This window comes from Lathyrus oleraceus, chromosome 2, assembly GCF_024323335.1.
Source record: "Lathyrus oleraceus cultivar Zhongwan6 chromosome 2, CAAS_Psat_ZW6_1.0, whole genome shotgun sequence".
Classification (NCBI taxonomy): Eukaryota; Viridiplantae; Streptophyta; class Magnoliopsida; order Fabales; family Fabaceae; genus Lathyrus; species Lathyrus oleraceus.
Genome location: NC_066580.1, coordinates 468534451 through 468606539, shown reverse-complemented (window position 1 = coordinate 468606539; position 72089 = coordinate 468534451). Strand labels below are relative to the sequence as shown.

General features: G+C 39.8%; 2 pseudogenes; both read left to right on the top strand.

Moving 5' to 3' along the window:
• The first annotated feature begins 26224 nt into the window (after window positions 1–26224).
• Window positions 26225–51487, top strand: LOC127123780 (uncharacterized; annotated as a pseudogene).
• A 1272-nt stretch (window positions 51488–52759) lies between these two features.
• Window positions 52760–57507, top strand: LOC127123779 (THO complex subunit 5B-like; annotated as a pseudogene).
• Window positions 57508–72089: the final 14582 nt, after the last annotated feature.

Below are 72089 nucleotides of genomic sequence, written 5' to 3'. Positions count from 1 at the left end.
CTGGGCTGGTTCAGTTGTGGTTATCTGTTCAGTGGATCTCTGTGATGATGATGGTGATGTATCTTTCAGTTCCGTTTATTTCGGAACCCCAAGTCGGATTTGTGGTTACATATTCCTTCAGATGGTTGTGATCAGTTCAGAGGCCGTGACTCAGTGCAGTGGTTGTTCAGATGACTTGGAGGATGGCACAATGCATTGCATTCATTCATCAGCATCATCACATTTTGCATTTACCTGCATCTAACACATGTTTATCCATATGCAGGGACATTTTTGATTGAGATCCTGGTTGAGAGACTTCTTTGCTCCAGACAGGAGGACCGGTTTGAAAGATGATGTTGTCTACAGTTTCTTTGACCCAGAGATCAGTGTGTTGAGAGATATGATAGCATTGATTACACCCGACCATGTGGGGATGTTCCGTGAGGCATACGGTGGTATTCTGAAGTTGGTTTTCAGGCTCACAGACAGTGATAGGAGCGCCATCCATACTCTTCTCCAGTTTTATGACCCTGGTTTGAGATGTTTCGTCTTCCCGGATTACTTGTTGGGACCCCTGATGGAAGACTGTGCTAGCATCCTGGGTATTCAGATCCGAGATCAGATTCCTTTCTGTGTCACTAGGGTGGAGCCTGATATTGTTGAGATGTCTTGCGCTCTTTATTTGAGTCCGGAGGTGATTAAGGGGGGTTTGAAAGAGAAGGGGAAGTTGCCCGGTTTTCATCTGAGTTTCTTGGAGGCTAAAGCCAAGGAGCATGCTGTTGTGGGTAATTGGAAGACGGTCTGTGCCTTGATTGATGTGAGCATTTATGGGACCATCCTGTTTCCTAATCAGAAGAGCTTCATGGATATTAATGCCATCAGGCTGTTTGTGCAGAGGAATCCTATTCCTACTCTGGTTGGGGATGTATACTACTCGGTCCATAATCGGAATGAGAAGCGGCGTGGGGGATTGATCAGATGTTGTGCTCAGCTGCTGTACAAGTGGTTTATGGGGTATTTGCCTTCCAGAGGTGCCTTTGTCGCTCTTGATCCTACTGTCAAGTGGTCAGTCAGATTGATGGGTTTGCGAGCCAAGGACATAGCTTGGACTCACAATGGTATGGCCGGACGAGATTTCATATACAGTTGTGGGAGTTTTCCCAATGTGCCTCTCATAGGAGTTCAGGGTTGCATTAATCACAACCCGATGCTTTTTAGGAGACAGATGGGGTTTGCTATGGAGGTTCCTCTTCTCGAGCGCGAGATTCAGGAGTCATTCTATTTCCCGGCTGAGGGTAATCTGATGCGGTTGAGGCAAGTGTCTGGGGCATGGCGTAATATTCAGAGGAAGGGCAAGGTTCCTTTTGGCAAGGTCAACAACAAGTCTTTTCCTCCATTTGACGATTGGCTTAGGAAGAGGATTGAGCTCACATATCTACCATTTCCTGGAGGTGATCCTTGGTGTCCTACGATTGAGGGGCCACGTTCTTCTGTCAGCATGGAAGAGTTCCTTGAGATGAAGAAAGCCAGAGATCAGCTGCAAGCAGAGAAGACTGAATTGGAGATGAGTGTTGCTAGGATTCAGATGGCTAATCAGGAGATCAAAGCGAGAATAGAAGATCAGGATAAGAGACATGCTCTTGTGGTGAAGCGCTTTGAGATAGACACCGCTTATTATGGCAAAGTCAGCCAAGCTTTAGAGTCATCTATAAGGGAGCACGACATCACCAAGGAGAGGTTGGCTAGAGCTTCGAAGGTCATTGAAGATGAGAAGAGGAGACAAATCCTTGTGAGGGATCAGAGGAACGACAGAGTCAGAACCCTTATCGCCGAACGGGAGGCAAAGCTGAAGATTAAGGAAACAGAGAACGCAAAGATTGTTGCCGAGAGAGATCACTACATTGCTGAGAGAGATCATTATTTCCGACAGATGAAGATTCACCAGAAGGAGATAGGGAGATTACAACAGGAGAATACTGAGCTCAGGTTTGCCGTGAAGTTTACCAAGATGGTAGATGATGCATGTAACACCTCAAAATTTGCCCTCCTCTCTTGGGACTAGCTAACATATTGCATTGCATTTTGTAGGTTATTAGGCATGGCATATTGCATATCATGTGGTTACATTGTGCAAGGCATCCTCCTAAGTCTTGGTCAGAAGATAAGAGGTTGATGTAGGCAAGCCTGAGGGTTTCATTGATTGACTGGATCATTGACCATCTGAGGATGTGGGGTCCAAATTAGGGTTTCTTGATTTTCAAGGAGATTGAACTTGCTCTTGGTTGTTATGATATATCATCATCATCATGGTCTTGTTATCATCCAGGAGATTCAAGAGATTGATCAGTCACCTTGAGATTAGGGTTTTGACCACTGGTCAACCCTAATCAGTTTAATCATCTGTATTGGGCCAATCAGGGCATGGCATGGAGATGGGGTCTACAATGGATATGGGGATCATTTCATGATTGTATTGAGCTTATGGAAGCTAGGGTATCATCATTGGGCCATTTCATCAGGAGTTGGGGGCTCAACTTGATCAGTGCATAGCCAGATTCATCTATCAATCAGAAAAGTCAACTATGGTCAACTGTGCTTGATTTGATGGATTTGGAGGTGGGAGAGAGTTGGATACACTTCATTCATGTCTAAACAAGTTTCATTTGACATTTCAAACATCAAGAATGAAGAAAATAAAGTCAGACAAAAAGTTGCCAAAAATAGAAAGTGACTTGTAATGGAAGTTTCCAAAAATGGAAAGTTTTTCACCACAAAATTACATGTCCAAAAAGGCTTCAAATGAAATTTTGTTCAACATGAAAGTTGTAGATCTTGCTCTCACCTTTCCAAAAAGTCCAAGAACTTGAATTTCTCATGTATGGTTGACAAGTTATGGTCCAATCATTTTCAAAAAATGCCTAAATTCAAAGTGGCATAACTTTCACATGGAATGTCCAAAATGGATGATCTTTATTTGAGCAAACCCCATTTCACATGTACTTTCATGATGCATAATCAAAATTCATCAAAAATGGTCAAGGCAAAAAGTCATTTTTTAAGTGAATTCTTTTGAATTTTTGGTGTGAGATAGTGAAATTGAGAAATACAAGGCCAATGCACATGAAACCACTTCCAACACACTCCAAATGCCAAATATGACTTATGTGAACTGTCATTTTACTGTTACATTGCCAATTTGAAAAGGTCATTTTTGGACATTCACTTAAAATCACATTTTCACTAATCAAGCCAATTTTTGCTAATGATGATTAAGAGGTGGATTAAGGAGATGGTATATAATGTTAATCATAACAGAAATTGCAAATCACATTCCATTTCTCAAGAACCTAACTGTTTTTCCCTCCAATTCTCTCAAATTCTCCAAAACTTCATCACACTTTTTTCATCAATTCTTATTGATTTCTTCATCAAACTTGCTCGTGTTCATTAGATCTACACTCCATAAGCAATTGTGAGTAACTGTTTTGCTGAATTCGTGCCAAAATCTTCAAGAAATTGGACTGTCCAAAGCTTGCACAACAATGGCAAATTGATGAATCTCATAACTGGAGCATCATTGAGCTGAGGATCCTTCTCCATTCAACTTCCACATCAAGGAACTCCATCTGTTTTGGCAATTGGCACGTGGAAACAAGCTGATTCTCATCTGCAATCTCCACAAGGTGATTTTTCGAATTTCACCATTGCATGAATCATGATATGCGTTTTGTAGTTCATTCATTGTAGATCAGCATGATACTCATAGTTTTTGATTTGGTTGAGAGTTGAATGAGAAATCGTGAGTTGAAGTTTGATGATCGTTTCTTCTTTTGCTCGATCCCGTTAGCATGTTGAGAATTAGGTTAAGCCAATTACATATTCATGATGTACATGTTGATACGGTTCTAGTGATATATGGTTTATCAATTTTGGTTGAGATTTGATGTTCTTGATTTTCTGGAATTTCTGGGATTGTTCATAGTGAAGAACACGTTTGAATGTGTGTTTGATCTTTGTTTCGCATGGCCTGATTCAAATATGTGTTTCCCGCTAGCGTTATCCAATAGGAGCGCGCCACTGCATCTAATTGATACTACGTCGTTTTGGCCACACGCTTAAATATTACAGAAATGCCATTTCCTCATTAATTCGTTTTATTATTTCATTTCTTTTTCCTTTGTTATTTCATTTTGATGCTTGATCTTTAAAAATTCATAGATGATTCATTTTTTATCCAAATTGAGTGAGGTTTTTTTCACCATGCTCCTTGTAATGTGTAGAATTTAATCATGATTTTTTTGATTTTTGTGCACGTGTAAAAAATTAAAATGCCTAGGGTTTGCTTGGTAGTGTCACATTTGTACATGCTTTGCCATATCTTTCATAAAATGATGATGCTTTCAAATAAATGGATGAAATTTTTTGTGCTTATTCTGGACACTTTGATGGTGATTTTCATGTAGAGTTTGTGATTTTTGGATACTTGGTCAAGGAGATATGAATTTTTGATTAGAGGTGTGACAATTTGTGTCACACCAAGCTTGATGAACTTCATGATTTTATTTTCCTTGCTTAGGAACCTTGAATTGAGCCAAAATTTTGCATGAATGATCATATGTATGTTGAGATAACATGTGAATTTCTCTGGAATTTTTGATGGCATTTTCTAATTGAGTGGAATTTTCTCCTCTGTTGGCTCATTTTTGTGACTTCATGTGACACATGATTGTATTTTGCTTGTGAAATTCTCATTGTGTATTGAATGAATGTGAAATTTGATGGAGTGATTCTAGACACATTATAGGTCATTGTGGTGTTGATCCCATTCATTTCTCATACTTCATTTCTGTTTTATGATTTTTGGAAGTTGGTGTTTGTTTTTGATGCCTTGTGTTAGCTTGTATGCACTTGTCTGAACTTTTTGATTTTCATTGCCCTACTTCCCTTGATCCAATTGAGCTGAAATTTGATATGCTATTCATTGGATATGTTCTGTTTAGACTTGAATTTTTGTGACATTTATTGAATTGTTTTGGATTGGATTTGATTGAGATCTTTCTGTTTGGTCTTTTGAAGTTGCAAATTGCATGTTTGATGCTATTTTGTGCATGAAATGATAATGATGAATGATATGAGCATAGGACCAATTGCATTTGTTTCTAAATTGTTTGATTGTGGTTTTGGATAATTTTCACTTGCTGTTTTAGATTTTTCATCTCTTTTGGACCCTAGGCTTGGCCTAGTGGTCTTGTTTCTCACTTTTGAATTGTGTTTCAGGAAGAGATGCAAATGGTTTAAGGAGGAAAATGCAAGTTAATTAAGTTGACTTGTGAATTGTTGATAACTAACATTGACTTTGTGTTGTAGGGTTTGATGCTTGAGTTTGAGCTCATGGCTTGCACTTGTGTGCATTAACTTGTGTTTGACTGTACAGATTAACATTTGCTGTTTACTGTTGGTTTGTCTGAGTACTGATGATACTTGATTGATTTCAGGTACATTAAGTTGCTTACAGTTCCTTGAGAACTTGCTTGCTGCTGCTTGGTTGGTTAACCAATAGAGGTAGAACATTCTAACTCCATGTAGTTTGGAAGACCTGGCCTGTTACTTGGCCAGGCACCTGTCTGAAGTCCTCCTTAAGAGGCGATGTTTGTGATTGTTTACTTTTGTCCCCAAGCAGGTAAAGACCTCTATGAGGCAATTGGTGGATCAAAGAGATATGCAATCTATCTCCCACTATTATGTTGAGTCGTCCCTCTGCTCACACCACTGTGTTGACGCATTGGGACATTAACCCAAGATCTTGTACAGTGTACAGTTGAGTCAGAGTCTTGAGCGTAGAAGGGTTCCCACTTTCTGGACCCACGCTCCTTTGTCTGAAGCTCTCCCTGGCCAGGGATAAGAGCTGTGAAGTCTAATCTTCACTCACCTTTCATCTGCTTCACCCTGACTCTCAATGTCAGGGTTAAGAGCGAACACTACCCTGTACAGTTGACTTGCCTCGGCAGTCCACCCTTTGTTTGAGCCTCACTTGACTGGCTATAGTGTGTGCTATGTGAATGTTTGCTTTATTTTGATTGATGCTTGCATGCTTGTTATTCCTGGTTAGGATTAGCTTGCTGTTGAGCAAGTTAGGATAGAAACCATAACATAGGGCAATGATGCATGATAACACTAGGCTCGAGTACATCTCCCTAGTAGTGTGTCTCCCTTTGTATCTGGTTAGAATTTCTTTCCCTTTCAGGGGAACTACGTCGCCCTGATCCTCATACCAGATGAGGTACGTAGGCAGGAGGTCGTGCGAGACCTCTCCGGGCACCCTTTTCTTTTTTGCGTGTGTTTTGTTTGGCAGCTATCAGGCTCGAGTTCCCGACTCCCTTTTAGTTTGTGTAGAATTTCTTTCCCGTTCAGGGGAACTACGTCGCCCTGATCCTCATACCAGATGAGGTACGTAGGCAGGAGACCGCGCGAGGTCTCTCCGGGCACTTTTTTTTTCTTTTTGCGTGTGTTGTTTGTTAATCCTTTTGTGTGTCAGTATATGGACGTAAGCCCAATGATTGGCTGTCCATATCCTGATTGTGTTTGTTTGGTTCGGAAGCCGATATAAGTCCAGCGATTGGCATTCGGGTTCCAGGTTTGCCTGTGTTTGTGTGTGTCTTGTTTGGCGTGCGTGAGCCGAACTACGGCAGCTCTGATTCTCGTTCCAGACGAGATACGTAGGCATAGGATGCGATGTCCTAGCGAGCCCTCTTCCTCTTAACCCCACCTGTGTTGTCTTCGGTGTGTGTGTGTGATGTTTGTTTAGCAACCTTTTCTTTCTTTTAGAGCGTGGATCCCGTCGAGTACGACGGACGTGAGGGGTGCTAATACCTTCCCCTTGCGTAACCGACTCTCGTACCCTTTCTCTTTGGTCGCGAGACCATTTCCTTTCTAGGTTTACTCTGAGCGTTTCCTTTCCCTCTTTTGGGATAAATAACGCACGGTGGCGGCTCTGTGTTGTGTTTTGTTTCAGCCCGCCGGTTGTTTTTCGCGGATGCGACAGCTGGCGACTCTGCTGGGGACATCATGGATGTTGACCTGTGCTGGTCCATCTTCCCTAAGCGAGTCTCTCCTAGCGTTTTAGGATAGTTTAGGTTGCTTGTGTTGTGTTATTTATTGCATTTATTATTCTGACCATATATATTTGCATAAATGTTTGCATGCATCATACTATCATGTTGCCGTCCTCTGTGCAGGTGGTTCCTCTGTTTTGGGGTGGGTGTTCTGAGTGGGGCTAAAACCCAGGCCCGAGTATACACCTAGGATTAGTGTGGTCTCATGTTGCCTCCTTCATGTTAGGTCAACATGTGCCTGGCAACGTGATGTACCACAAGCCGGACGAGGTTCATTTGATAGTGCTTTCCTCTGTGGGGTACTCCACTTTGGTTGAGTTACTTCATTTGAGCTGTTGACTCTGGTGACCGATCATTTCCCGGATCTTTGGTTTAGACGATCTTAAGAGAGCTACAATGGCACACCCGAAAGGGCAAACCCATTGAGTATCTTTGCCCGATTGTCGAGACTATTATCCGCCTTAGGGTGACCTGATTAGAATTTACCTGTGAGGGGAGGATGATTCTTTCAGATGTTCTGTTGGTGACTCAGATGGTGACTTTTGGTTCCGTTGATCAGGGTCCTATTTATGAGTCGGATTTATGGTCATTTATTGCCGAGACGCCGGAGTGCTGTCCGTGTTATTTATTAGTGGGGATCCGTTTATTTCAGGATTCCCCGGGCCGATTCAAAGATTATTGGGTATCTGCTCAGAGATTGTTTGGTGATGATGATGGTGTATCAGTCAGTTCCGTTTATTTCGGAACCTTTGAGTTGGATTTGTGGTTACATGTTCCCTCAGATGGTTGTGATCGGTTCAGAAATCAGGGCTGTAACTCAGAGTGCAGATGATCAGATGGCTTGGAGGATGGCAATGCATTGCATTCATTCATCAGCATCATTACATCTTGCATTTACTTGCATCTAACACATGTTTATCCATATGCAGGGACATTTTTGATCAAGATCCTGGTTGAGAGACTTTCTGTTCAGATATGAGGACCGGTTTGAAGCATGATGTCGCCTACAGTTTCTTCGACCCAGAGATTGGTGTGTTGAAGGAGATGATAGCATTGATTACACCCGACCATGTGGGGACGTTCAGGGAGGCATACGGTAGTATTCTGAAGATGGTTTTCAGACTCACTGATAGTGACAGGAGCGCCATTCATACACTTCTCCAGTTCTATGACCCGGGGCTGAGATGCTTCGTGTTTCCAGATTATTTGTTGGGGCCTCTGATGGAGGATTATGCCAGCATCCTGGGTATGCAGATCCGTGATCAGATTCCCTTCCATGTTACTAGGGTGGAGCCCGATGTCCTTGGGATTTCCCGTGCTCTTTATTTGAGTCCGGAAATGATCAAGGAGGGTTTGAAGGAAAAGGGGAAATTACCTAGATTTCATTTGAGTTTCTTGGAAGCTAATGCCAAGGAACATGCTGCAGTGGGTAATTGGAAGACGGTTTGTGCTTTGGTTGCTGTGAGCATTTATGGGATTATTTTGTTTCCTAATCAGAAGAGCTTTGTGGACCATAATGCTATCAGATTGTTCATGCAGAGAAACCCTATTCCTACTCTGATCGGAGATGTTTACTACTCGGTTCATAACAGGAACGAGAAGAGACGTGGTGGTTTGATCAGATGTTGTGCTCAGTTGCTATTCAGGTGGTTTATGGGGTATTTGCCTTCCCGAGGTGCTTTTGCTCATCTTGATCCTACTGTCAGGTGGTCATTCAGGTTGATGGGTTTGCGGGCTGTTGACATCGCTTGGACTCATAATGGTATGGCTGGACGGGATTTCATATGCAGTTGTGGGAGTCTACCCAATGTGCCTCTTATCGGAGTTCAGGGTTGCATCAATTACAACCCGGTGCTTCTCAGGAGACAGATGGGGTTTGCTGTAGAGGGTCCTCCTCTCGGGCGGGAGATCCAGGAGTCCTTTTACTTCCCGATTGATGGCAATCAGGCCAAGCTAAGGCAAGTATTGGATGAGTGGCGTGATATCCAGAGAAAGGGTAAAGTCCCTTATGGCAAGGTCAACAGTCGGTATTTTCCTCTATTTGATGATTGGTTGCAGAAGAGAATTGAGATTACACATCTACCATTTCCGGGAGGTGATCCTTGGTGTCCTATGATTGAGGGTCCGACTTCCACTGTTAGTATGGAAGAGTTCCTTGAGATGAAGAGAGCCAGAGATCAGTTGCTTACAGAGAAAGCGGAATTGGAGATGAGTGTTGCTCGGATTCAGATGGCTAACCAGGAGATCAGAGTGAAGATGGAGGATCAGGACAAGCGACATGCCCTAGAAGCGAAGCGCTTTGAGATGGATACTGCCTACTATGGGAAGGTCAGTCAGGCTTTGGCATCTTCAACAAAGGAGCACGACATTACCAAAGAGAGATTGGCTAGAGCTTCAAAAGTCATCGAAGATCAGAAGAGGAGGCAGATTCTCGTGAAGGATCAGAGAGACGACAGAGTCCGAGTTCTCATTGCCGAGTGGGAAGCCAAGCTGAAGGTTAAGGAAACGGAGAATGTGAAGATCATCGCTGAGAGAGATCATTACATTGCTGAGAGAGATCATTACTTCAGGCAGATGAAGATTCACCAGAAGGAAGTGGGGAGATTACAGCAGGAGAACACCGAGCTCAGGTTCGCCGTAGAGTTCGCGAAGATGGAAGCTGAGATAGGGCCATCTGTGGGACCCTCATCAGGCTAGCCTTTCATTTGTGTGAATTACCGTCAGGCTTGTTGACGGAATTCATTTGCTTGTATTTCTTTCCCGATTCTGGAGATTTGTATCTGATTTGATGTATGACTATGGCACTTATTGTGCATTTTGTTATGTGATGGTTATTTTCATTCAGTGGTGGATCTTCAAGCTTTATTTGCTTTACTGTATGCACTCACACAAGCACACACATGGTTGGGGATATTTTTGCTAAATCATATATCTCTGATCTGTATGATGAAATCAAATGACGAATATCAGAATATCGCTGCCAAATTATTATTTTGTCTCGATGAAGCAAGGATCGAGAAACAAAGTGTTCCTCATGTGGATAAACACTGCATTCATGCATGATCATAATAACTTGTGTTTTATTTTGCAGGTATCAGTTCTAACGTGCTTGATTGTTTCAGGAATCATTGCTCGTGCTCGCAGAATTGTACCTTTGCACTCAACCCGTCCTCACAGATACTTCACGCGACGCAATACTCCCAGACTAATGGATCTCCCGAATACTGATATTCTTGAGTTGAAGGACAAGATGAGCGAATTGATCAACATCATGCAAGGGTTTGCAGTTGGTCAGAAAGCTCTAGCTGACAAAGTTGAGAAGCTCGAGCGGGCTTCAGCGGCAAACAATGGTGTAAACCTGGATGGTGTCTCCAACCAGGGGCTGGGTGGTTCTCGAGATGGTGGCAAAAGAACAACAGTGGGTATAGTGAATAACGCTGCTGGTTTTGGTGCTACGGGTGGTCAACCTGGTCAGAATCTGAAGGACAATCTATTCCCGCCGTTCTTCGGGGTTGAAGATGACAGGGAGGAAGACAGAGAGGCTGATCAGTTCTCGATGCACAATGAACCGTTCGGTCAGTACGGTGCCCCACCACAGAACAAAGAGATTCAGCTGCTGGCTGAGAAGATCCGAGCTTTGGAGAGCTATGCCACTCCTGGGGTGGTCAACATGTCAAACATGGGGTTGGTAGAGGGGATTGTGATCCCGCAGAAATTCAAAGCGCCCACATTTGATAGGTACAATGGGAGTTCATGCCCCGAGACTCATTTGCAAGCGTTTGTCCGTAAGATCTCTGCATACACCATGGACCAAAAGCTGTGGATGTATTTCTTCCAGGACAGCCTGTCCGGAGGCTCACTGGAGTGGTATACCAAGCTCAAGTCCTCAGATATCAAGAATTGGCAGGATCTGGGGGACGCATTCTTTAAACAGTATCAGTTCAATGCTGATATGGCTCCGAGTCGTACCCAGCTGCAGGGTATGTCTCAGAAAAACAATGAAGGGTTTAAAGAATACGCTCAGAGGTGGAGGGAATTGGCTGCCAGAGTGCAACCTCCACTTGTTGACCGAGAGATGTCTGATCTCTTCATGGGGACCCTGCAAGGGGCATTTGCTGAGAGGATGGTTGGTTGTCCGGTGACAAACTTCTCAGATATAGTTGTGGCTGGTGAAAGGATAGAGAGCTGGCTGAAGCTTGGAAAGATACAAGGTACTGCTTCATCTTCAGGATCGAAGAAGCCCTTCGGAAATGGCCAGAGGAAAAAGGAGGGCGATAGCGGTGCGGTCTACGCTCAGAGAGGACCCAGTAGGGATCGTTACTTTCAGCACACTGTTGCGGTAACTATTCCTGCTGATAATCAGCATCAGCCTGCACAGCCACAACAGCAACAACCTCAACAACAAAGACAACCATTTCAGCAGAGGCCTCAGAGGGCTGGATATCAAGTCAGGGGGAGGATGAGTGATCGGCATTTTGACAGGCCGCCTGTGACATACTCTTTCCTATTGAAGAAGTTGAAGGATCTGGGGCTGGTACAGTTGAGGACTTTGGCACCTATGAGACCTGATCAAAGGCCAGCCAATTTTGATGAAAATGTCAAATGTGAATTCCATTCGGATGCTCCCGGGCACAGTGTAGAGGACTGCAAAGCTTTTAAGCACGTAGTCCAAGACCTGGTGGATTCAAAAGCTATCAACTTCGCACCATCTCCCAATGTTAATGCTAATCCCATGCCCGCGCATGGTCAAAGGGGGGTGAATGCTATCTCTGAGGAGGGCCGAATCGGGCTGTTGTCTGTTGATCAACTGAGGACTCCTCTGGCTGAGGTCAAGAGGAAGTTGATGTTGAATGGGGTTCATCCGGGCTGCGGTGTTGATTGTGCTGAGTGCATTGTTGTTCAGAACGGGTGTGAATTATTGAGGAAGACTGTCCAGGGTTTGATGGACGAGGGGAGTATTCTGATTGAGAAGGTTGATTTGGGGAAAGATGAGGTCTCCACCATAACAATTTACTTTGATCCGGTGGATTTGTCAACTCTAGCCGAGGCGGCTCCAGTTACCATCACGGTACCTGGACCGATTCCATATGACAAAGATGATGCCGTGCCTTGGCATTATGGTGGAGAGGTTTATTGCAATGGAGAAAAAATAGAAGACCAGACTGCAAGTGAAACCACCGTGTTAAAGGTGGATAATGCCGGTCCCAGCGGTTTCACTCGCAGTGGCAGGTTGTTTGCTCCTGATGCCTTGAGGGGAGGAGAAGGGGAAAAAGAGAAAAAAGAAAAGGCCGAGGCTTTAGCCAGGGCGAAAGGGAAACAGGCAGTGGAGAATAATGGTACTCCTGATGTGACACCGGCGCCGGTTGGGTCGGAAGAAAAACTTGATGATGATGCAGAGGAATTCTTAAGGATCATCAAGAAGTCTGAATACAAACTTGTTGACCATCTGCAGCAGACTCCTTCCAAAATCTCAATTTTGTCGTTGCTGCTAAGCTCTGAGGGGCATAGGGAGGCTTTGATGAAAATCTTGAAGAAAGCCTATGTTCCCCAAGAGATAACAATTAACCAGTTGGAGACGGTCGTGTCTAATGTGCATGCCAGCCATGGGTTGGGTTTTACAGACATGGATCTGACTGTGGATGGGAGAAATCATAACCGGGCTTTGCACATCGCAATGGAATGTAAAGGGGCCGTGCTTTCGCATGTGCTGGTTGATACCGGCTCCTCATTGAATGTGTTACCGAAGAAGGCTCTGGCTAAGTTGAATTGTGACGGGCTGATTCTGACACCCACTGATCTGATAGTAAGGGCGTTTGATGGGTCGAAGCGGGCTGTATTCGGAGAGGTGGAGCTGCCAGTGAAGATAGGCCCAGAGGTGTTCAAGTCGACTTTCTATGTCATGGATATTCAGCCGGCATACAGTTGCTTGTTGGGTAGGCCGTGGATTCATGCTGCTGGGGCAGTGACCTCGACTTTACACCAAAAGTTGAAGTATATCTGGGAGGGACAGGTTGTCACTATGTGCGGAGAGGAGGATATCTTTGTCAGCCACCTGTCATCATTCAAATACGTTGAGATGGACGGCGAGATCTGGGAGACGCCTAGTCAAGCTTTCGAAACCGTTAAGGTGGAGAATGCTCTTTTTGCAAAGGAAGAAGAGAAACCGTCCATATCTTCATACAAGCAGGCTGCTGAGGTGGTAAAGAATGGAGAGGCTCCTGGTTGGGGCAGGATGATGGATGTCTCTGCAAAGAAGGACCGCTTCGGAGTGGGGTATCAGCCGGGCCGAGGCTCAGGACAAGGCAGAGGGCGCCGTACGTCAGTCACCTTCACTAGTGCCGGAATGCTGGATCCGGATCACATCTGCATGATAGGTGACGACGCTGATAGTGACTGCGACATGGACCGGTGGATAAAGCCGTGCGCACCAGGGATGGGAATCCAGAACTGGAAGGCTGAAAAGATCATCCGGGTCACTCTGCTGGAAGAGTAATATTTTTCCTGTTTTGATTTTATATGCATGAAAGCCATACGTGTTGCCCGACACGTAATGGTCCATTGTAAGGGCCACCTCATGTTCATATTTGCAAATTTCGCATCATCAATAAAAGGATGTTTTTAAGTTAAAAGCGGTGTTCCCTGTTTTTCATTTATTTTTGTAGTTTAAAAATAAAAACAAAATAAAAATGGCAATGTTTTCATTTTTCTTTTTCATTTTGTCTCACACCGGTTCTAAAGCAATGCATGAATCAACATTCATGCAGATGCGATTCTTCTCCGGATCTCATTGATAACAATCCTGTTACACCCTTGTATGACTTCGACAATCCAATCTATCTTGCTGAAGAAGAGGACGATGAAGATTGTGAACTACCAGGGGAATTAGCCAGGTTGTTGAGACAAGAGGAGAAGGTGATTCAGCCGCATGAGGAGCCGATTGAGGTTGTGAATTTGGGTACCGATGAGGTCAAGAAAGAGGTGAAAATCGGGGCTGCTTTGGAGGAAAGTGTCAAGAGCAGGTTGGTAGTATTGTTGAAAGAGTATGTCGACATCTTTGCCTGGTCTTATCAAGATATGCCAGGGTTGGATACCGATATCGTTGTGCACAAGCTACCGTTGAGAGCAGATTGTCCTCCAGTGAAGCAGAAGTTGCGCAGAACTCGACCTGACATGGCGATGAAAATTAAAGAGGAAGTGCAGAAGCAGTGGGATGCTGGTTTCCTTGCTGTCACTAATTATCCGCCGTGGGTTGCGAACATTGTGCCAGTCCCGAAGAAAGATGGGAAGGTAAGAATGTGTGTGGATTACCGGGATCTGAATAGAGCTAGTCCGAAGGATGATTTTCCGCTACCTCACATTGATGTGTTGGTAGACAATACAGCTCAATTCTCGGTGTTTTCCTTCATGGATGGCTTTTCTGGCTATAATCAAATCAAAATGTCGCCAGATGATATGGAGAAAACAACGTTCATCACACCGTGGGGCACTTTTTGTTACAAGGTGATGCCATTCGGTCTCAAGAACGCCGGTGCTACTTATCAGAGGGCCATGGTGACTTTGTTTCATGATATGATTCATCATGAAATCGAATGCTATGTTGATGACATGATAGCAAAGTCCCAAACAGAAGAGGGGCATTTGGTAGATCTGGCCAAGTTGTTTGACCGGCTGAGACAGTTCAGACTGAGGTTGAATCCGAATAAGTGCACTTTCGGGGTGCGGTCCGGTAAATTGCTGGGGTTCATTGTAAGTGAGAAAGGAATCGAGGTTGATCCTGCAAAAGTAAAAGCAATAAGAGAAATGCCTGAACCGAGAACAGAGAAGGAGGTTCGTGGTTTCTTAGGTAGATTGAACTACATTTCACGGTTCATATCTCACCTAACGGCCACGTGTGAACCGATATTCAAGTTGTTGAAAAAAGATCAAACGGTCAGGTGGAATAATGATTGCCAAGCGGCATTTGAAAAAATAAAAGAATATTTGCAGGAGCCTCCGATTCTGATGCCTCCTGTGGAGGGACGACCGTTAATTCTGTACCTGACAGTCCTCGAGGGGTCTATGGGGTGTGTATTGGGGCAGCATGACGAGTCTGGTCGAAAAGAGCATGCCATATACTACCTTAGCAAAAAGTTTACCGACTGTGAAACAAGATATTCACTACTCGAGAAAACTTGCTGTGCTTTGGTCTGGGCTGCTCGCCGACTAAGGCAGTATATGCTGGTTCATACCACTTTATTGATTTCCAAGATGGATCCGATCAAGTACATTTTTGAAAAGCCAGCATTGACCGGACGGGTTGCGAGGTGGCAAATGATTTTGACCGAATATGATATACAGTATACATCTCAGAAGGCAATTAAGGGGAGTGTATTGTCTGATTACCTCGCCCAACAACCTATTGATGATTATCAACCGCTGAAGTTTGAATTCCCTGATGAGGACATCATGTTTCTCAAATCGAAAGATTGTGAGGAACCAATCCCGGAGGAGGGGCCTGACCCTGAATCCGAATGGATTCTGATGTTTGATGGGGCCGTTAACGTGAATGGAAGTGGTGTTGGTGCTGTTTTGGTTACGCCGAAAGGATCCCATATTCCTTTTGCTGCCTAGCTAACATTTGAGTGCACCAACAACGTGGCTGAATACGAAGCTTGTATATTGGGGATTGAAGAGGCGATTGATTTAAGGATCAAGAACCTTGTCATATATGGAGATTCAGCTCTGGTTGTAAATCAAGTTAACGGGAAATGGTATACGCATCAGTCTCATTTAGTTCCATACCGGGACTATACGAGGAGATTGTTGACGTTTTTCACCAAGGTGAAGATGCATCATGTGCCTAGAGAGGAGAATCCTTTGGCAGATGCTTTGGCTACTCTGGCCGCCTTGATCAAGGTACAGAGATGGAATCAGTTCCCCAGTGTTGAAGTAGGTCGTCTGGATAGACCGGCTTATGTGTTTGCTGTTGATACAGCGCCTAATGATGAGAAGCCGTGGTATTACGATATTAAGCGCTATCTGGAGACTCAAGAGTATCCTGAGGGAGCATCTAAGAAGGACCGAAAGACTCTGCGGAGGTTGGCCATGGTGTTCTACCTGAATAAGGATGGGGTTTTGTACAAGAGAAATTTTGATTGGGTCTTGCTCAGATGTGTTGATGATAAAGAAGCAAGCCAGTTGATGAAAGAGGTTCATGAAGGCTCGTTCGGTACCCATGCCAGTGGGAATGCGATGGTGAAGAAGCTGCTGAGGGCAGGATATTATTGGATGACAATGGAGGCCCAATGTTTCAATTTCGTGCGGAAGTGTCATAAATGCCAGATTTATGCTGACAAGGTGCACGTGCCTCCAAACCCGTTGAGCTTAATGTCGTCTCCGTGGCCGTTTGCTATGTGGGGCATTGATATGATTGGAAAGATTGAGCCTACAGCTTCGAATGGGCATCAGTTCATATTGGTGGCTATTGATTACTTCACCAAGTGGGTAGAAGCAGCCTCTTATACGAACATGACGAAGCAGGTCGTTGCCAGGTTTCTCAAGAGAGACATCATTTGCAGATATGGGGTTCCCGAGAGAATCATTACTGATAATGGTTCTAATTTGAACAACAAGATGATGGCAGAACTGTGCCGGGAATTCAAGATCGAACATCACAATTCTTCTCCCTATCGTCCGAAGATGAATGGGGCGGTTGAGGCAGCCAACAAGAATATTAAGAAGATTGTGCAAAAGATGGTGGTAACCTATAAAGACTGGCATGAGATGTTGCCGTTTGCATTGCATGGGTATCGAACATCGATGCGCACATCTACTGGGGCAACTCCTTTCTCATTGGTATATGGAATGGAAGCCGTGTTACCTGTTGAGGTTCAGATTCCCTCTTTGAGAGTCCTGATGGACGTGAAATTGCAAGAGGCTGAATGGGTAAGGACCCGGTACGAAGAGTTGAGCCTGATAGAGGAAAAGAGGCTGGCAGCTATCTGTCATGGGCAGTTATACCAGCAGCGGATGAAACGTGCTTTTGACCGAAAGGTACGACCTCGGGTATATCACGTGGGTGATATGGTGCTGAAAAGGATCCTTCCTCCTCAAAACGATCGAAGGGGCAAGTGGACACCTAATTATGAAGGTCCATTCGTAGTCAAGAAGGTTTTCTCTGGCGGAGCCTTGTTGTTAACGACCATGGATGGTGAGGATTTTCCATCCCCCGTGAATGCGGACGCAGTTAAAAAATACTTCGTATAAAGAGACCCGCTGGACGAAAAGAAGAAAATAGTCCAGGCAAAAATGGGCATCCCGGCGAACCAAAAAACAGAAAGAAAGGTTCGGGCAAAAATTAGGGATAAAAAAGGAAAAATGTACACCCGGCAAGTCGAAAACCTGAAAAGGCGACTTGGGCAAAAAAGGGTATCCCGGTGGACTGAAAACCCGAAAGGGCGGTCCAGGCAAAAGAGGGATTGAAACGAACAACTGCGTCTAGCATGATCGTTTGCTTTGGTTAAGGCATCATGGATAATACCCGGTAGGGGTCAGTCGGAATCGTCTTGTTCAGAAGGCAGAAAGCAAGGAGAGTCTGAGGATATATGGGGTGTAACCGAGTTGGAACTCGATGAGATCACGGGTTTCACATTGCCATTAGGATAGATTTTTCCTTTTGTGCGCAATTACCTCTTTTCAGGAATTGCTTCCTTTGTATTGCTCGATTTCGAGCCACCCTTTTTCAATCAATAAAATGCATATTCAGTCAAATAATTTTGTTTTTGTTTTTCATTACCGCTTTGATTGCAAAAACATCCGATTATTTTGATAAAGAATTTTGCATTTTAAGACATACAGGTCCCTTCCAATGCATGTTTATAAGATTGAAAGCTTGAAATCTTATTTGGAAGGTTGAGTGACCCAAGTGTTGAAATCTTGACACGCCTGGGGCACGGTTTTTATCTAACGATCTCTTTTGCAGGTGCTGTTAGATATTTTTCACTCACTTGCAGGTTGTGGTGTGGAAGCTTTTGACAAAACAATCCCCCTGGAGTCCAGTTAGGGACGAATGAATGGAAGAACGGTGGAAAATACGACGGAAGGACGTACGACGATCCTTGGAATTAATCAAGAAGACTCTTCAAAGTCTGAAAATTGAAAAATCTGTATAAGTCCTAGGAGTTTGCTCTCCGTCGGGTACGGAGCGGTTTGGAATACGAGATGATGGAGCAGAAAAGGTCCAGACGAGTCTGGAAGTTCTCAGAATTGGAAAGCTGACATGGGAGTTGGATATGAATACCAAGGTTCGACGAGTCGACGGGTGTTAAGTACCAGAATTTCCTTATCTCCACAAGCAGAGTCAGAATGACTGATTCCCCAGCAGATTCAAGGTCTGTGGCTTCCCCAGCAGGGTCAGGATGGTTATCCCCAGCAGGTTTTGGATCAATGCTTCCCCAGTCGCCAGGCCTGAAGGTTGCGATTTCCCCAGCGGAAGTATCTGTGTGTGGTGGATTCCCTAGCAGAGTCGGGATTTATTTCCCCAGCAAGTCAAAAACCGTTGTTTCCTCACAGAGTGCGTGGTGGTTCTATCCCCAGTGAAGTCCCCGAGCGGATTGGGTGCAGAGGGGATTATTCAGCAAGGGTTGCCTATTTCCCAGCAGCAGTACTATTTCCCCGGCAGGGTGGAATCGGAGCAGTGGCTAGTTCCTCAGCAGAGTGTCTCGGGCTCCTCAGAAGAGTCCCTTAAAGGGGGATACTTTTTTTTGCATGCATCATGTCGTTAAGCATAGCATATTGCATAATAAATCGCGTAGCATGGAGCATTACGCTGAAAAAGTCAATCATGCATCATATTGCAAGCATAAGCTAGTCTCAGACCGTGGTTATTGTTTGAGAGGTGGTTCGCCCAAAGGGAAGATGCTACTCCGAGGAGTTTGGTACTGTATCAGCAGTATTCCCCCAGTAGTGCGATATTGGAGGAAGAGTTTCTGTCGAGCAGAGATGGAAATGATGGTCAGAAAAGTTTCGGGGTCCAAAAAGAAAAAACAAGAAAGAGATAATCCCCAGCTAAACGCGAAGTGTTTGTCTGCTAGGGTTGAATAGAGAGCAGTCGGCTCAGGGCTTGTCATCCTCAGCATAGACCGTTGTGGCATTCCGGCCAGTTTCCGATTTCCAGATCGAAGAAGTTCTCAACAATCAGGACGAAGAACTTGTGGCACTCCGGCCAGTTTCCGATTTCCAGATCGAAGAAGTTCTCAACAATCAGGACGAAGAACTTGTGGCACTCCGGCCAGTTTCCGATTTCCAGATCGAAGAAGTTCTCCACAATCAGGACGAAGAACTTGTGGCATTCCGGCCAGTTCCGATTTCCAGATCGAAGAAGCTCACGACGATTAGATCGATGCAGCTTGCGGCAATCCGGCCAGTTTTCCGGTGTCCAGACCGAGGCGGGTATCCAGACCGATGTGGCATTCCGGCCAGTTTCCGATTTCCAGATCGAAGAAGTTCTCAACAATCAAGACGAAGAACTTGTGGCATTCCGGCCAGTTCCGATTTCCAGATCGAAGAAGCTCACGACGATTAGATCGATGCAGCTTGCGGCAATCCGGCCAGTTTCCCGGTATCCAGACCGAAGTGGTATCCAGACCGAAGTGATATCCAGACCGAAGTGGTATCCAGACCGAAGTGGTATCCAGACCGAAGAGGTGTTCAGACCAAAGAGGCGTTCAGGCTAATTCCCCCAGGTGTTCAGGCCATGGTTATCCCTGCGTTACCATTTATTTTGGTATCCAGGTCGACATTTCTGTTTCGGTGATCAAGCCGACTTTCTCCGTACCAGACGGGTGTTTCTTTTTCGAGTTTGTTTCTTCGCCAATTCTGACAGGCATTGTTAATTATTTTCCCGTCAGAGTGCAAATTGTTCGTCTGTTCTTGGTATTCAATCACTCTTCACCTTGATCATCTGAAAGCCGAGGCTATTCATATCGACAGGTTCACAGTGGATTGAATAGGGGCAGCTGTAACACCTCAAAATTTGCCCTCCTCTCTTGGGACTAGCTAACATATTGCATTGCATTTTGTAGGTTATTAGGCATGGCATATTGCATATCATGTGGTTACATTGTGCAAGGCATCCTCCTAAGTCTTGGTCAGAAGATAAGAGGTTGATGTAGGCAAGCCTGAGGGTTTCATTGATTGACTGGATCATTGACCATCTGAGGATGTGGGGTCCAAATTAGGGTTTCTTGATTTTCAAGGAGATTGAACTTGCTCTTGGTTGTTATGATATATCATCATCATCATGGTCTTGTTATCATCCAGGAGATTCAAGAGATTGATCAGTCACCTTGAGATTAGGGTTTTGACCACTGGTCAACCCTAATCAGTTTAATCATCTGTATTGGGCCAATTAGGGCATGGCATGGAGATGGGGTCTACAATGGATATGGGGATCATTTCATGATTGTATTGAGCTTATGGAAGCTAGGGTATCATCATTGGGCCATTTCATCAGGAGTTGGGGGCTCAACTTGATCAGTGCATAGCCAGATTCATCTATCAATCAGAAAAGTCAACTGTGGTCAACTGTGCTTGATTTGATGGATTTGGAGGTGGGAGAGAGTTGGATACACTTCATTCATGTCTAAACAAGTTTCATTTGACATTTCAAACATCAAAAATGAAGAAAATAAAGTCAGACAAAAAGTTGCCAAAAATAGAAAGTGACTTGTAATGGAAGTTTCCATAAATGGAAAGTTTTTCACCACAAAATTACATGTCCAAAAAGGCTTCAAATGAAATTTTGTTCAACATGAAAGTTGTAGATCTTGCTCTCACCTTTCCAAAAAGTCCAAGAACTTGAATTTCTCATGTATGGTTGACAAGTTATGGTCCAATCATTTTCAAAAAATGCCTAAATTCAAAGTGGCATAACTTTCACATGGAATGTCCAAAATGGATGATCTTTCTTTGAGCAAACCCCATTTCACATGTACTTTCATGATGCATAATCAAAATTCATCAAAAATGGTCAAGGCAAAAAGTCATTTTTTAAGTGAATTCTTTTGAATTTTTGGTGTGAGATAGTGAAATTGAGAAATACAAGGCCAATGCACATGAAACCACTTCCAACACACTCCAAATGCCAAATATGACTTATGTGAACTGTCATTTTACTGTTACATTGCCAATTTGAAAAGGTCATTTTTGGACATTCACTTAAAATCACATTTTCACTAATCAAGCCAATTTTTGCTAATGATGATTAAGAGGTGGATTAAGGAGATGGTATATAATGTTAATCATAACAGAAATTGCAAATCACATTCCATTTCTCAAGAACCTAACTGTTTTTCCCTCCAATTCTCTCAAATTCTCCAAAACTTCATCACACTTTTTTCATCAATTCTTGTTGATTTCTTCATCAAACTTGCTCGTGTTCATTGGATCTACACTCCATAAGCAATTGTGAGTAACTGTTTTGCTGAATTCGTGCCAAAATCTTCAAGAAATTGGACTGTCCAAAGCTTGCACAACAATGGCAAATTGATGAATCTCATAACTGGAGCATCATTGAGCTGAGGATCCTTCTCCATTCAACTTCCACATCAAGGAACTCCATCTGTTTTGGCAATTGGCACGTGGAAACAAGCTGATTCTCATCTGCAATCTCCACAAGGTGATTTTTCGAATTTCACCATTGCATGAATCATGATATGCGTTTTGTAGTTCATTCATTGTAGATCAGCATGATACTCATAGTTTTTGATTTGGTTGAGAGTTGAATGAGAAATCGTGAGTTGAAGTTTGATGATCGTTTCTTCTTTTGCTCGATCCCGTTAGCATGTTGAGAATTAGGTTAAGCCAATTACATATTCATGATGTACATGTTGATACGGTTCTAGTGATATATGGTTTATCAATTTTGGTTGAGATTTGATGTTCTTGATTTTCTGGAATTTCTGGGATTGTTCATAGTGAAGAACACGTTTGAATGTGTGTTTGATCTTTGTTTCGCATGGCCTGATTCAAATATGTGTGTTCCCGCTAGCGTTATCCAATAGGAGCGCGCCACTGCATCTAATTGATACTACGTCGTTTTGGCCACACGCTTAAATATTACAGAAATGCCATTTCCTCATTAATTCGTTTTATTATTTCATTTCTTTTTCCTTTGTTATTTCATTTTGATGCTTGATCTTTAAAAATTCATAGATGATTCATTTTTTATCCAAATTGAGTGAGGTTTTTTTCACCATGCTCCTTGTAATGTGTAGAATTTAATCATGATTTTTTTGATTTTTGTGCACGTGTAAAAAATTAAAATGCCTAGGGTTTGCTTGGTAGTGTCACATTTGTACATGCTTTGCCAATACTTTCATAAAATGATGATGCTTTCAAATAAATGGATGAAATTTTTTGTGCTTATTCTGGACACTTTGATGGTGATTTTCATGTAGAGTTTGTGATTTTTGGATACTTGGTCAAGGAGATATGAATTTTTGATTAGAGGTGTGACAATTTGTGTCACACCAAGCTTGATGAACTTCATGATTTTATTTTCCTTGCTTAGGAACCTTGAATTGAGCCAAAATTTTGCATGAATGATCATATGTATGTTGAGATAACATGTGAATTTCTCTGGAATTTTTGATGGCATTTTCTAATTGAGTGGAATTTTCTCCTCTGTTGGCTCATTTTTGTGACTTCATGTGACACATGATTGTATTTTGCTTGTGAAATTCTCATTGTGTATTGAATGAATGTGAAATTTGATGGAGTGATTCTAGACACATTATAGGTCATTGTGGTGTTGATCCCATTCATTTCTCATACTTCATTTCTGTTTTATGATTTTTGGAAGTTGGTGTTTGTTTTTGATGCCTTGTGTTGGCTTGTATGCACTTGTCTGAACTTTTTGATTTTCATTACCCTACTTCCCTTGATCCAATTGAGCTGAAATTTGATATGCTATTCATTGGATATGTTCTGTTTAGACTTGAATTTTTGTGACATTTATTGAATTGTTTTGGATTGGATTTGATTGAGATCTTTCTGTTTGGTCTTTTGAAGTTGCAAATTGCATGTTTGATGCTATTTTGTGCATGAAATGATAATGATGAATGATATGAGCATAGGACCAATTGCATTTGTTTCTAAATTGTTTGATTGTGGTTTTGGATAATTTTCACTTGCTGTTTTAGATTTTTCATCTCTTTTGGACCCTAGGCTTGGCCTAGTGGTCTTGTTTCTCACTTTTGAATTGTGTTTCAGGAAGAGATGCAAATGGTTTAAGGAGGAAAATGCAAGTTAATTAAGTTGACTTGTGAATTGTTGATAACTAACATTGACTTTGTGTTGTAGGGTTTGATGCTTGAGTTTGAGCTCATGGCTTGCACTTATGTGCATTAACTTGTGTTTGACTGTACAGATTAACATTTGCTGTTTACTGTTGGTTTGTCTGAGTACTGATGATACTTGATTGATTTCAGGTACATTAAGTTGCTTACAGTTCCTTGAGAACTTGCTTGCTGCTGCTTGGTTGGTTAACCAATAGAGGTAGAACATTCTAACTCCATGTAGTCTGGAAGACCTGGCCTGTTACTTGGCCAGGCACCTGTCTGAAGTCCTCCTTAAGAGGCGATGTTTGTGATTGTTTACTTTTGTCCCCAAGCAGGTAAAGACCTCTATGAGGCAATTGGTGGATCAAAGAGATATGCAATCTATCTCCCACTATTATGTTGAGTCGTCCCTCTGCTCACACCACTGTGTTGACGCATTGGGACATTAACCCAAGATCTTGTACAGTGTACAGTTGAGTCAGAGTCTTGAGCGTAGAAGGGTTCCCACTTTCTGGACTCACGCTCCTTTGTCTGAAGCTCTCCCTGGCCAGGGATAAGAGCTGTGAAGTCTAATCTTCACTCACCTTTCATCTGCTTCACCCTGACTCTCAATGTCAGGGTTAAGAGCGAACACTACCCTGTACAGTTGACTTGCCTCGGCAGTCCACCCTTTGTTTGAGCCTCACTTGACTGGCTATAGTGTGTGCTATGTGAATGTTTGCTTTATTTTGATTGATGCTTGCATGCTTGTTATTCCTGGTTAGGATTAGCTTGCTGTTGAGCAAGTTAGGATAGAAACCATAACATAGGGAAATGATGCATGATAACACTAGGCTCGAGTACAGCTCCCTAGTAGTGTGTCTCCCTTTGTATCTGGTTAGAATTTCTTTCCCTTTCAGGGGAACTACGTCGCCCTGATCCTCATACCAGATGAGGTACGTAGGCAGGAGGTCGTGCGAGACCTCTCCGGGCACCCTTTTCTTTTTTGCGTGTGTTTTGTTTGGCAGCTATCAGGCTCGAGTTCCCGACTCCCTTTTAGTTTGTGTAGAATTTCTTTCCCGTTCAGGGGAACTACGTCGCCCTGATCCTCATACCAGATGAGGTACGTAGGCAGGAGACCGCGCGAGGTCTCTCCGGGCACTTTTTTTTTCTTTTTGCGTGTGTTGTTTGTTAATCCTTTTGTGTGTCAGTATATGGACGTAAGCCCAATGATTGGCTGTCCATATCCTGATTGTGTTTGTTTGGTTCGGAAGCCGATATAAGTCCAGCGATTGGCATTCGGGTTCCAGGTTTGCCTGTGTTTGTGTGTGTCTTGTTTGGCGTGCGTGAGCCGAACTACGGCAGCTCTGATTCTTGTTCCAGACGAGATACGTAGGCATAGGATGCGATGTCCTAGCGAGCCCTCTTCCTCTTAACCCCACCTGTGTTGTCTTCGGTGTGTGTGTGTGATGTTTGTTTAGAAACCTTTTCTTTCTTTTAGAGCGTGGATCCCGTCGAGTACGACGGACGTGAGGGGTGCTAATACCTTCCCCTTGCGTAACCGACTCCCGTACCCTTTCTCTTTGGTCGCGAGACCATTTCCTTTCCAGGTTTACTCTGAGCATTTCCTTTCCCTCTTTTGGGATAAATAACGCACGGTGGCGGCTCTGTGTTGTGTTTTGTTTCAGCCCGCCGGTTGTTTTTCGCGGATGCGACAATGCAGAGCCTTCTGTGGGGCCTTCTTCAGTGTAGCCTCTTGTTATCATTTGTGTTGGATTACCGTCAGGCCTGTTGACGGAATTCACGTGCTTGTATTTTCTTTCTGATTCTGGAGAATTGTAATTTGACTTGTGTCAGCCTGATGTATGACTCTTGCACTTATTGTGCACTTTTGGTATACAATGATTATTTTCATTCAGTGATCGATCTTCAAGCTTTATTTGCTTTGCTTCACTCACACAGCACACACATGGTTGGGTGGTATCTTCGCTAAATCACATATCTCTGATTTGTATGATGAAACCAGATGTGATGTCAAAATATTGCCGCCGAATTATTATCTGTCTCGATGAAACCAGGATCGAAAGATAGAGTGTTCCTCATATGGATAGACATTGCATTCATGCATGAACCATAATAACTTGTCTTCTGTTTTGCAGGTGTCAGTTTCTAACATGTTTGATTGACATAGGAATGACGAATCTCCCCAACGCCGACATTCTCGAATTGAAAGAGATGATGAGGGAGTTATCCGATGTTGTACGAGGGCTCGCCAAGGGGCAGAAAGCGATCGCCGAGAAGGTGGAGAGGATTGAAAACTGGCTGAGAATGGGGGAAACCCAGGGAGATGCTCTGTCGTCTGGAGTAAAGAAGCCCTCTGGCGGTATTCAGCACAAGAAGGAGGTTGAGTCAAGTGAAGGGCATGCCAAAAGGGGTAAAGATCGTTATCACTTGTATGCTGCTGCATTGACTATTCCTGCTGGTAATTCATCTGTACTACAGCAGCGGCAGTCACCTCCACAGAGAACACAAAAAGCTGGGTGCCAAGTGAGAAGAAGGACGACAGATCGTCATTTTAATAAGCCGCCCGTGACTTATGCCTCTCTGTTTAAAAGGTTGATGGATCTCGGGTTGGTGCAGCCAAGGACATTGGTTCCAGGGAAACCGGATCAGAGGCTTGCAAGTTATGATGAGAATATCAGGTGCGAGTTCCATGCTGGTGCACCCGGACATCACATTGAGGGGTGTAAAGCTTTTAAGCTTGTCGTTCAAGATTTGGTGGATTCTAAAGCCATCAATTTTGCACTGATGTCGGATGTTAATACTAACCCCATGCCGATGCATGGCCCTATGGGGGTGAATGTGATGTCCAAAGACAAGAGGAAAATGGATGAAACGAACGGGGATCAGTTAAAGATTCCAATGTCTGTGGTCCAGAAGCATCTGATGAAGAGTGGGGCTTTCCCTGGTGTTGATAACTGTTGTGCGGCTGTCGCCACAAATGGGTGTGCAATGATGAGGGAAACAATTCAAGGAATGATTGAAGTAGGAATGGACGATGTAAGATGTAAAGCACCCAGTCTGGCAGTTGAAACCGTCAAGGTGGAGAACGCCATTCTTGCTGAGAAAGAGAAGAAGCTGTCTATTTCTTCTTACAAACAAGCCCTAGAAGTGGTGAAGAATAGAGAGGCCCAAGGTTGGGGAAAAATCATAGACATTATGGTGAAGGCGGATATGTTTGGGGTTGGCTATCAGCCAGATCAAGACTTGTTTGGGCAAAACAGAGGATGTCGCCCACCGTTCACATTCGTCAGTGCTGGGATGTTGGATCCAGGTCACGCCTGTACAGTAGGTGGAGAGATTGACAGTGACTGTGAACTGGACTCGTGGATAAAAGCGTGCGTACCAGGGAACTGGAAGGCCTCAAAGATCATCACTGTCACTCATCCGGAAGAGTAATATTTTCTGTTTTCAATTCTGTTTGCATGGAAACCGTACGTTTTGCCCGAAACGTAATGGTCCATTGTAAGGGCCATCTCATATGTTTCATTGTGCAACGTTTTGCATCATTAATAAATGGATGTTTTTCACATTAAAAGCGGTGTTCCCTATTTTTCATTTATTTTTGCAGTTTAAAAAAAAACAAATAAAAATGGCAATGTTTGTTTTCATTTTCTTTCCTGGTGTTTTGTCTCGTTCCGACTTCGAAAAATAATTCTCCGGATCTCATTAATAACAATTTGGTTACACCTCATATGACTTCGACAATCCGATCTATCATGCCGAAGAAGAAGGCGAAGAAGATTGTGATCTGCTGGAATTAGCCAGGTTGTTGAAATAAGAGGAGAAGGTGATTCAGCTGCACAAAGGGCGAGTTGAGCTTGTTAACCTGTATACTGCCGAGGTCAGAAAGGAAATGAAAATTGGGGCCGCTTCAGAGGCGAGTCGAGAGCAGAATGGTAGCCCTGTGGAAAGAGCATGTGGATACCTTCGCCTGGTCATGTCAGGATATGCCAGGGTCGGATACCGGTGTCGTTGTGCACAAGCTACCATGGAGAGAAGACTGTCCTCTAGAGAAGCAGAACGTCGGTACCACGTATCAGAGAGCCATGGTGGCTTTGTTTCATGATATGATTCATCATAAAATTGAATGCTATGTTGATGACATGATAGCAAAGTCCCAAACAGAAGAGGGGCATCTGGTAGATCTGGCCAAGCTGAGTGGACCAGTTGAGATAATTCAAACTGAGGTTGAATTCAAATAAGTGCACTTTCAGAGTGCGGTCCGGTAAGCTGCTGGGGTTCATTGTAAGAGAGGAATCGAGGTTGATCCTGCTAAAAAAAAAAAAGAGAAGAACAAAAGCAATACAAGAAATGCCTGAACTGAGAACAGAGAAGGAGGTTCGTGGTTTCCTAGGTAGATTGAACTACATTTCATGGTTCACATCTCATCAAACAGCCACGTATGAACCCGTATGAAAAAAGATCGGACAGTCAGGTGAAATAATGATTGCCAAGGGGCATTGAGAAATAAAAGAATAAGTTGCAGGAGCCTCCGATTCTATTGCCTTTCTATGGAGAGAGAGCGTAAACCCTATACTTGACGGCCCTCGAGGGGTCTATGAGGTGCGTATTGTGTTAGCATGACGAGTCTTGTCGAAAAGAGCATGCAATTTACCTTAGCAAAAAGTTTACCGACTGTGAAACAATACATTCACTGCTCGAGAAAACTTGCTGTACTTTGGCATAGGCTGCTCACCGACCGAGACAGTATATGCTGGTTCGTACCACTTTGTGGATTTCCAAGATGGGTCCGATCAAGTAGATTTTTGAGCAACCCATTGAGGATTATCAACTGAGGAAGTTTGAGTTCCCTGATGAGGACATCTCGAGGCGCTCAAATCGAAAGATTGTGAGGAACCGATCCCGGAGGAGGGGCCTGGCCCTGAATCCGAACGGATTCTGATGTCTGATGGGGAAGGTTAATATGGATGAGTTGGTGCTGCTTTGGTTACGCCAAAGGGATCCCACCTTCCTTTTGTTGCCCGGATAACATTTGAATGCACCGACGGTGTGATTGAGTATGAAGCTGGTATCCTGGGTATCGAACCTCGGTGCGTGCATCTACTGGGGCAAAAGCCTTTATAGCTGTGTATGGGATGGAAGCCGTGCTACCGGTTGAGGTGCAAATTCCCTCTTTGAGAGTCCTGATGGACGTGAAATTGCAAGAGGCTGAGTGGATAAGGACTCGGTAGGGCGCGTTGAGCTTGATTGAGGAAAAGAGGCTGGCAGCCATCTGTCATGGACAATTGTACCAGCAGAGGATGAAGCGTGCTTTTGACCGAAAGGTACGACCTCGGGTATATCATGTGGGTGATATGGTGCTGAAAAGGATCCTTCCTCCTCAAAACGATCGTAGGGGCAAGTGGACACCCAATTATGAAGGTCCATTCGTGGTTAAGAAGGTTTTCTCTGGCGGAGCCTTGTTGCTAACGACCATGGATGGCGAAGATTTTCCATCCCCTGTGAATGCAGACGCAGTTAAAAAATACTTCGTATAAAGAGACCCGCTGGACGAAAAGAATAAAATAGTCCAGGCAAAAATGGGCGTCCCGGCGAACCGAAAAAAAAAAGAAAAGGTTCGGGCAAAAATTAGGGATAAAAAGAGAAAAAATTGTACACCCGGCAAGTCGAAAACCCCACAAGGGCGGCTTGGGCAAAAAAGGGTATCCCGGTGGACTGAAAACCCGAAAGGGCGGTCCAGGCAAAAGAGGGATTGAAACGAACAACTGCGTCTGGCATGATCGTTCGCGCTTTGGTTAAGGCACCAGGATAATCCCCGGCAGGGATCAGTCGGAAACGTCTTTTTCAGAAGGCAGAAGGCACGGAGAGTCTGAGGACATATGGGGTGTAACCGAGTTGGAACCCGATGAGATCGCGGTTTCACATTGCCATTAGGATAGATTTTCCTTTTGTGCGCAATTACCTCTTTTCAGGAATTGCTTCCTTTGTATTGCTCAGTTTTGAGCCACACTTTTTCAGTCAATAAAATGCATGTTCAGTCAAATAAATTCTGTTTTTGTTTTTCATTACCGCTTTGATTGCAAAAACATCCAGTTATTTTTGATAAAGAATCTTTGCATTTTTAGACATACAGGTCCCTTCCAATGCATGCTTATAAGATTGAAAATTTGAAATCTTATTCGGTAGGTTGAGTGACCCAAGTGTTGAAATCTTGACACGCCTGGGGCACGTTTTATCTAACGATCTCTTTTACAGGTGCTGTTAGATATTTTCACTCACTTGCAGGTTGTGATGTGGAAGCTTTTGATAAAAGAATCCCCGCAGAGTCCAATCAGGGACGAATGAATTGAAGAATGGTGAAAAGACGACGAGAGACGTACGACGATCTTGGATATTAATCAAGAAGACTCTTCAAAGTCTGAAGATTGGAAAGTCTGTATGAATCCCAGGAGTTCGATCGCCGTGGAGTACGGAGACGTCAGGAATACAAGGTGATGAATCAGAAAAGTCCAGACGAGTCTGGGAGTTCTCAAAGTTGGAAAGCTGACATTGGATTTGGAGGGTGAATGCCCTGGTTCGACGAGTCGACGGGTGTTCTGCGCCAGACTTTCCTGGTTTCCCCAAGCAGGGTTGGGATTATTACTTCCCCAGCAGATTCAAGGTCTGTGACTTCCCTAGCAGGGTCAGGATGGTTATCTCCCCAGCAGGTTGGAGATCGGTGTTTCCTCAGTAGCCGGGCCTGAAGGTTGCTGTTTCCCCAACAGAGGTATCTGTGGGTGGTGGTTTCCCCAAGCAAAGTCGGGATTGTTGTATTCGCAGCAAGTCAAAGACTGTTGTTTCCCCACAGCGTGCGTTGGTGGTTCTTTCCCCAGCGAAGTCCCCAAGCGGACCGGGTGCAGAGGAGGTTATTCCTGGAAAGGGTGGCCTATTTCCCAGCGGCAGTGTTATTCCCCAGCAGGGTGGAGATCGGAGTGTTAGCAAGTTCCTCAGCAGAGTGCCTCGAGCTCCCCAGAAGAGTCCCTTGAGGGGGATACCTTTTATGCATGCATCATTTAGGAGATCATAGCATATTGCATAATAAATTGCGTAGCATTTCCATAATTATGGAGCATTACGCTAAAAAATCATCATGCATCATCATTGCAAGCATCAGCTAGTCTCAAGCCGAGGTTACCGTTTGAGATTTGGTTTCGCCAGTGGGTGAAGGTGCTACTCAAGCCGTGGTTACCGTTTGAGAGGTGGTTTCGCTGGTTGGAAGATCAACATCAGCATTGCAAGCATAAGTTAACCCCAAGCCGTGGTTACCATCCGAGAATGGGTTTTGCCGGTCAGTAAAGATGATACTCTAAGGAGTTTGGCATTGTGACGTGGGGTCAACAATATTCCCCAGTAGTGCGATACTGGAGGAGATTTCTGTCGTGCGAGATAGAAATTTGAAGGTGTTACTCTGAGGAGTTTAGCATCGTGGTGTTGAGATCAACAGTATTCCCCAGTAGTACGATACTGGAGGAAACTTTTCCGTCGGACAGTGATGGAAATGAAGATCGCGATCAGCGCGACTCGAGCCGTGGTTACCGCTTGAGATTTGGTTTCGCCGGATGGTGAAGATGTTACTTTGAGGAGTTTAGCATCATGACGTCAGATCAGCAATGTTCCCCAGTAGTACGATACTGGAGGAAACTTTTCCGTCGGACAGAGATGGAAATGAAGATCGCGATCAGCGCGACTCGAGCCGTGGTTACCGCTTGAGATTTGGTTTCGCCGGATGGTGAAGATGTTACTCTGAGGAGTTTAGCATCATGACGTCAGATCAGCAATGTTCCCCAGTAGTACGATACTGGAGGAAACTTTTCCGTCGGACAGAGATGGAAATGAAGATCGCGATCAGCGCGACTCGAGCCGTGGTTACCGCTTGAGATTTGGTTTCGCCGGATGGTGAAGATGTTACTCTGAGGAGTTTAGCATCATGACGTCAGATAAGCAATGTTCCCCAGTAGTACGATACTGGAGGAAACTTTTCCGTCGGACAGAGATGGAAATGAAGATCGCGATCAGCGCGACTCGAGCCGTGGTTACCGCTTGAGATTTGGTTTCGCCGGATGGTGAAGATGTTACTCTGAGGAGTTTAGCAACATGACGTCAGATCAGCAATGTTCCCCAGTAGTACGATACTGGAGGAAACTTTTCCGTCGGGCGGATATGGAAATAAAATCAAAGGACGTTACGCGATCAGCGCGAAAAGGGGTTCAAAATGGAGAACGGGGTTCAAATGGAGATTGGAGTTGAAGATTATATCCGGGATGAGGTCCTCAGGATTATCTTCTGTTCATGTGTCACCTTAGACTTTGGCTGAGGTCAGTAGAGGTCGTTATGGGTGTCTTCTGAGGAAGAGATGCACATGTTACCTTCCTTTTGTGGAGGTGTACCCTCTGATATGTCGCCATCAGAGTGGTGTTTTGGTGTTATTTCCGACGTTGCCATCGGAATTATCACAAGTTTCTGGAAAAGGGGTTCAAAGGGAGAAAGGGAGACACGGGGTGTTTTCTGGAGAACGGGGTTCACAATGACGATCACAAGTTATCGTCAGGCGACTGGGGTTCAAATGGAGAATGGGGTTCATTATTGGCAAACAAGATGTCGGGGTTCAAATGCGGTGATCCGGGATCATTCGCGCGAAAGAAAATTTGTTTGGGGTTCAAGAAAAGCAAAAAGGGATTATCAATCATAAAGTTCCGGGGTTCAAGAAAAGCAAAAAAAAAGGAAGAAGAAGATGATAATAATCCCCAGCGGATAGGTGGTGTTCAGGCCATGGGTATCCCTGTGTTACCATTTATTTTGGTATCCAGGTCGACATTCTGTTTCGGTGATCAGGCCGACTTTCTCCGTACCAGACGGGTTCTTCTTTCAAGATTGTTTCTTCGTCGATTCTGACCGGCATTGTTAATTATTTCCCATCAGAGTGCAAATTGTTCGTCTGTTCTTGGTATTCAATCACTCTTCACCCTGATCATCTGAAATCCGAGGCTATTCATATCGACAGGTTCACAGTGGATTGAATAGGGGCAGCTGTAACACCTCAAAATTTGCCCTCCTCTCTTGGGACTAGCTTAGCATATTGCATTTCATTTTGTAGGTCATTAGTCATTGCATCTTTGCATATCATGTGAAATAAGCAAGTCATCCTCCTAGGTCTTTCTCAGAAGATAAAGAGGTTAAAAGATTCAAGCCTGAGGGTTTCATGAATTGATCACTAGCCATCTGAAGGTTTGTGCTTCAATTAGGGTTTTCTTGGTTCCTCAAGGAGGTTGGATATTATCTTGGTTGAAATGGTACATCATCATCATCATGGTCTTATCATCATCATCAAGATTCATTGTTCCTGATCAGCTTCCTTGGGATTAGGGTTTTGACCTCTGATCAACCCTAATCATCTGTATTATGCCAATCAGGGTTTTGCAAGGAGATGAGGTCTTCATTGAGATGGGGATCATCATATGTGTTTTAATGAGCTTGTGTAAGCTAGGGTTTCATTTTTGAGCCATTTCATCAGGAGATTGAGGCTCAAATTCATCTGTGCATGACCAAGTCATCTGTCAACTGAAAAAGTCAACCAAAAGTCAACTGATGGATTTGGAGGTGGGAAGTGGTTAGAAATACTTCATTCATGTTCAAACAAGTCTCATTTGACATTTCAAACATCAACATTGAAGAAGATAAAGTCAGGACAAAACTTTCCAAAAATAGAAAGTGACTTGTAATTCAAATTTGCCAAAAATGGAAAGGTTTTCTCCTCAAGATTACATCATCAAAATTGCTTCAAATGAAATTTTGTCCAACATGAAAGTTGTAGATCTTGTTCTCCCATTTCCAAAAAGTCTAAGAACATGAATTTCCCATGTGTGTTTGAGAAGATATGGATCAATCTTGGTCAAATGAATTTGAACTTCACAAGTGCATAACTTTTGAACCATAAGGCCAAATGAAGTGGTTCTTTTTGCAACATTCTTGTTTTGATGTGCACTATCCAATTCATGCATCATACACCATGCATTTCCATTACAAAATTTTTGACTTTCCATTTGAATTTTGGAGGGAAAATGGTAGTTTGAAAAATATGCATTGCTTTCACTTCCAATCACTTGCCTTGGCTCCAAAACAACATTTCATGTGGATTTCAAGTGAATTTCGTGTACTGTAGCATCCATTACATGCACATGAGGTGAATTGCACAATTGGCCATAACACTTGAATTTCACTAATTCCAATTGCATTTGCCTAATTGTGATTAAGAGAACCATTAACAGACCATATAAAAGCATAAGCATAACTGTTTTTGTGATTAACATAACAGAATTCTGAGATCTAGATCTAGTTTCACAAATCTTCACAATTTTTTCTCTCACTTTTTCTTCCAAATTCTTCAAAAGCCTTGCCTTGTTCTTGATTGCATCATCATCCCCAAGCATAATTGGAGATTTTGGAAGCAAGATCCATTGATTTGCAAGCAGATTTGAGGACTGTTGAGGTTTTGCATCATTAATGGCAAGTGGAGATTCAAGCTAGATCGTGCAAGTTTAACACTCAAACTTTCCTCCATTCATTCATCCAAGAGCTGAGGAGCTTCTGTTTGTGCCTTACCAAGCCTGAAAGCCTCGATTTCACTTCTGCACTTCAATTAAGGTTAGAATTCGATCGTCACAATTCTTGAAATTATGATATGCTTTTGGTAGATTTTTGAATGTAGAGTACACTGAGCTTTGTATCGTGGATTTTCATTAAGAAATGAGCGAGTTATAAGGATTTTAAGTTTGATGGATGAATGTTCTTGCGTGCGAATCTTTTGATGTGGTTTGAGTTAGGTTAAATTGATCATAGCATGATGTTGTGTGTTGAAAGACGAGCGTAATGATATATTCATTTTGCATTTCTGTGACAAATGTTCTTGACCTGGAAAATCGCGTATGAACGTGATGAACATCTTAGGGTTTTAACTCCAGAACGTGTTTGATCCATGCCTGGCCTTGTTTGCATGTGGTTCAGTGTTAGTGATCATGTATTGGTTGCATTGAAACCAGCGTGGCGTTTTGATTGGTTACGAATGATTGCCCTGGCCACATCAGCTTTAATGAAACGCAGTGTTTCATGGAAAGGCGCCACAATTCAAATTTCAACGTGGTTCGAATCCCAGCTGAGACATTTTCAAATGAGGCTTTTGCATTTTTGCTCCTTTCACCCATGCCATTCACATACATACTTTCATGTGCTTTTTAATTTTTCATTCATTTCAAAAAATCATAACTCCATGAATAATTGTCCAAATGAGATGAGGTTTTTTGCATGTTGTTCCTCATGATGTCTACTATTTTATGAGATTTTTTCCAGAAATTGTGCACGTATGGAATTTAATTTGGCTTAGGTATTGTGTGTACATGTGCTTTCTTGACCTACCTTGCCAAATGCTTCATGAAATGATGAGTTTTGATCCAATGATTTTGAAACTTTGCATGCTTAAACTAGACACTTTGATTGAAATTTTGGTGTTGAGATTGTATTTTTAGCATTTCTGGTTGATGAGTTATGATCTGATTAATGTAGGTGTGATAATGTGTGTCACACCTTTGCTTGCTTGACTTGTGGATTTTCTTTGCCATGCCAATTCAATGCCAAATAATCTGATTTTTCGCATGATGCTACTTCTGGATGTTAGGACTGATCATGAATTTTTATGGAAATTTTGGAATGATTTCCAATTTGTTTGAGATTTTCCTTGCTGATTGGTCATGTTTGGACTTTTGATGAGTGTTGAATTTAGATGATTTGTGAAATGCTTGATGTTTATCATATGAACTTGAAATTTTGCACATTGATTCTAGACACTTTGAAGTTTATTGTGGCTTTGGTTTGAGACATTTATCATTTGTCAATTCTGTTTTAGGCTTGTGCTAAGATGATGTATCATTTTGTGCCCTAATTGAGCTTGCTTATGCTTACCTTGCCTTATGGAATTTAATTGCCATGCTTAAAATTGCCCAAATGCCTTGATTTTTGGTGTGTTGATCCTATGATGTGTGCTGTTTAGCCATGATTTTTCTTGAGATTTATTGAATCATTTTTGAGTTGATGTGGATTGGTTCATTCTGTTTGCTTCAATGAGCTTTCAACTTGCATGCTTTGCCTTATGTGCTTTGTGAAATGAACTTGGTTGATGCTATTGATATGAGACAACTTCGATATTGTTCCTAATTGATTAAGCTTGATTCATGCCAATTTTCATGTTCTGTTTTGGATTATTTCTCCCACTTTGACCCTAGGCCTTGTCCTAGTGGTTTATGCTTATGGTTGAGTTGTGTTTTCAGGACAAGAAGCATATGGCCTTGAGGAATTGGTTCATTGGCTTGAGCTACCTATTTGATTGGTGTTGATTAACATTGAGTTGTCTTGTAGGTGGATTAGCTCCTTTCAGTTGAGCTTGTGCTTTGCCTTGGTGCATTGATGCTTGTCTGTTTAATTGTGTACTGTTGACTGTGGACCATTAACTGTCTGTTTGACTTTGTTTGAGTTGTAAACTGATTGTGTTAGATTATTTTCAGGTACCTTAGTTGCTATAGTTCCTTTGTGAACTTGCTTTTGCTGTTGCTTGGTTGCTTAACCACTTGAGGTATAACATCTCTTCTTCATGTAGTCTGGAAGACCTGGCCTGTTACTTGGTCAGGCACCTGTCTGAAGTCCTCCTTAAGAGGCAATGCTTGTGTATGTTTATCATTGTGCCAAGCAGGAAAAGACCTTTGATAAGGCAATTGGCAGATAAAAGAGATGTGTAATCCATCTCCTGCTAGTCAGTGTGTCATCCCTTTGCTCACATTACATGTTGATGCATTGTGGATATTAACCCAAGATCTATAGAGTCATTACTTGTGGAGAGAGTTCCATCTTTCTGAACTCCCACATCTTCTGTCATCTGAAGCTCTCCCTGACCAGGGATAAGAGCTATGAGGCACACCCCTCATCTCCCATTTCATCTGCTTCACCCTAACTCTCAATGTTAGGGTTAAGATCTAACATCACCCGATTCCAGTTGGCTTGCTTTTGCAGCCTAACCTTGTATGAGCCCAATTGATTGCATATAGTGTGTGTGATTGTTTATTGTGCTTGTATGTTTGCTTTGCCTGTTTAGGATAGCTTGCTGCCTGTGCAAGTTAGATAGAAAACTCAACCTAGGACCATTGTGGAATGCATGATAACTATTAGGCTCGAGTCAGGCTCCCTTCTAGTTTGTCATTTCCCTGTCTCTGGTTAGGTTAGAAGTTTCTCCCCTGTTAAGGGGAACTACGTTGCCCTGATCCTCATACCAGATGAGGTACGTAGGCAGGAGGTCGTACGAGATCTATCCGGGCACCCTTTTTCTTTTTTGCGTGTGTTTGCTTGACAGTTGCTAGGCTCGAGTGCCAGACTCCTTGGTAACTTGTTGTTTGTTTCCCTCTTGTGTGTTAGGAGATGGATATAAGACCAGCGATTGGCAGTCCGTATCCTATTGGTGTTTGTTTATGTGGAGTCCGATGTAAGCCCAGCGATTGGCAGTCGGTTTCCCGTGTTTGTGTTCTGTTTGGCGTGCGTTAGCCGAACTACGGTAGCTCTGATTCTCATTCCAGATGAGATACGTAGGCATAGGATGCGATATCCTAGCGAGCCAGTTCCTCTCTTCCCCCACCTGTGTTGTGTGTGTGTGCGTTCTTTTGAGCAGTGTTTTAGCAACTTTATTCTTTCCTTTTGAGCGTGGATCCCGTCGAGTACGACGGATGCGTAGGGGTGCTAACACCTTCCCTTCGCATAACCGACTCCCGATCCCATCTCTCTTTGGTCGCGAGACCATGTCTTTTCCAAGTTTACTTCGAGCGTTTCCTTTCCCTCTTTGGGATAAATAACGCACGGTGGCGGCTCTGTTTATTTTTGTTTTAGCCCGCCGGTTGTTTTTCGCGGATGCGCCACCTCCCCGAGAACAATATCTCCTGCCACGTCAAAGGTCGGCTCAAGGCAATCAGAATTTGAAGTAGGAACAAATCAGCAAGGGAAAAAACTATCAAGAAAGGAGACGTCCTTACTATGATCTAGTTCATATGTATTATACACATCTACTGCGTATACTAATTAATGATGGGGGCAATTGTGCCCAAACAGATCGAGCCTGCTAAGTTCCCCTACCATCCTAAGCATGATCCCAATGCCACATGTGGATATCATGCCGGACACATAGGGCATTCTATAGAGAATTGTTATCCTTTTAAGGCCAAAGTTCAAGATCTCATCAACCAGAAATTGCTATGCTTCACACCTGCAACTACTGAGGTGCCTTTTGAGAAGGAGTTTGAATATCAGGGTCCTACGATTCATGTGCAAGTTCCCTCTTTTATGTGGTCCATCCTGATATGCAGTATCAAAATCAAGGATATCACCCTGGAATGCCTTTGTCCTATCATGGGGCATCGTCTTCCACTACTGTTCAACCTCGGTATACCTACCCTGGGCCACCCTACGTCCCATTTGGAGTTCAATATGGTCAGACTTCTAATCAGATAGTCAACCCTGACTTGATGCACTCTACTCAGATGTTCCTACCAGTGGCTACTCCTTATATTCACCCTCGGTTCCAAGTACCTTTGGTGCCCATGTCGTACTACTCATTCTCACATGGCGTTACAACCTTGCGTCAATAGCCTCCTCGGGCTCAGATTCTACAAAGTCAACAAACTGTACCATATAACCACCGAATTCAGGGGCATAATAAGTATCCTCAACATGACTAGATCTCTATATCGTATGCCCAATTGATATCCTACCTTGTCCAGCAAGGAGTCATTGTGCTAAAGGAATTACCACCCGCGGCTTTCCCCTACCATCACATGCATAACCATAATGTGTCTTACGCATTTCACATTGGATACATAGGGCACTCCACAAAGGATTGCTTAGTTTTCAAAGCCAGGGTACAAGATCTCATGGACGAGAAGGTTTTGACTTTTATTGAAGAAAGGCCTAGTGTGAGGACTGATGATGGTGAATGCAGTCATTGATGAAGAATGCTCAGAATTGGGTTTGCATCTACAGGATGAATATCAAGGCTAGTTACGCCAGCAATATCATATTGTTCAATTATGTCTGTCTCATTTGTAATCTTTTCTTGTTTGTTAAATGTTGATTTGTAAAACTTGTATGTTTTCAGATGATAATCATAACGAAATAAACATGCATGTTTTGAATAAATCTATTCGTGTTGACTCATATTTTATTTATCAGTATCAAACTTTTGTTTAAGTAAAATCAAAAGAGAATGATGGAATAAAATACACGAGATCACTGATTGTATGCTTTTGAATAAAATTGTGCTGATGATGTAAGGCATTGTTTCAAATCCCTAAACACTGGAGGTATAAGGAAGATAATCCCTAGTCAACCCCTTTGGGCCTTGGAGTATGTGTTTCTTTCTATACATAAAACCATCAATTTTAACTAGGGGTAGAGTAGTATTCATTTTAGTCCGACCTTACGTTCAAATTTCAAAAAGGAGAGCATCCCATTAAAGGATATATCATATCTTATCCCTCTCAAGAGGATTGAATTACAAATTCACAATGGTTATCCCTTACCAGTAAAAGGAGTGAGACAGTCACGACCTTTGCAACAAATCAAGCAAGAAAATATCACAAGATTTGTTCCAACACAAAAAAGATGAGAAATGAAAAAACCAAAAGCAAAATAAAAAGTTGCTAAGTCGAAAGCTTGAAAACAAGATTGACTTAGGCAAAAGTTAGGGCATCCCGGTGGACTGCAAATTCAAATGATCAGTCCAGGAAAAAACAAGGGAAAGCAAAAGACAAAAGAACAAGAGGATCAATAACAAATCCCACAGCAAGAGCAAATATGTGTGGATGCAAATAAAATAAAAAAGGTGAGTGACTGTCGCTCAAAACTCTCATGGGTTCCATAACCATCATTGCTATTACTCAAATCCTTTTCTGAAAGATGGACACTTGTTTAAAGCTAACTGAATGTATGATTGTAGAACATCACGAAGAATGGGCAGGTTAGAATAGGTTTCAAGCCTTATATCCTTTCTTTATGAAATCGTGAACCAGACCATGTTACAACCCTTAAAAGACCTAATTGAAGCATGGTTTATTTCAAAAGCATACTATGCAAAGATCACTTCAAATATGACTCCTAAAGATTTGTTTGTCATTTTTATTGATACTGATATGACATTCTAATTAGTGATTCATTCACTATATGTCATAATCTTAGTAAACATACTTGAATTTCAAAACTTACACGAGCATGACATTATAATCACCATTTTCAAAATGAGCACTTTTACTCGTAAACATGCACTTGACATCAAGAAAGATTACACCATGGAAAGATTGATCACTCTGAAGCACAAATCTCTTCATAACCTAGTTAATATGGGGAAATCACATAGAGATTCGACAAATCTCTCTGATAGATCATCCAGAAAGAGGCAAAGTTACTTCAAGGCTCATATTGGGGCAGACCACCCCAAGAGCACGATAAGTGAATCACTTCCAGAAATGGTTAATCAAGGGAATACCATTTCAAGACGTTGGGGAAAGCCAGTTTGAGATCTTCAGATGACAAGACTACTTCATAACTTGTGACCGAGGCAATTCATGCAGGTATCCAACAGACTGGGAAAAAAGGCAAGTTATGAAGGTACAATCTCTCTCCATGTTTCAAATCAAGTCTAGAGATATGGTAACTACTTTTAAGTTTGAAGTAGGTGTCAGAGAATCACGTATTTGTGGCCCTTATCCCAGCCATAAATTTCCACCTCCTGCCATATGGGCATCTGGTTTAACCAATACATAAATCATCATCATGCGTCAATCATGTCGCTTCACTCATGCGTATCATTCATTTTGCATAGCATAAAGCCTTGCAAACAACAAGAACCAAAAGTCCAGTTTTTATTGGCACATCAAAAGTTCAATTCTTTTTGGCACACCCAAATCCCAACCTTTGCTTGGCAAATCACAAAACTCAGCTATACTTGTATCATGCATATAGTAATACTCATTGCATTAGCATTACATCTCTAAAATCGCGTGAAATATCCATCAAGACGGAGCATTACGCCATAAAAAATTCAAACATGCATAGAAAGCATAAGGCAAACTTGGTACCTCTCAAAAAAGACTTTGTTTTTTTAAAAAATCACTTGCCCCTACTAACATACTTTCTAGCGCTCGTTCGTGTTGGTATTCCTTTTTTTTAGTACTCATTTGTATTGACTCTTAGCGCTCATCTGTGTTGACCATATTTCTGTAACACTCGTATGTGTTTTTCCCAAAAGAAGTCTTTCCCAATACTCGTTCGTATTGGTATTCTCAACAATCGTCAGTGTTGACACCTTTTTTCAATACTCGTTTGTATTGCTTTCCAACACTCGTCCATGTTAGTACTTTCTTCGTTAGTACTCGTCAAGATTGACTCTCAACACTCGTCCATGTTGAAACCTTTTTCTAATACTCATATGTATTTCTTTCCAACGCTCGTCCGTGTTGGTACTTCCTTCATCAATACTCATTTGTATTAACTCTTAACACTCTTCTGCGTTGACACCTTTTTCCAATATCCATCTGTATTGCTTTCTAACGCTCGTTCGTGTTAGTACTTCTTTCGTCAGTACTCGTCTGTATTAACTCTCAACACTCATATATGTTGTCACCTTTTTTCCAATACTCGTGTGTATTGCTTTCCAACGCCTGCCCATGTTGGTACTTCCTTCGTTAGTACTCATCTGTATTAACTCTCAACGCTCATCCGTGTTGACACCATTTTTCTAATACTCGTCTGTATTGCTTTCCGATGCTCATTTGTGTTGGTACTTCCTTAATCAGTACTCGTCTGTATTGACTCTCAACACTCTTCCGTATTGACACCTTTTTCCAATATTCGTATGTATTGATTTCCAATGCTCGTTTGTGTTGGTACTTCCTTCGCCAATACTTGTCTGTATTGACTCTCAACGCTCGTTTGTGTTAAGACCATTTTTCCAATACTCGTCTATATTGCTTTCCAACAATGGTAATCGATTACCCTGCTTCCAGTAGAAAAAAAAACATTTTTCACGATGGTAATCGATTACCATGTTTGGGTAATCAATTACACAACTTCCAGTAGCCAAAAAACCCATTTTGCATGATGATAATCGATTACCATGTCTTGGGTAATCGATTACACCTGGGATAATGAGTCAAAATGCTGCATTTTTCAGTAGTAATTCAAATTCCTTTGCACTCCAAACCAATCCCATTGTTTGCATCAATACACATTGAAATCTTTACATAATTATGCAGCAACCAACCATATCATTCATGCATTGAACTAAGCTCCTAACACTTTAATTCACCAAACTTCTCAAGCTAACTCCAAACCAATTCAACTAACTCCAAACCTCATTTAACTAATTCCAAGCCTCACAAAACTAACTCCAAAACTCCATTTGATCCAAAACTATAACCTATATAAACACATCACTCTCATTACACAAAGGATCTGAGAACTTGATCATTGTCTCAAATTACACATTACAAATTCAACCTTCACTCTCTCACTTTATCTTCTCCAATTTTTCTCCCTACATCAAAGCTCAAATCACCATTGGAGCAAGCTTCACATTGAAGTTTGTTATCAATTGAGCTAAACCTCTTGCATTCAACATTATTCCTACATTCACATAATCAACATCAACAATAATAATTTGATTCATAATTTTTTAGAGTCGATTCTTGAAGAGGAGGAGTTCATAGTAGAAGTAGAAGATTAAAGATTCCAAGTAACATACCTCTGGTTTTCACTTCATCTTCTTCATTTCCAACACCAAATTCCAAGAACAAAGCTTCATTCTTGCAGGTCGGTGAGACTTTATCCTTGCTTGTTTGCTTAAATTTTGATACCACAATGTAGCTTATGTAGTGGAGAATCAAAACCCCAAGGTTTGGTGGTTTGATTCTCCTCCATCCCCATTTAATTTCAGATTTTATGCTTAGGGTTCTTGACTTTAATGGCTCAATTTCTAGAATTGATTAACTTGTAGTTAGAATAGATGAGAGATTAGGATATAAGAGGTTGAGAGGAGTAGGAAAGTGATGTTTTTTCTTGGTTCCAGGAAACTCCGTCGCCTCCGGCGCGGTGGTGCCGGAGCTCCCATGGTGGTTCTGTTTTAACATGAGAATTGGAAGATGATGTGTAGAGAAGAGAGTGAGTTGCTTGATTTTTTCACATGTCCTCTTGCAAATTCTGTTGGGCCTAGCCATTAAGCCCAACATTTTGCTTTCCACACCTTTGTTTCACTAGGTGCTAGCCATATTAGAATTTTCAGAAATGTTGATAACTAGTTTTAATTAGATTTTTAGGAAATTAGAACTAATTAGATTTAACTGATTTTCATGATTAGAAATTTAATTCAATATCCACGACCTTGTGAAATGACCATTTTCCCCCTTAAAGGCTTATTTTACTATTTTAGCCATATAACAATGCATGCTCCCTTAGGATCAATTTTGACTTAGAATTTTAATTAGTTTTAAATCAATCCTTGATTAACCAATGCATTAACCCTTAGGATTAGCTTGTGAATAATTCTAACCATTAGATTAGGCTATTCATAATCTTCAAGTTAATTCAAACCCTCCGATTCAAATTGATCAAAAGTAATTTTGATCAATTAAATCCTTTGATATTGTATAACCCCACAATCCATTAAAGTGATCAAAAGTCACTTTATCACTTGATAGGATTAATTCTAACGTTGTGGGTCTCCGAGCTTCAAGATCAGTCTTCCATGCAAGATATCCCAGTCACATCGAGCAACGAATTATACAAGATAAATCAAAGGTCAACACTTGGTAAATATAATTCAAATTGGACGATATGAGCCTTAAGTAATAAGGAATGATGAGACGAAGTTTCTCCTACCCTTGTCTAGAGTGACTTTGCGTATGAGACGTAGGCCCTAGCTCTTCAAAGCATTCACCCATATTCATAGACTTTAGTGCAATATAAATCGAGTAAACTACCAAGTCTTCTTCATGCAAAACAACATCAACACAAGGAGCAACAATGGTGATTCTTCTCCAACAAGCTTTTTAGTTATGAGAAGTATCATGCGCCATGAGCCTTAAGTAATAAGGAATGATGAGACAGAGTTTCTCCTATCCTTGTCTACAGTGACTTTTCATACGGGGAGTAGGCCCTAGCTATTCAAAGCATTCTCCCTTATTCATAGACTTTAGAGTGATTCTTATCAATCAATTGTCAAGTCTCTTCATATTCCATTATCAATCAATCATTTCTTTTGCCTCAATCATCTTGTTGTCAGCCCTAGTAGGCCGAACTACGAAAGCTATGATTTCCCTATTGCATTATAAGGATACGTAGGCAGGAGAATTTAGATTCTCTGCGAGCTACCTTATTTATCAACACATCATTCTTCATTCATTAATCAATACCATCTTTTTGAGATCAAATATACTTCTTTTTGGACTCCTTGTACATCCTTTTAGGACGATATTGTAGTAGTCCACTGCATGAATCAAGAGTTGTTTGGATCGTCCCCAAACATTTAATTCTTTATTTTTTAGCTAAGACGCCAGCTTACTCTTCAGTTCAGAGTCTATCTCCTTCATGGATCCAAGGTATTCTTCTTCTTTGATCTCGAACTATTGCTCCTTGTACACAACAATACTTTCTTTTGGGAGTAAATGCTACATTCTCACAGATCGTGAACAGAGAAGGAAGCTAGATCCCAAAAGTGATGAAGGCGTATTTCTGGGATACTCCACTAACAGCAGAGCCTATAGAGTGTTCAACTACAGGACCAATGTCCTGATGGAGTCCATAAATGTCATTGTGGATGATAAAGAGGAAGGAACCGATGTCATGGAGGATGTTGAAACATTCCTTGATAGTCCAACTGACAGTCCAGTCAAGCCTGAAGAAGTACAGGAACCTCCTCCTGAATGTGAAGTAGAAGCACCCACCAAAGTGCCATCTATCAGAATTCAGAAAGACCACCCAAAGGATCTTATCATAGGGGATCCCACCAGTGGTGTAACTACCAGGTCAAGAGGAATAAACTCAAATTCCTGCTTTGTTTCCAAGGTTGAACCAAAGAATGTGAAAGAAGCCCTGACTGATGAATACTGGATCATTGCCATGCAAGAGGAACTCGAGCAGTTCACAAGGCATGAAGTATGGGAGCTGGTTCCAAGACCTGAAGGGTCCAACATCATTGGTACCAAGTGGATATACAAAAACAAATCTGATGAGAAAGGAGTAATTACTAGAAATAAAGCAAGACTAGTATCATATAATGGAAGCCCGACTAGTCCATATATCGGTAAAGGTCAGTTTTACTCTTTGGTTCCAAGTTCACTTTCCATTTGTGGGTTCCTTGATACCATTTTATTGGTACAAGTTATACTTTTCATCACTTATCTCTCTCTTTGTTCTCGTGGTTCCATGAACTACGATTACTCTGACTTTCTCATTACATAGTGAGAATACGCAGGCACGAGGATGCAAATCTTTGGCGAGCATACTCCTATTATCTCCTCTTCCGCCTTAGGGCACCACTCATATCTTTCATGATCTATTATCTACCTTCGATCATAAATCGTTCATCCTAGTGACATACCATTTCTTTGACACCGAAATACAGTTTTCTTTGGAACTCCATATACACCCTTTTAGGACGATATAACGACAGTCCGCATTTGCACCTAGAGTTGTTTGGCTCGTACCCATACATTTAATTCCTTCTTTTTGGTTATACCATATAGTGGCAGCCCTGCTTGTCCATATATCGGTTAACACTGTTTCCCTCTATGGTACAAATCTCATTTCTCTTATGGATTATAATATACACCTTTACATTCAGTTTCAAATTATACCTCTTCAGCCACTGTTACTAAATATTCATTTTTGTGACTTTGGTCACTTCATTCCGTTCATATCCATGATGCACCCATGATTCTAACTTCATTCACTCCATGTGATATACTCTATTGTTTTAGCCAAACACACTATCTCTTTGAGCTCCATCTTGCGTCACCTTGTGGACCAAGAGTTGTTTGGATCTTCCCCAAACACTTAATTCTCCTTGTTTTTGGCTATACCATATAGTGACATCCCGGCTAGTCCACATATCGGTTAAAGCCAGTTTTACTCTTGGGTTCATATTTTCACCCCTTGTTAGAGTTCAAACAACATAATCCTTTAGTTTAGACCATACCTTTATCATAACTTCTTTTCATCTCCCACCACTAGTTCTTTGAACTACGGAGCTCTGAATTTCACATTGCACAGTGAGAATACATAGGCATGAGGGCCCCAATCCTCACCGAGCACTTTATCTATTTCTTTTCCTTTTCCCCCATTCTTTTGCGAGTAATCTTTAGATAACACACCCATTCGAGCGAGAACAATCAAAACAGTTCCCATGGAGTACTATGGATGTTAGGGGTGCTAATACCTTCCCCTTGCATAACCGACTTCCTTACCCAACATATCTCTTTCCCCTGGGTTTTATCAATGTTTTCCCTTTCCTTCAGAAATAAATAAAGTTTGATGGCGACTCTGTTATACGTTTGAGCGTGCGATACGTTCGGGTATATTTCCGCTAGTTTCAGGAATGTAGGAGCGTTTCTCCGATACTTGAATCTTCTCTTGATACATCAGTGAAGAATCTCTACCCATCTCGAAATTTCTCCACTTCTGGTGGCCAGATTCCCCCTTGTCAGCAGGCCTCACCCATTTCCCTTAGAGAGCATTGAATGTCGACACATAAGTACCAGGCTTTCCCCTCCGACGATTCGGAAACTGATGGTTCATATGGGGAACACCCTTTTTTGTCAAAATGGTATTGAGGTTTGTTCTTCTTCTAATTCTCCCTTCGTTGTGCCTGTTGATCACTCGCCACCTTCCTAGCAGCCTTCTTGTCGAACACCATTCTACACCTCGGGCAAAACATCACTTCCAAATCCTTGGCTTTCTAGCAGTGAAGGAAGTCGAGAAAATCCTCTCCAACTTTTGGGTAGACAAACTCTATTTGATTCTCACTGCCTTCGAAAGCCTCATCTCCGGCTCCCATGTCAAAATCCTTAGTGATCTCGACCATGTTGACCTTTAGTGGTTCAACGTAGCTAGACTCCATGACTTTTAGTGGATCATAATCTATCTTCATAGGTGCCTTGCCCTTGGCGAACTTCATTCTCCCATCACTCAAAGCATTATGCACAAGATCCCTGAAAAGAAAACATTGTGAATTTTTATGCCCTAAAAAATTATGATATTTATAAAACCCACTTTTCTTTCTTTGCTCTAAAGGTGGCATTTTTGCGCCTTGTGTCACTAAAATTTGGCCATTTCCATCCAACAAATCAAATATTTTGTCACATTTTATCACATCGAAAGTATATGGTTTCTTGGGGAATTTATCACTCTTTTCAGGTTCATAATGGTTCTTCCTATTTGCTGGTGTAAGAAGTTTACACACGTATGGGGGTCCTGGCTTCAATTAGGCTAAATCGACCTTGTTTTCTTCGACATGGTTATATTCGACATTTGACGCTAGGTCATTGTCTTCCAGTCGATGTAAGCCACCCATTCTTTTTTACTTTTGATCACTTTGGCTTTCTCAACCTTCAACCGTTCGACTTGTTGAACTCTATCTGCCAACAGGGCTATATCCCTTAGATAATGTGTATCCAACTTCTTTCTAATAGAATAATCTAAGCCCCTAATGACCATTTTGAATAATTCATGCTCAGGAACTTGGGTAAAGTGCCTTGTTTTCAACAGGCGGAACCTATTACGGTAGTCATCGGTTGATTAAGTGAACTCCCGCTTCATACTTGACAACTCTTTCAAACTGATCTTAGATTATCCCATATAAAATTGTTCACGGAATAAACTTTCTAAACGATTCCAACCATTAACCGAATGCGCAGGGAGAGTTGTAAACCATGTAAAAGCATTTTTTGTAAGAGAACTAGGGAATTATCTCCTCCTTAAGTTCTCATTATTTGTTATGTCCCTCGGTTCAGTCAAATATCGAGCGATATGTTTGACTGTAGCCTCATTAGTATCACCAGTAAATTTGGTGAACTTAGGGACTTTCCATCCCCTCGGGAGTTCAGTTTGTAACTTGTACTCCGACAAGGGAGATGTATAATTTGGACTCTGTAGACCCATGTTCACACCATTCTGCACCATTATTCTTTCGATCGTGGCTGCAAGATTATTCTCTCCTACCAATTTTTCCTATCAGACTTAATTGACCACTTGGTCAGCGTCCTGATTTTGAATAACCATTAAAACTGGAGGGTGATCAGCTTCTCTAGGCCTCTCTTATTCGATTATGTGGGGGCACAACCCCCCCTGATTTACTGTGCTTTCTTCAAGAACTATTCCCTCGTTTTGAATCGGCCTAGCCACTTGAGTTTATACAATTGGTCAAACATTTGCCTGAGGAGCGCCAAAGAAATCAGTGATTCGATTCATTTGAGTTACCAATTATTGGTAACTCTGATTTGTATTTTGAATTAAAGGGTTAAATATAGTACCCATTTGTTGGGTAAGCGTGTTAACCATATCATGGTTACTTTCATCCATTTGTTATCTAATCACCATCACATAATTTATAGTGAATGTTAGCATCACTTGGGAACCGAATCCTATCCATAGTTGGGGTTGTATGGTCCGACCAGGGTTACCTATAGCTGATCCTGATGCCAATAGTAGCGAATATGAATTCACAGTATTGTCAGCAAATGTCGAATGGTTAGTATGTAAGTTTGCCATCAGTTATGTTGGCATACCATAAGGTTATTCACGCCCAAGTATAAGCATTATGAAACTTGTGGCAAAAGGCCTTAAGTCAATTACCATAGTCGGTCTAGGAGTCACTGGGTGACTCTGTGTTATTGAGGAGGAAAATACCACCCCTTCTTGCGCAATCGACGGTACAGCCATGGTCGACGACATGACTATGGTTGACGGTATTATCATCATGCTAGTAATATAGGTGATTGGTTCAGTCGAACTTGCAATGCCCGTGCCTTCCCCTGAACTATTGGATGGTTGTTCTCCATTGTCTTTGTTTCTGGGAGTAACCATTCTCCTAGCGTATCTCCTCATTGGTTTTTTAACTTCTTTTTTAGTCATCTCACCACTCCTCAATCTCATGCACACTCACAATTTGAGAAGTTTATTAAATGAAGAACTTTGCAAATAATTTTTCAAAACAGAAAATATGAATTTTCACATAAAAGGATCCCATTGGGCGTGCCAATTTGTTTACTGTGAAATTTGGTAAACAAAAACAAGTTTGATTTCACTTAAGGGATTAAAATAAAAAAGATCCTAGGAAATATTGTGTGAAAATCAAAGGTTTGAAACATATTTTGACATTGAAGTTGAAATATAAAAGAAACAAAAAATAATTGAAATAAAGTTCAATGCAGTAAATAACTGAAAATAAAGACTTTGATTTGTAAAAAATGGAACGCATATACATACATTCATTCTTGACTCTTTTCTCACAAACACACATATACTTTGAATTTTACATAATTTTTGTACAATTGCGGACCCCTAAAACATACATTAATGCTTACTTATATACTAGTCCTAAGTTAACCGTCTACAACGATCGACTAAGCAAAATATGCCACATCTTCTTCTCCATGAAGCCTTCGTCTTCGACAGGCTCCCATGTGTTCTTAAGTAACTGTCTGATCTTATCCACTTACACCATATTCGACTGCTTAGAAAATAAACATTTTGGGTATTCTGAATTTCACTAAGTCTCAAAACCAATAAACTCCCTGGTCTCTAACTGATTGCAATTCGACCAAAGTTGATACATATTTCTCGATAAGTCAAATTTGCCGAGATCTCCATGGTCGTAACTGACCACTTCGATTTTTGGAAATAAACCCAATATCACATGAAACTTATCACATCTTTATAATTAATGATGTGTCAAAAATCTGAGGTAAAAAGTTGTAGAACCTCCATAATTTTCTAGGCGATTTATTTGGCTCACCTCACAAATTAAGGTTCTTTCACCTTGAAGTATTTGTCAGCTCATCCACATATGTCGCTATTCCGCATGGAATAAGTAGGCTTGGTTTCTAAACCTCCCCACAAGCTTTCTATTTGCATAATTCTTCAAAGTCCTCAAATTTTTTTAGGTGTAAAAATACTAAAACTTATGGAAAGCATAATAAACCTAAGAACGAGACCAAGAAGGCGGTGAGTGAAGCAAGAACCTAAGCTTTTGACAAATTATACCAATCTTTAGGAACCAATGAGGGAGAAAAATCTATATGTAGACTTGCTAAGAGAAGTGAAAGAAACACAAGAGATTTGGATCAAATGAAGTGTGTTAAAGATGACAAAGACAAAGTATTAGTTCAAGAAAATGATATAAAGGATAGGTGGAAGATGTATTTATACAATTTATCTAATGAGTGATATGATATCTCATCGGACTCTAGCAGACTCGACATTAGAGAAAAGGATTGCAACTATAATAGCTATGTCGGATCCAAAAACAAAAGGTAAAGGAAACATTGAAAAGGATCAATAACAGTAAGGTGGTGGGTCATAAAACATACTTCTTGAAGTATGGAAAATTCTTAGAGATAAAGTTATTGAGTGGTTCACTAAACTTTTTGATGAAATTATGATGTCAAAGTAAATGTCGGATGAATGGAGAAGAAATACTTTAGGCCCAATCTATAAGAACAATGAGGATATACAAAATTGTGCAAATTATAAGGGATTAAACTTATGAGTCATGCCATGAAGTTATAGGAAAAAATTATTGAACGAAAACTAAGAAAAGAGACCCAAGTCACTGAGAATCAATTTAGTTTAATATCTAGAAGGTCTACCATATAAGCAATCTATCTACTATGACGTGTGATGAAGCAGTATCAGATGGACCAACAAGACTTGAACTTAATTTTTATTGATATGGATAAGGGTTATGATAGAGTTCCTAGAGAGCTTTTATGGAAAACCCTAAAGAAGAAAGATATTATGATTGCATATATTCGAGCTATCCAAGATATGCATGAAGGGGTATCAACTAGTGTGCAGACAAAAGGTGGAGAGACGGATGATTTCCCCATTACAATAGGTTTGAATCATGGTTCAACCCCACACCATTACATTTTTACCTTAAATTTGGATGTACTCATGGAACACATCCAAGAGCTAGCACCGAGATGTATGCTTTTTGCAAATGATATAATCCTACTTCGAGAGTCGAATGAGGATTTGAATAAGAGGTTAGAAACTTGGAGACATACTTTAGAAATACATGGGTTTTGCCTAAGTAGAAGTAAGACAAAATACATGAAATGTAAATTCAACCAAATGATAAGCGTTTATAACATAAAGGTGAAAGTTGGAGACCATATCATACCTCAAGTCACACAACTTAAGTATCTTGGGTTCATAATACAAAATGGTGGAGAAAAAGAAGGGGATGTAAACCATTGAATTTAATCTAAGTGGCTGAAATAGAGGAGGGCTTCAAAGGTTTTATATGACACAAATGTACCACTCAAGATAAAGGGGAAATTTTATCGGTCTGCAGTAAAACTTGCGATGTTGTACGAGACAAAATGTTGAGCGATTGAGAATCAACACGAGAATAATGTAAGTTCAGTAAAGATGCGGATGTTGTGTTGGATGTGTGGTAAGACTAAATATGATAAGATTAAAAATGAAAATATTAGTGATAGTGTTGATGTAACACTTATAGTAGAGAATGGTGAAAAATACACTTAGGTGGTTTGAGTATGTAGAGAGAAGACTTGTAGATTTTATGGTAAGGAGAGTAGATCAGATGAAGATAAGTCAAATAACTAGAGAAAGAGAAAGATCTAAAAATACTATAAGAGAAGTTATTAAAAAAATCTAAAAATTAATGATTCAGAACAAAGCATAGTACTGAATAAACATTATAGTAAATGTTGATACATGTAACCAATCTCTTTGAGATTAATTACTCTACACTGTTAGTATAAAAAAATTTACACTGTCGATTCATCACTATCACCCGTTTGCATTACTTTATAGGTTTTTAAAATAAAAGTCAAACTTATTTCAATATTTAACGTATAAGATTAACTAACGGTGTAAAATCCTTTTACACTGTCAGTGTATTTCAATTAAATTCATCTCTTTTGGTGCAATAAAGTTTAATTGTTGTTGTTTAGGTAATTTCATAAGCTGTGACATTAATCTTGAAGGAAGAAGATGGAATTGTGTGAAGTTGCATTGATAACTTTCTACGCACTTTGTTTTCATTTTCTCTCTTATTAATGTTTTCAAACGCTTATTTTCTCTCAATTATCTTTTATAATTCAAATTCAACAATAGGTTGAAGGTTGAAGTTATTACCGAGTGGAGACCAGAAACAAACAAAAGTTATTAATATGATTAATTAAAGTAAAGTTATTGGATTAGACTAAAATAAAATAAAATAAAATAAAGTAAAATTATAAAATCCAAGTGAAATAGAAAATAGTAATTTATAGGATTAATTCTATAATTTACTTTTAACTTATTTGTTTGTCAATGCATGTTAATTTTAGTTAGTAAGAAATTGACACACTCTAGACGAAGCTAAGTTTAACCCATACTACCAAAATGTAAAAGTACTAATGATAAATAATTTATAAATAACTTTATTATCATTCTTTAAATTTAAGACCGAGTCCGGTGAATTTTAGAACTCAATTGAACTAATTGTTGGAAGAAAACTTTTAAAACTTTGGAACCATATCCTGTATCTTTTGGCTCAGTCTACAGTGAGAGAATAATTAAGAGATCGAAAAATTAATGTTTTCTTTTTCTTTCTATTTTTTATATTTAATAGCGATCTTAAATTGTCATAAAATATCAATTTATTATTATTTTTTTATTTTTAATTATTTAAAGATGGTTTTTAATCGACATAAAATTTTAATTTTTTTTATGCTTCATCTTTTTAGTTAAGATTTTAAACCGTCACAAATAATCACTAAAAATTATTGACGATTTAAAACCGCTATTAACAGATAAAAACTATAAAAAAAAAATTACAAAAATTACAACCACTTTCCTGAGAGACATATAAACGGCACCCTATGTTTGACCTTTAAATTTAAACTCAATATACAAATAGTCACATGTGCTAAGTTGCACCAATCACAACTCTAAAAACTTAACAAAGTAACCTTTGCAAACAAGGGTAAGCCACCGGCCATGTCTTGTTCTCCTTTATGGACAGCTAGCAAGCATATCACCCTAGAACCGTACCAAACATTTCTTAGCCCAAAATCTACAAGCTGATATAGTTGCATGAAATCAAAGTACTTAGGTACTCACTAAGGAGATTCCTTTAATGTTGTTTTGTGTACCTTCACTTTCAGAAATCAGGTGGAGCTTCAAAAAGTTGCTTGATCTTTTTTCTTCCTTGTTCTTTAGTGGGTGGACCACCACTCACCCTATAGGTTAGAAAGTTTAAAACTTAGGGTACACTATGTTTGTTTTTTATTTATTTTACGAACAAACTTTAACCCAAGAATATTACTTTTGCCTAGGTAATTTAAAGTAAAGTCTTGGCCACTCACGAGGAATAATAATTGGAATTCATTTCAACCATCGGATTAGTGTGTATGTAAGAATCATATCACTTATTAGTAACTGCATTTAGGTTGATTTTGGTATAAGCACATTAGGGAGAATTACTATATGTTTGGATTTATGGTGAAAAACAGATTACAAATTTATTAGTTTTAGTTTGAAATGTGTGGAATAAGAACGGTCAAATACTAAAGGCTCAACCTAAAGTATTTTCGTTCAATAGTCAAGTAAACTCTTACCATGTAGTCATATATTGAAGTCAAATCATAAAATCACGAAGTCATATATTGAAGTCAAATCACAAGTTCATCTCAAACTGTCAAATGTGATCCAATGGTCTTAACCCACATCACATTTATAGGAAGTGGTTTCAATCGTTGACCATATATAAACTTGATTATGTCCTATAACTAGTATAATTTTTATTCACTCTTGAAACTTACATCACTCTAGTTTCATTGACGTGGACGTTGAAGTGTTAAACTTGCAGGTACACCTGTTACTCCATCTGCTGGAGAGTTGCACAGCCGTGCCATAGAGTTTTCTATCACGACTTTCATTAATGCACCATCAATCTTTTGTTCCATAATAGAATAATGCTGTCGTCTATGAGAATCATTTTCTAATCCTCACGAAATTCCACATCAAATTCATCATATTCTTTTCATTGCGTCGCCACAACCACTTTTGTTAACTAGTCTGATCGTTATGCGTCGCATAACTGTCAACAATGGCATATTTAGAAATGACTCAACCAATTATTCTCCAAAACCCCACCGTATGTTGCAGTGAAAACAACAATTGCAATATTATTATATCTACAGAATTTGGTTATTCTTAAAGACAGTTTCAAGATTTTTTTTATGGATTTTAAGTAAAGATTTAAAGTTGTTTTATCGCGTAAAAGTAAATGACATAAAATAAATGGAGATTTCGGTGTTAATAGTGAAAAAATTTGCTATGGTAGATTTTGTCATTGTTATACTCATTCATAATCATTGGTCAGTAATATGCTCCTCCACTCAGCTATTAATATTATTGCCTATTGCTTTCACAATATCCCATTTCTAACGCAACAAAGTGAGATAAGTTGCATTGCCTAACAAACAATGTCTCACACTATTAAATACAACAATATTAAGTTCCAACGGTGGTATAGAGAAATGGATTACTGATCATCAGTATTATGCGGATTTTAAACCAAACCCTAAGTATAGGCATTAGCATCTAATAGATGTAGGTTTGGATCTAGTACCAGCCAGCACCTTTCGTATATAAAGTCGCACCATGAAAATAGATTTTAGATAGACAATCCAAAATAAGTATTAAGATGAAAGAATCATCAATATTAAAGCATAAGTAGAATTACATAAAATATCATGATCGAATGAAACATGAATGTATAATGACTACATATACCCCCAACAAAGAGATTTCTAACTACACTTACTTACCGTAGTTACAATCTTCTAACATAAACACCAACCTATAGTGGAATTTGAATCAAACCAATTCAAATGACCTTTTTCCAACAAACAGAAAAAATACCACTTCTTATTTTCAAACATCTGTAGAAAGTACAATGTCTTTCATTATAGACAATGTCACCACACACTCGGTGAACAAATACAAATTATGAATACAACTTTGAATAATCTTTTCAAATTGGTTTGAGTTCCAAGATATAATAATTTTGATATTCTCTTCCACTAGAATACAATTTAGGAATGTATATATATTAAGTGATTAATATGTTTAAGAAACTTTTATCCAATATATGAAATTTATGCACAAAAAATTTATGTCAAAAAGTTATGAACACATAGAAACAATACATGAATTGTTCGAAAAATAAGATGGACATACGTGATTTTAAATTTGAAAAATCTTGCTTTAAATACATCACAAGATGCCTCTTGAAATGTGTAGTAATGCTTGAAAAATGTTCATGATTAATTGCAATGATTTGGAAAAGGTTTCGTGAACATGTTCAATGAAGAGCTATGATATTGATTCATATTTTTCAAAGAGTTGCAGATGTCAATCGATTTTCAAAACATATCAATCGATTGATAAAAGTTTAATGTTCAAATATATAAAAAAAATTCACTATGTCAACCGATTGCCTATACCCTGTCAATCGATTGTCATTGAAAATTTTGCACTGATAAATCAATTTCTTCAGCATGTCAATTGATTTTCACTTGAAAGATTTGAAAATTTCTCTTGGTAGAGAATTTGATTGATCGATTGTTGCATTAGGTCAATCGATTTCCATTCCATGAAACTTGAATTTTTTCTAAGCTAAAGATGCAACTTGAAAATGGTTGATGCAAAAATGTTATGAATGATTTAGTGTCATACCCTGATTTTGGCCCTGAAAGTTTTTCCCATCAATCAGTCATTTGCTTTTCTCCTCATGACCATTTCACCTAGTCACAAATCCATCCACCGGCTTGTTTTGTTTAGACTTGTCGTCATCTGCTTTTCCATAAATCTTTGGGCCTTGCCATTTGTCTTGGTATAAGATATTCAGCTCCCTTAGTCAAGCAGGACCTGGAGTCTATTATCACCAGATAAAAATCGGTTAGAATCTCAAGTTTTGTCTAAATTCAATCTGTATTTTGTCTCCCTCATAAGACGCCATTAGCCCTTCGTGCGAGTTTGTCATTTATGTGGCCATTCACATTCTCTTGTCGCGTTCCTAATCCTCACTCATTTCTATTAAGTTTCTATGCCAAATACCAACGTTATATCCATTCAATCATTCATACTCGTTTTTCATTCATTCGAGATTCAAAAATTCCGTACATATTTCTCCATTCATGTTAATATTTCTTCATTCACATTCATATTCACCATTCAAAAGTTCCACATTTCATTTTCTGTTTTTCTTTAATATTTCTTTATCCCTTTTTTGGAAAACTTCCACTCGTATACGTACTTGCTCATATTTCGAATGCTTCATTCATTTTTTTTATATACATCCATTCATTCACAATCATCCATTTACATGGCATATGTTTAGTTCATCATACATAAGGTCTCTAAAATACAAAGAAAGTTTCGTCTTGCCACAAGAAATGTCGATTTTCATTCGCATTAAATTACAAATCATAAGATTGTCCAAAATGTACATAATTTTCAAATTGATACTTGAATTTTATTACAAGAAGAGAGATACCGACTTCGCCTACATTGGACTGCATAAGCATGAAAAGAGTCCCCAATGCTATTGATCATGTTACAAAAGAATAACCAAAAAGATGCTAAACCCAAACAACTCCTTCGAGATCTTGTCACTCAAATGTTCCTTCGCTTCATCACTCTCCGCCAGGCGAATCGCTCTATATTGATTGAGGAGGACCGTGTCAAAATGGAAACCGAACGTGCAAAGGCACCGGTAAATTTCACGACCCTGCAATTTCACAATTTGGTGTACGAAAAGAGTCACTATCTTAAAGCGATTAAGGCTTGTAAATACTTCAAGTCTAAATATCCTAACATTGAACTCGTACCTGAGGAAGAATTTTTACGCGATGCTCCCAAGGATATCAAGGATTCCGTTTTATCGAAAGACAGTGCTCATAATCTGATGCTCAAGAGACTCAATTTTGAGCTATACCAGCGTAAAGAGCTCTGCAAACATCATGCGAAACTGGAACAACAAAATAAAATCCTTTTGGATACTATTGCAAACCGAAAGAAGTTCCTGACAAGTCTCCCTTCACATCTCAAGTCTCTTAAGAAAGCATCATTATCTGTTCAAAATCAACTAGGAATTATACATACTAAGAAACTAAAGCAGCATCATTCAGCAGAGTTGCTTCCACCAGCCCTTTATGTGATTTACTCACAGCTATTATCTCACCAGGAGACCTTTGTAGAACCCATTGATTTGGAGATCGTAGGAAGCCTGAAAGGTGCTCAAGCTTTGGCTCGTAAGCAAGCTCACAAGGAAACCGACATTTCCACTGTCGTAGAGAGTTCTAAATTTGAAGATGATGTTCCTGATGATAAAGAAGATGGTCAGAGACGTAGAAAAAGGCCAAGGAGGGTACAAGTCAAGGAGAGCTCTGATCAAGGGGGCATATTTCAAAGTCACCCACTTAAAATCATTATCCATGTGGCTTGAGCTTCCTTACCAGTCAACTAAGCTCTTTATTCAAGATGCTATAACGTTCAATGCTCAAAGAACTTCATGTCCTTACAAATGGGCTCAGCATCTGGAAGGGATTGATTTCTTGCCTGAGGTATCTTCATTGCTCCCCACTGAGAACAATGAAGCAGCAAGGAGCGAAGATGTTATATCTGGTCTCTCATTATAGCGCCAACATGCATGTTTTGTCTCCAAACAAGCAAAATAAAAGTGTGCATCAGTCCAATAATAATAACCATAAACCATGCTACGAAACCATTACCATCATGACAAGTTTGGAACATGAGAAAGAGCAAGCAGTTGAAACCCACATCCAAACCATGCGCGTCAATAAGGGCAACTAACCAGCTTCATGTTTCGATGCCTTCACTATTCCTTCTAATACCTTTAAGGGAGATGTAGTTAAATCAGGATGAGGGATGAAGAAATTCACTTGAAATAAATTTTGTTACAAGGCAAAGATTAAAGATTCCTACGCCATCACTAATAACCTTGTGTAGCATTGCAACATCTTGGAAAAGTATGAACCAATATCTTCATCTGAAACGTTAAGCTGCAAGTATCAACAACAACAAATCAAATTAACACAATCCCATTCCATTAATTCAGAAATGCACAGTCCATTTTTTTTAAAGTGTGTCGAGGAAATTCGCAGCAGTGAATAACCAATTACCGGCAGTAAAAATCCGCAGCAACAAAAACCAAGCAAACATTTTTACAAGGAAAAAGGTACAACTTACTTTTTCAGAACAAAACACCAAAATAGGGTAGACAAACTGGCAGCACAACAAGTGCTCCCAAGTCCAATATCCCTTTGCTCTTGTCTACCAATTCAAAACCCTAGCAGGATGAATATAAAAGCAAGAGCATTCTCCTCATGGAGGGGGCAACTACTGTTCAAAAAGGAGAAGAAAACCCTAACGAAAAAGGTGAACAGAGAGAAGAAAATTCCAAAGAAAAAAAAACAGACACTCATACGAAGATCTTGTCATGGAGCCACTCGGATTCATCGAGAAATTTTGAATGCATTTTGAGCTCAGCCAAGAACATCCCTTCGCAGACACTGCAACGTCACGACAATCAAAGGAGCAGTGATTGCAAAGAATAGGAAAGGACTCGAAGAAGCAAGAGGAGTCGAGAAGCACATATCTATTTCACTCACCTCTGAACATCTCGATCTGGTAGTTTTCTCGCTTCTTCGTTACTTCGTATTTGAATTCTCCTTGACGCTACCGATTGAGTGCATAGCTCACTTTTCCATACGTGACTCTCATTTCTATTTTTGTTCTGTTCGGCGTTTGAGTCTAGTTTGTGTTTAGGGTTCATAGGTCTGTAAACTTTTGAGTGTGGATGTGGTTCCTTTAATACCGAATTTTTGTGTTACGAAAAGGAAGCGGAACCTGGTTTTTGTGTGAGTTTTTTTAGGGGTAGAAAGGTTTGAGCTTTTCGAATAGAGAGGGAGAAGTTGAGGTATTTGGGGACTTCAGCCTCCCTCATTCCTTTAAGCGGTTGTTCTTTATGTTGGGAGTGTTGTGACAACGAAGCTTTTTCCCACTGTCCAAGGTCGTCTACCGCCTCGTTTCTCCCTCCGCATTATTGGTTTTTCGGTCCCCCATGTGACCGTTAGTTTTGGAGTGTTTCTGTTTCCCCACGTTTCTCCTGCAGAATGTTGGAGAGGGTGTTGGATCCGGTTTAGGGTTCGGTTAACCCGTCTGGTTTCCTCCCTAATGGGCCTCGTGGGCCTTCAAGGCCCATCTGCTTTGTGAATTTTTTTTTGGGTTATGTTAGCAGACTTGTTTTTCTTCTTTTCCTTCTTTTAAAAAAAAATTCAAATTTTATTTGATTTAGGTGAAGTTTTATTTATCAATTAAATCTTTATTATCATTATTATTAATAACTCATATTTGATTACATAGTCTTACTATTTAATTAATTAACATGTTTCTCTTATCATTTATTTTTTAATATAACTTAGGCAATTATTCATTTTTTTTTGGGATTTATGTGAATTATTATATTTGTGCTTGTTCATTCATTTGTACAAATTATTGATTTTATGTGTGAGGTATGTTACAATCATGATGAATCATTTCAATTTCATTGATAAAAAAACATTCAAACCAAAAATAAACCGCCTAATTCTCGAGTCGATGTCGAGTCCCCATTTCCATACCTTTGTAAGTCGGTTGCTTTTTAAGCATCGTCATCAACCTCACATGGCTTACTCTTAGGCCTTCTTACAATGAGACGGTTCCTCTTGCACCTACACTCATGTATTGCTTGTTTGTTGATTGGGCCTGATTTATTTGTTTCATTATCTTGAATCCCCATTCGACAAAATGTACCCCTAATCCCATGATGTGTAATAATTTTACTGTTTTATTTCTTTATTTGCTTGACTGTTTAGCTAGTTACTAACACAAGAATAAAATCAACTTCTTTTCAAAATATCAAAAAATAAAAACTCGATATAACGTCGAGTATTTTCTCAAGAAACAAATCAATCTATTTCTATCTATTCCATCTCTTTCAAACCATGTCATTCAAATATTTCTCAATCGTTCATCAAATGCTTGATCCAACGTCAAGCCATTTTCATAATAAAACTCAAAAATACTTAATTCCTATTTAACACTTTTCAATAAACAATGGAAATGGAACGTGGTGGATACCATGCACTCTTGAGACTAGGATTCGAGATGGATATCTCATCTATCTTAGCTCTCGCCATCATCCAAAATTGTCAACGCGGTTTCGTCAAACCCTTTCTCAATCAAATTCAAAAACACTTAATTCTTATTAAATACTTTTGCAAATAAGATGGAAATGGGACGTGGTGGATACCACGCACTCCTGAGACTAGGATTCAAGATGGATATCTCACCCATCCAAGTTCTCGCCATTACTCAAAACACATCCAAACCAATCAAACTTTTTTTTTCTTTCTCGCCGCCGTGCGATTGATCCTTAAACCCTTTCTCCAACGAAAGGTACTTTGTTTCAAGACAATGCAAAGCAATGTTTCTCCACTTGTTTTGGGTAGTCCAACAATGTTTTCGTCGATTGACACAAAGTAGCTTTCGTTAAAATCGACCAACAATCAAACATTTTTCTACCCATAACTACGTAAGCCTTGAGTTCTCTATTGAGATACGTAGGAGCAGGATTTGTAAATCTTGTCAGGCACACTTATAAAAAACTTAGGTTTAGTCCTTCGTCAAAAGTGGACTTTGTGACAAAGGATTCAAAATAAGGTTCACAAAAGATGAATGTTTAATTGAAGACGAAGTCACACAAGAGGTAATTCTTATAGGTAAGCGAATTAATAATATTTTCATGATTTCCCTTGATGATGTTTCTTTTAAGGTTAAGTGTCTTGTGGGAAATAACAACACTCATGGTTATGGCATAAGAGATTTGCTCACATTCACATGGAGCACTTGAATAAGTTAGTAAAACATGACCTTGTCATTGGATTGCCAAAGATAAAATTCATCAAAGATAGACTTTGCGATACTTGTCAAAAGGGGAAGCAAACCAAATCAACTTTGTCATTTGAGTACCTTTGTTGGCTAAGAACCCCTTCCAAACCAATTTGTCCCTTTTCATACCTTTCAAGGACTCTTTTAAGTTGGACAATTTGGAAAGAGAGAGACTCACACTTTATACATACAAAATTCTTCTTTTCACTAATCATCTTTTGTTTTTTATTTTCAAAATCTTTTTCAAAAATTTCAATCTTTTCTTCCAAGGAAGAAGTTTGTTTCTTTTGAGATGATATAGTTTTATAAAGAATTTTGCATTCATTTAACAATTCATTAATTTCACCTTGTGCATCATCATCAAAAAGAGAAAAATCATTACTAACCTCTTCTTCATCATCCGAATGATGAAAAGCCATTAGCGCCAAGTTTGCACATTCCTCGCTATCCGATCCGGATGAAGAACTAATTTCATTGTCCTCCCATGCAACATATGCCTTTTTGTTCTTGAAATCCTTCTTGCTCTTGAATCCTCCTTTCTTTTGTTGTTTAGGACATTCCGGCTTTATGTGGCCTTGCTTTCCACATTCGTAGCATGTTATATCTTGCATAGATATGGTGGTCTCCTTTTTCCTGAAATGTCTATTCTTTTTAGCGTTAAAGGATTTATCATTTTTGTTAAAGAACTTACCAAGCCTTTTAACAAGGAGCATGAAATTCTCATCTTCCTTCAATGCGTCACCATCTTTATCTTCTTTTGAGTCTACCTTCAAGGAAATTCCTTTAGATTTCTTTTCTTGACTTTCATGTTTCTCAAGCCTACCAAGTTCTAACTCATGTTCTTGAAGTTTGCCAAAGAGTGATGCAGACGTCATTGTTGAAAGAATTTTCTTTTCGTAGATAGACGTCACCTTTGGTTGCCATTCTCGAGTCAATGATCTTAGTACTTTAAGATTGAGATCGTCATTTGTAAATGTTTTTCCGAGAGCAATCAAGTGGTTAGTCAAGTGAACAAATCTCTTTTGTAGCGCCACGATGGATTCTCCAGGAAGCATTCTAAATATCTCATATTCTTGACTTAATGTATTCAACCTTGATCTCTTTACTTCGGTGGTGCCTTCATGTGTCTCCACTAAGGTGTCCCATATTTGTTTCGCCGATTTGCATTGAGATATGCGGAAGAACTCGTCCATGCTTAAAGCACTTTGAAGAATGTTTATTGCTTTCTTTTCATTTAATTTTTTTTTCTTATCATCTTCATTATACGAACTCTTTATCTTTGGAGTACCAATGCCATTGACCATACTCATAGGATTATGCAGACCATCTTCAACGGCTTCCCATATGCCTTCTCCTTGGGCTTCTAGATGTGCCTTCATGCGGATCTTCCAAAAATCAAAATATTCTCCAGAGAAAAGTGGTGGTTTGTTACTACTTCCACCGTCTTTGAAAACCGGATTCGTGCTTGCGGAAGCCATACGGATCTTTTAGGAACAGGTTACCTATAACCTTCTCTGATGCCAATTGTAATTTTAAGGAGTGCCTTAGAGGGGGGGTGAATGAGGCACTTAGACGATTTTCCAGATTTTTTACGGTTTATTGATTTTTACTTTCTTGAGATACTTAAATGATGAAAAGCGGTAAAGTGCGGAAAGTAAAGAACACCACGATGTATAGTGGTTCCCCTCACAGATCGAGAGTACTCCACTCCCTTTTCAACACGAAAGAGAATTCACTATAATGTTAGATTCCTAGACAAGATACCTTAAGGCCTTTCTATCTAATTCTAACACACCAAGAACAATTCTCTTGGATTTACAATGTTTAAAGTCCAATCGAGACTCAAATTCTCACAAAAGGACCTCTTGCATCCACACACAGGATAACAAGGATAAAACCTTACAAACTTATTCTTAACAATCCTAAAAATAAGTTGTAATCAAGAGATACAATTCTGAATTTTTTGTAGAAGATGAAATAGTTGAAAATTTGAAGTATATCAATTTATCAATTGATCTTCTCCTTTGTAACACTTAATTCTCACAATAATTATACAAGTGTTCTTTGTATGGAATGAAACTATGATGCTTAAAAGGAAGGTTTATGCAAGGTTTCACTCTTAAGAAAATTTGGAAGAACACTTAAAAAATTGTTTGAAAGAATATGAGTAATTGATTTGAAATTTTTGCAAGGAGGTTGTAAGACCCTAATTTTGATCCTAAGATCCCTCATGGCATCATATCATTGTTCATTGTGTTGCCTCAAGGATCATAGCATGTGTGGCTCCTTAACCCTAGGGTTGGGACTTGTGTGAGTGTTTTGAGATCACCAAGCATGCTTGTATTGTATATTATTTCTTTACTAACCAAAAGCACAAAAATATGTCACTAACTCTTTTTGTTGTGAAGCTCAAGTGATCATGTACTCCCATGCTCCTAGGAGGCTCCTAAGCTCAATGAAGTGGCTAGATGAAGATGAAAGCAAGCATGATAATGGTCCATAAAGTTCCTAATCATCATATATGTCTCCTAAGTATCTCAATTTTCCAATTTGATCAAGATAACCCAAAGGGCTTGAGGATTGGAAACCCTAATTCAACTGTGCATTGACTGTGCCTTGCTCATGAAACAACCTCAACCTATGATCAAATTCAGTCAAGGGAAGTTCTTTCATTAATTATTTTATGAATATATGAGCCTATGTGTGGATCCTCAATCATTCATTCATCAGGATTTGAAGTTTGGCCTTGAGAAGTTGACCAGTCAAGTCATCTGACTAAACTGAGGATCACTGAGATACAACTTGTGATGTGCTTGTCAAATGAAGATGACCCCAAGAGAAAAAATGTTCTTAAGAACCATATTAACACCTTTCATGTTCATCAAAAATCCATTTTAAACTTGTAAGGTAATCATTCATTTCAAAAAATTATAGGTCATTTTGACTGAAACCCTAATTTTGGGTCAACTTCCCAAGGACCTAACTTCCTTAATTTTTATGATTTTGAGGTGAGACCAATTGCATTGAAAATATTAAGATGTCTACTTCAAATGTTATGTTGGACAAAATTTCATAATCCTAAAATAAATACATGTGATAATACAAAACATTATAGGTCACTTTGGACCTAAGTCATTGAATTTGAAAAATTCCCAACTTTAAGTGCCCATAACATTCTCATGAAAAATCCAAATGATTCAAAATTTAAGTCTAAATTGATCATCTTGAAAATATATACAACTTTGATGTTGGAGTGTTTTCCATTTGAGACTTGCATCATTGAAACATAAGGGCTTGAAGATGCTTGCTTTTGGCAAAATTTTCAAAGGGGAACCTAGACATGTTTTGTACCCAAACCTTCACAGCCATTTTTCATAACTTTCCAATTGCCAAATGAATTTTTTCCCAACATGATTTTTGTTCCTTATTTCAAAGGCTTTCCAACCATTACTCACATTAATTTTTTGGACTTTCCATGTGTGAGTTTCGAAGAGCTTTATGTTTATGTTCATTTTTGCATTTCACTTTGTAACTTCATGTGCAAGCAAATGCCAAGCCAATCGCACATCCAATTCACTTCTACTTGATCTCAGCATGGATTTCTATTCACTCTTAGGCCTCACATGCGTCTGTACAGGCCCATGCAAGGAGATTTCAAACTTCATGCACACGAGCCAAGCATTGCCTTGCATCACATTTCAGCTATAAATAGAAGTGCATTCTCATTCAAATGGTAACCAAGTGGAGATCTGAAGTGCTGTTGAATTGAAAACCAAACCCTCACTAAAGGAATTTCCAGTTTTCTCTTTCAATTTCAAGCTTGAATTTCAACATCATTAGTTGATTTTCAAAGCTCAATTCCTTAACCTTGCATCATCATCATACTTCCAGATCAAAAGTAGATCAAGAACTTGGAGAATTCGTACTGTTTGAAGCTGCAATTCAGAGGTAGAACCTCAATTTTCTTTGATTCAGATCTTGCAATATAATGTGAAGTTCTTTGGTTTGTGTTGTTTTCTAAAGTCCTCATGCATGAGGCAGGCCAGTGGTGGTCTTAATTTTGCAAATCGTGTCATTTCAGTTCATGTACCATGATCTTCAAGCTCATGTTTCTCTCTAAATAGGAACTGTGAGGATGATCCATGGTTACAGGGGTGATGTACATCACCTCAGCTTCATTTTGATACCTTCATTTTTCATTTTCATTAACATTTGATTTCCTGCGCGTGGTGGCCAGATCTGGTTAGATCGCCAGAGAAGATGGTGGTTTCCACCACCATCCGCACGTGGGAGCTTCAGAGCCTTTGGATCATGATGAAACGTTCTAATCGTGGGCTTCAAATGTATTGACTTATTTTAAATCCATGTGTTGCGCGTTTGACCAAGGCACACCATGTGACCGCGCCTCTGAGCCCTATGGTCATTGCCACGTCAATTAATGAAGTGATCCTGTGGCTGCGCATTTTTGCTATTTTTCCTATTTTCTGTTAATTTCATTTAATTCCTTTTATTTTCAAAAATTCATAAATATTTTATTTGAAGTCACAAAAATATGAGACCAATGCCAAAAAATTTCTTGAAAAATCTAGTTTCATATTTTGATTTTTAATTATTTTTGTGACTTCATTTAATATTTTTTGTGAATTATTTGGTTTTGTGGTTCCAATGGCCACCCTTGATTGAAATCTTTTCATAAACATTAGTCATAGGTTTGAGTTATCATAGTAGTTGATGTAAATCTCACCTTATCCTTAGTGATTGGATTATAAGTCTTCCATGCTTAATATAGGGTTAACCCCTCACTAGCATGTTGAAGCCCTCCTCACATGGTGGATTGTTGGTTTAGGTTGAGTTTTCTCCCTTTGATAATAAAAGACCTTAAGGCTTTTGATCAAATCAATTCATCAATCTTTGTGATTTTTACCCCGAGCTACGAGGTTTTGATCCTACCTTTGTGATGGTACGTAGGCAATGGGTTCATCCATTCAAACAACAAAATTGTAAATATAATCTATTCTCTTCTCATCCCCCCAATCTTTTGCACATATTTCCACAAATACCAACCTACAACACATGTTTGCCAAAAGAGGTCCCCTTAGAGTACTAAGGATGTTTTGGGTGCGTAAAAACTTCCCATTTCATAACCAATCCCCTTACCTAGATCTCTGACATTTTTATTAGTTTTTGTTTTGATAAAACTTCTTACTTGGCTTTTGTTCGCTTTTTAGCCTTTCCTTTGGACAAATAAAAGTGCGGTGGCGACTCGAATTGTATGTTTACTTTTGGTTTAGTCAATAAACCTAAAGGTAACGAAAACCCCGCTACAGAGGTCAATTTGAAATCTGAAAAAATGATGTATATATGTTGTCTAAACACCTTCTCAAATGGATGCAATTACCCAAAGGATGCCATGGTTCATGGTAAAGAAAATAGAAAAGTTTCCATGAAGAGATGCATTGATTTCTGCCTCTGGTTCAGTGGTAATCGATTACCTTAATATGGGTCATCGTTTACTTGCCTCCAACGTGCAAAAATATTTGAATTTTTCACAGAGTAATCGATTACCTTAAAATGGATAATCGATTACTTCATCCCAGATTTGAAAAATAGCTTAAAAAATGAAGTGTTATGATTTCTTTGACGCATAAAATTACTTCCAATGATTATGGCATAAATGAGACATGTTTTGAACACTTGTATAATCATCTAGAGGTCAAGTGTTATACCTATTCATTTGAAATACAAATCTTCATGAGTTTCATCGAGACTTGATCATTTAGTTGAAAACTTCCTTCATGAGCTTGAATCTTGATCAATCCTTTTTGTTAATCAATCTTAGACTTGTAGAGAAGTTTGTCGTCATCAAAACATTTGAGAAGTCATGTTTTCACACAGACTCCCGAGGTGAATACTTTGTAAGAGTCGGTATGAGAACCTCACTTAGAGTAGATCCTTTTGCAAATATTGTCGCTCGAGGTGAATACTTCGTAAGCTTCAATATTTCAAAGGGGTCCGTGACTCTAAGGACCTTTTAGAACATTGAACCTTTGGCCAATTAGGAATGATGGTTGCGTAGTATGGATTCCCGAAGTGAATACTTCGTAAGAATCGGTACGAGAACCTCGCTCAGAATAGATTCTCTAGATGGAGTTGACGATCGGAAAGTATTTTCCGTAAGTGTTAAACATTCTTTTGAATCCATGACTCTGAGTACCCTGTCTAGAACCAAGTCGATAGTTGCGTAGTACGGACTCTCGAGGTGAATACTTCGTAAGAGTCGGTATGAGAACCTCACACAGAATAGATTCCCTTGATGGAGTTGACGACCGGGAAGTATTTTTCGTAAGCGTCAAACATTCTTGTGAATCAATGACTCTGGGGATCCTTTGTAACAAAGCCCTATATCATATCCGGTGAGCACCCCGTTTTGGGAAAGTAATCAGATTTATCCATACCTCAGACCTTTGAACCTGTACCAAAAAAAACACATTGCATCCATCCATTCATTGCATACACATAAAAAGCAAAACTCTTAGTTCGTTTCGCATTGTTTCAGGAATCCAAGACTTGTCAGCAAGATGAATCCTCAGAGAAGAAGCACTTTTCAGTTTAAATACAAGAACGTGGACCTTGCCAGCCTGCAGAAGTTGAGTGCCAAAGTGACACCGATCAAACTCAACATCTTTGTGCAAGGCTATGGAAGATATCTGGACATCCTAAATAAGAATATGGACATGATGACTGCTGTGACTATTGCTCAGTTCTATGATCCACCTCTACGTTGTTTCACATTTTATGATTTCCAGTTGGCTCCCACCTTGGAAGAGTTTGAGAGGATTGTAGGCCGGAATTTGAAGGATCATAATCCGTTTCCGAAGTTTGATGAAGGTATTCCTCCCAAGAGGATAGCTTTAGCTTTGGGTTTGAAGGTTTCTGAAGTCGTGGAAAATTGGGATGTAAAGGGAGCTTTCAATGGTTTTTCTAGGAAGTTCTTGGAAGATCAAGCTAAGAAGATGGAAAAAGAAGGGAATTGGGAAGCCTTATATGCTGTGTTAGCCGTGTTGGTATATGGGATAGTTCTCTTCCCAAATATTGACCATTTTGTAGACCACCTGGCGGTGAGAATATTCCTCTTTGGTAACCCTGTACCGTTTCTCCTGGAAGACCTCTGTAAGACCCCAATTTTATCCCTAAGATCCCTCATGGCATCATAACATTGCATTTGGTATTGCCTCAAGGATCATTAGCATCTTGGTTCCCTTTGCCTTTGGGTGGGACTTCTTTGAGTGGTTTGAGATCACCAAGCATGCTTGAATTATATATCATTTGCTTTTCTTATTTTGTTCACTAACCAAAAGCACAAAAATATGTCACTAACATCTTTTGTTTGTAGCTTAAGCAATCACAAGGTCCAAAGTTTCAAGAAGATCATCTGTGCAGAGACATGGCCAAGAGAAGATGATAGCAAGCATGGTAATGGTTCCCAAAGCTCTCATCCATCAAATATGCCTCCCTAGCATCTCAATTCATAATTTTGGTCATAGTAAGTCAAAGGGTTGAGGTCTTGTTCTTCAAGGAAACCCTAATTCATCTGTGCACCACAATGCCTTGCTCCTGAAGCAACCTCATCCCATGATCAAATACAATCAAGGGAAGTTATTTAAATCTTCATTTCATGCATATTTGAACTTATTTGAGTATCCTCAATCATCAATTCATCAAGATATGAGGCATGGACTTGAGAAGTTGATCAGTCAATTCATCTGACTATTTTGAAATGCACTGAGACCTAACGTTTTATGTGTTGGTCAAATGGAGATGGTTCCAAAAGAAAAAATGTTCTTAAGGACAATATGAACAACTTTCATCTTCATCAAAAATTTATTTGGAGCTTGGAAGACTATCTGTCATTCCAATACATTATAGGTCATTTTGACTGAAACCCTAATTTTGGGTCAACTTCCCAAGGACATAACTCATTCATTTTTTATGATTTTGAGGTGGGATCAAATGCATTGGAAAGCTTAAGATGTCTACTTCAAATGTTATATCGAACAAAATTTCAAAATCTCAAAGGAAATACATGTGATAATGCAAGACATTATAGGTCATTTTGGACCAAAAGCATTAAAAGGCAAAAAAGTCCAACTTCAAGTGCCCATAACTTCTTCATCAAAAATCCAAATGATGAAAAATTTAAGTCCATTTTGATTGTCTTGAAAAGATCTACAACTTTGATGTTGGAGGTTTTTTTTCATTTGAGGCTTGCATCATCAAAACAGAAGGGCTTGAACATTGGCCAAATTTGGAAACCTTGCATTGACATTTTTTGCACATCACACTTTAAACTCAAAATTCACTAATTTCCACACTTCAAATGAGTTTTTGTCCAACATAACATTTGTTCCTTATACAAAAACCTTTCCAACCATTACCCACATGCTTATGTTTGGATTTTCTAAATAGTATTTTCGAAGAGGTGAAGGTTTAGGTTCAATTGTGGAATTCATGTTGAAATCTTGATGCACAAGCAAATGCAAAGCAAACTACACGTCCAAACCTTTGGCATCTGAGTTCAGCTTGCAATTGGCATTGTTTTTGGGCCTTGTGCATGATCATGCAAGCCCATGCAAGGATTATCCAATCTCATGCACACGACTTTGTTCATCATTTCCTTGCCACTCTCTCTATAAATAGAGACCCTATGCCATTCAAAAAAGGACCCTGGTTCAACCTGAAATGCTGCAGAATTCTCTCCATAACCATCACTAAAGGAATTTTCACTTTTCTCTAAAAAATTCAGATCTGAATTTCAACTTCCTTGGTTGATTTTCAGACCTATAATTCCTCAGCCTTGCTTCCTCTTCATCACTAGATCTCATTGCAAACATTGGTTGTGAAGAATCGTGCTCTCAAGACCTGCATTTCAAAGGTGGATAACAGAACTTTTCCTCTTCGAAACTCTTGGATCCTTGCTTATTTCTTGTGTTCCTTGGTCTGGCTGAAGTCCTCTCAATAGAGGCATTTGATTTATGCTTTCAATTTTACAAAAACATGAAGTTCATGATGAACACCATCATACTTCCATCTCTGATTTCTCCATTTATAGGAATCTAGAGTGGAAGTGAATGGTATAGGAGTGATGTACATCACTTCCTCTTTCGATTGATGCCTAGATCGCTTCATTTGGTTAATATTTTTTCTCTGCAACTCTGGCTGGAATTCTGAGGCTCACCGGAGAAGACGGCGGCTCCGGTGGCCGTTCCAACTCCAGATCAATTCCTGGCCACACGATCTTGTTTCCAGATCTAATTTGGACCGTTCCATGTTATGACTTAATTAATGGCAGCATGTGACTCTGTTGACTCAAGTGTTTGGTGGACGCGCACACATGATCCGTTTGATGTGCCAGCTCAATTAATGAGCTTCTGATCCAACGCTTCTCATTTTTTCTCATTTTTAATTTCTGATTTTATTTTCTTTAATTCCAATTATTTTCAAAAATTAATATCTCTCTCATTTTTAATCCAAAAATTATGGGACCAATTGCATTAGTCTCCAAATAAATTCTAGTTTCTGTTTCATATTTTTAATATTTTTTATTTTGTCATTTGATATTTTTCATGAATTTTCTCTTTTCTGGTTATTTTTAATTCATTTTAAATAGTTTTTGATATTCAAAAAATACAAAAATATTTTCCTAACCTATTTGAATGATGATGGATCTATGAAAAATATTCTCATCAATTTTTAAATTGATTTGAGATTTACTTGAGATTTTAGTTCAATTAGGTTATTTTTATTCATTTTTAATTGATTAAAAATAGTTTCTGACTTTTAAAAATGCTGAAAATTTTTGTCAAACTTTGTTTGACCTTGTTGAACTTGGGATAAATTACTTGGACCTTTCAAGGTTGATTTGAAGTAATTTTGAAGTTTGACCTTTTCTTTTATTTTTAATTCAAGTTTATTTTAAATATTAAAAAAATGCCAAAAATATTTTGTTCATTTCTTGACTTCCAATCCTCATCTCACTTCTGTTTTTGATTGTTTGACTTTGACTTTCAATGTCATTGGTCAACATATGTGGATTGGTACATGTTACTTCATTTAATGCACTTTAATTTTGCCATTTCCATTTCTCTTATTCATCTTCTTCTTCTTCTTTTTCTTTTTGATAAATGAGTTGAAGGTTGATAAGTTGGCATTGATTAGGGAGACTTAATCTTCCTTGATTCAAATCTAATTCATCTTGATCAATTGATCAAGTGAATGGCTTTGCATTAAGGATAGGTTGTCTCCTAAATCATGCAAAAGGCTTAAACCAATACAAGATCAATTCTCTTCTTTTTTTGGCATGGCAAGTTGTTGGGACTTGGTTCACTAATCAAGACTCCTAACTTGTGTTTGTTGCCTACATTATTATTGACCGGCCTCAGATAGTTGTTACTTCTACATAAGTCCAATTACGATTGCTTAACATAGCGCTAAATTTGCCTTATGGCACACTAACTACTAACACTAACTATTGACAATTAACATTTACTTTATGCACTTTACTTTATTGCAATTTACTATTCTTGCACATATTATCCATTTGCTTTTCTCTTTGCTCATTTGAGCACATGTTTATGTTAATGCCATTTGCCTTTTTCTCACTTGAGCACATAATTGTGTATATATTATTATGCTTGTGTTTTGTTTTGATTGTTGTGAACCAAATGCAAAGAAATGGACTTAGTTTCTAGGACTTTCCCTATGCAAAGAATGGAGAATTGGACTTAGATTCTAGGACCTTCCTTATGCAAAATTGGAGTAAATGGACCTTAATGATGAAGATGGATTAGAAGAACCAAATCTCTAAACTCACTCTTGTCCATTCTTGTTTTACTTCATGGAACTTTTAATGTGTGTGCTTTTGTGCTAGGAATTCTATTTGAACTTAATTGGAGGACCATTGCCATGTTCATCCAAAGTGAAAGACACAAGCCACATTGAGGGTCTCTTATGAGACTTGTTTGATTGCTTATGCTTTATGATTGCTTATTCCAAAGGATGGGAGCTACTTGGATCATCAATATGATCTCAAGAGAGGAACTCCATTGTGGTTTTGATTCTTCATCCTTTCTCTTTTTGCTTTACTTAGGATCCTAGCCATTCTTCTTCTTCCCTCCACTCTAACCCAAGCCAAAACTTTTTGTGCAAACATTTACTACTTGTTTTCAACATTAGAAACCTAAGCCTTATGCTTTTGATTTTCAAACTCTCTTTTCATAACACTTATTTTGAATTGAATCTTTAATACAAC